The sequence below is a fragment of the Arvicanthis niloticus genome, chromosome 10, assembly GCF_011762505.2.
Source record: "Arvicanthis niloticus isolate mArvNil1 chromosome 10, mArvNil1.pat.X, whole genome shotgun sequence".
Lineage (NCBI taxonomy): Eukaryota > Metazoa > Chordata > Mammalia > Rodentia > Muridae > Arvicanthis > Arvicanthis niloticus.
In genome coordinates, this window is record NC_047667.1 from 21249407 (window position 1) to 21319408 (window position 70002).

The window sequence follows — 70002 nt, forward strand, 5'->3', positions numbered from 1 at the left end:
AACAACTGAGACAAAGACAATGTTGACATCTGGTGAACACACGCAAACCATACACAAATATGTGTGCATACATACACCACACACATACAAAGAATATGCCATGAGGAAATCTGTTACTTTGCATGCTAATTAGATTCAAAGCATTAAAGTAGGACTGGCAATGTTGCTCAGTGGTAGGGCACTAACTTTTTTTTTTTTTTTTTTTTTTTTTTTTTTTTTGGTTTTTCAAGACAGGGTTTCTCTGTGTAGCCCTTGGCTGTCCTGGAACTCACTCTGTAGACAAGGCTGGCCTCGAACTCAGAAATCCGCCTGCCTCTGCCTCCCAAGGGTAGGGCACTAACTTAACATGTGCAAGTCCCTGGGTTCATGCCCAGTATAGAGATAGGTTGGTATGACAGTCAAGACGGGGTGAGGTGAGGGGAGGGCATACTGAAGGTATCTGGGGCCCTGTTTCAGGAACCAGGATTGTACGTTACTACATTAGTGGTAGGGCACATGTTCAACATGAATAAGGCCTTGGGGTCCATCCCTAGCACTTCTGAACAATCAGGCATCTAGCGTCCGTGTTCGTGGTAGGGATGTGAGCCCTGAGTTCTAGCACCTTCCTGCCAGGGGTCTGAGCAAGGCTCATTGAGTGGCACCTGGGATAGAGGTGCTGCAGAGGGGTGGAAGGGGCATCGAGGCAAAGGGTGCAAAGGCTTGAGGAAGGTGACATGGTGGTAAGTGGGCCATCAGTAAGACTGTGGAGCACGGCAAATGAGGGCAAGCCAGGGGCACCTTGCCGAGGAGTGGGCACAGCTCCTTACTGATGCCAATAGGCCAGCCTCCAATATGTGCTGAAGCTCCTCAGAGCCTCTCTGTGGCTAGGAATGCCTGTGGGTACTGAGTGGGAAACAGGAAGGCACATTGAAGGCTAAAGAAGGCCGAGTTATGGGAGTGGGGCCCCAGCATGCTGCTCTGCAAGTGGGTCTGGCAGGGTAGGTGGAGCCCCAGCATGCTGCTTGAGAGGGGGCTGGCTGGCAGGTGGGTTCTAACAGGGTCCCAGCGTAGCAGATGCTTCCTGTTTATGTTAATTAATTTCGGGCACCTTTGAGCTTAGAGGTGGAAGTCCCATTCAGTTTAGGAGACTGGAAACACCTGCAGGTACTTTGTGCAGGACTGAATGCTCTCCAACAGTGGCTGGCTCCCGCCGGGAGTATCTCTGCTCAAATCCGTGAAACACACATGCAACACCCACTTGGAGCCATGCTTGTCATTTCTGAAACAGCTGTTTTCCCCTTGGTTAGACTGGGTTCTATAAGGAGAGAATCCTGTACTTATTTTTTTAACTTCTAGTGTTTTACAGAGTGTTTTGGTTTTCTTCAAAGTGTTATTTTTTTCTTCTTTGTTTTCTTTTGTTTTTTTCGAGACAGGGTTTCTCTGTGTAGCCCTGGCTGTCCTGGAACTCACTCTGTAGACCAGGCTGGCCTCGAACTCAGAAATCCACCTGCCTCTGCCTCCCAAGTGCTGGGATTAAAGGCGTGCGCCACCACTGCCCAGCTCTTCTTTGATTTCTTTTTCAGATAAGCACTCCAGTGTTGACCAAGCTAGCCCCTGGGTTCAAGTGATCTACCCACCTCAACTTGGGACAATGGCAAAGTGCCCAGTTAAAAAGATATCTTTGTCTCTGTCTCTCTGTCTCTCTGTCTCTCCCTCCCTCCTTCCTTTCCTCCCTCTTCCCCTCTCCTTCCCTCTCTTCCTCCCCATTCCCTCTCTTTTTCTGTTTTGTTTTTCCAGACAGAGTTTCTCTGTGTAACAGCCCTGGCTGTCCTGGAACTTGCTATACAGTCTAGACTGGCCTCAAACTCACAGAGATCCACCTGCCTCTGCCTCCCAAATGCTGGGATAAAGGTGTGTACCATCATGCCCAGCACCTAAAAAGATGAACACACTTATTTTAATAAAAATGAACAAGTATGGGGTCCATGCCTTGAATCCTAGCACTCAGGAGGCAGAGACAGGTGGATATCCGTGAGTAATTCTAGCATTTATGAGGTACAGGCCTGCTGCTGGCAGATTCCAGACTGGCTGGGACTCTGGCCAGTGGATTCCCTCACCAAGTAGGGCATGAACCTTCTGACAGGTGACTGAAGGGGGCGGGGTGGGTAGAGTCAGGCTAGGAGGATCTGGCTGCCTGGCTCAGGAACCTGTTGTGACTAGTTGGAACCAGCGGTGCCTACAGAATTCTCAGTCTCTTCACTGGTCTCCCATCTGCTTGACTGCTCTGAGGGATGGAGTGCTTTCTCACTCCCTCAGAAGGTAGCTAGGCTACACCGAGTAACCTGTGACCCGATGTTATTTGTCATAAATTCCTTTTCTATGTTTACTTCAGCCACATTTAAAGTGCTGGGGAAACAAAGCAAGACAACCCCCTCCCCACACACCCCCCCCCACACACACCCTGGGCTGGCAAGATGGCTCATTAAGACTATGGCTTCCATAGAATCCAGTTCCATTCCTGGTACCTACATGGCAGCTCTAGTTCCAGGGGACCCAGTGCTCTCTTCTGGCTTCCACATGAACTTGACATACATGCAGGTAAAACACTCATCCACATAAAATAAAATTTAAATTAAAAAAAAAAAAAACTCAGCTAGTCTTCTTTTAAAGTCTCGCTAGATATTTTCAATAGATTCGACTTAATACCTTCTTACTGAGATCATACAGGTGAAGAATGAAAGAAAACTAAACATGATTTCTAATTTTAATTCCTGGGCTGGGATCCCTGGGAAGGGAGCAAGCTGGAGTTCCTGGTGTGGAGCAGGGTAGCAACATGCATAGAGACGGCAGCGAGCCGAGACTTCATGGAGTCCTGGATGTGTTGGGCCCCTTGGGAAAGAGTGCCTCTCTTTGTGGAATACCTAGTGAGAAAGGAAGACCCAGAGAGGTCACGTGACATGCCCACGGTGACTGGGCTGGGAGCACTGGGGATAGGGATGGGGATTTGAATCTGTTGTACCCCTAGATTTGCAATTACGTGTCCCATAAGTCCTCCCTATGGGAACATGCAGGCATTACCAAAAATTAGTGCTGCATTTGAAAGGATGTGGGATCTGGGTAGAGCCCAGGGCTTTACACATGCTAAGTAATTGCTACATCCGTGATCGACATCCAGGCCAGGGACTTGGAAAAGAATGACTAATGGGCGGCTCCTCATCCCTTAAGGACCGAAACCTCAGGAGAAGAGGCAAAAGCCGCATCCTAAAGACACAGAACGGAGGACAGAGGGAGGGGCTCGAGAGCAGGCTGGGCTAAGTCAGTCACGTTCACACACTACACGTGGCACTGAGGACAGCATAGCAGGTAACCGGGAAGGAACTAGGGAGACACTGGTGGAGGAGGAGGCACTGGATGCTAAATGTCCAGTCCAGCGGGGAGCATGGGCAGGTGTTCTTTTGCTTGGCTCTGGCTGTGCAGCCCGCACCTACTAGGTCATCTGCTGATGTCACCAGGAAGTGGATACGGGCGTTGAACTTGACATTTGAGGCAGGATGAATAGAGAGGTACAGCTATTGGCTCCTTCCTTGGGGGAGACCCTATATATTTATTTATTTTAGAGACAAGGCCGGCCTATGTTGTCCAGGCTGGCTCTGAGTTTTGCCTCTGCATTGTCAAGTAGTTGGCACCGAAACTGGCGCCACTGCTGCTGCATTGCTGCTGGGATGGTTGGTGTTATTATCCTGACACCCTCTAGAACAGCAGTCCTCCCCCGGTGGGTCATGGCCCCTTTTAGGGAAGTCTAACAACCCTTTCACGGGGTCTCCTAAGACCGTTGGAAAACACAGATATTTACATTACTGCTATGCTATTTCTCAGCCGGTAAAATGAACCGATTCAAGCCAGAATAGAATATATTAAATGCAGGTTTATTAGGAAGCTGCTATCAGGTGGGTGAGTTCACTGGCCCCAAGGAAGGAGGCCAGGGTCACTATGGGAAGGGAGAGCAGATGGGGAAGGGGGGAGGAGAAAGAATGCACACACAGAGAGAGGAGGAAAGAAGAGGTAGGGGGTTGGGGAGAGAAGGAGACCAAAATGATGTCTGGCTTACATAGAGAAGAGCCCCTGGGCTAGAAAGTTCAGGGTATAGGGACAGGGTGTGCTAGGTAGGGACCGAGGGATGCTGGGAGAACCTGGAGGCCAGGTCTGCTTTGATATTTAAAATATGCACCTCAGTCCCTTGTCCAGGGTCTGAAACCAAACAGTTGTGATTCATAACAGTAGCAAAATCACAGTTATGAAGTAGCAACAAAAATAACTTTTTGGGGGGGGGGGTGTTACCACAACATCAGGAACTGTATTAAAGGGTTGCAGCATCAGGAGGGTTGAGAACCACTGCTTTGCAAGGGACTATTTAGCCTGTCTTTAGACTACTTGAGGTGTGGAGACCCAGCCTGAAAGTGAGCTTGGGTCCTGGATTGTATAAAGGAGAAAACAAGCCAAGCACAAGCCTCCCTCATCAACTTCACATCTATGGACTGACTACCTGCTTCAGGCTTCTGCTCTGTCAGACTGCTCCCTGAACTGTGAGCTGAAATAAATCCTTTTGTTGATTTTCCTTTGTCGTGGTACCTTAAAGGAGCATTAATTTATTATTGCTACTGCTATTGTGAATTGTACATTGAACTGTGATCTGAATTAAATCCTTTCTTCATTGACTTACCTTTGTCAGAGTACTTCAAGTAATAATTTATTATTATTATTATTATTATTATTATTATTATTATTATTATTATTGTGTGAGAGAGGTGTGTATCTTATCACTGCAACGGAAATAGAAACTAAGACAGAAAATTGATCCAGAGAGGTGAGATCACGCCGAGATGAACCAGCCTGAGCTTGTGTGGTTCTTAAGCCTCAGGAATTGTTTGTGGGGGGAATGCGGAACCATCTGAAAGTTCAGACCAATAAAGACCTTGCACAGAGGAAGCAGGGCTTATGGGTGATTCTTGTGGGAGCTTAGAAGATCAGAATGCTAACAGAAACCCCGGCCATTGAGGCCTGGCTCACGAGGTTTCAAAGTCTGTAACAGGAACTGGGCTGAGGATCCTGTTATATTTGGCCCAGAATCTGGTTTCAGTGTACCTGTTTCCCTGGAACTTGAATGAAATTGAATTTTAAAATGGACCAATTTGTTTGGCAGAGAAACTCAAGGCAGGAGGGTTCTCAGACTGGTGCCATTATCTCTAGAAGTCAGCACCACTGAGCAAGAAGAGAAGCAGCCTTCTCCTCCGTCCTGCATGGGGACAATAAGGAAGGTGTCAGGAGGGCACTTCCCCAAACTCCAAAAGACGGTGCGTACATCCAGAGATGAGCTCCAGCTGGACTATAGGATTTCTGGCATTTAGATAAAAGCCAGAATTCCTCAGGAACTTGTGAAACCAGTTCCCATCTGCCACAAGGAGTCATTTCCCTTATTTCCGGCAGAAGGGACACACGGCTGGCTACCTGTGGTGCCGATCAGCAGCGTATCAAAGTCCATGCGGGCTCCAGGCTCCCTCCGTCTCACAAGTACCGGTTAACATATTTCCAAGTCTACACTAGCTATGATGTAGCACAGTGTAGTGTAGCGCCCCGCCCTTCCCACCCTCTCCCCTCCCCTAAACTCCTTCCAGCTCACAGGCTTCTCCACGCTCAGCTACTCATCCTTATAGACAGGCTATTCTTACTTTTTTCTCTCTCTCTCTCTCTCTCTCTCTCTCTCTCTCTCTCTCTCTCTCTCTCTCATACACACACACACACACACACACACACACACACATTCTCTCTTGCTATGCTCTGTTCTCTATCTCTCGCTCTCTCTTGCTCTCTTCACTATTCTCTCCTATTTCCCTAGCCCTGGCCATGTACAGTCTGCTGGCTGTGTTAACTCTTAAGTCTTTCTCAGCTCTGGACTTTCCAGATGCCTTTGGATATTAACCTTCTTTTATCTACAGTAAAAACCTTAACCATATCCTGGAGTGGTCATATCTGTAATTTCTTTACTATGCCCCCTCGAATACAAAAGGTACAAGATCAGGGAAGCCATGGAATCTTGCCCCCATTATTACAGGGAGCCGCTGAGGCCAGGAAATGTGTGGCAGAGTCCAAGTCCCTGCTAGTCAACCTTGTGAAATTGTGAAGGTGATGCCTAAGTTGCTATGGAGATCAGAGAACATTGGAGATGCCAGAAATGTGGGCTGTCCACTGAGGAAACCTAGATGCAGAGTTGGGTTGATTCAAGAGAGAATTCTATGCTACAGGCATCAGGTATGGAGGGATGGAGCACTACCCAGCCCCTTAGGAGTCCAGATGAGTTCATTAGGAACCCCAAGTCCCAAACACAGATCTATGGAATTGAGAGTTTGTTGTTTGGATCTTTCTTTGTTCTGATTGTTTCTTGCTATTCCCTGGGTCTCCTCTTTTGGGAAAGGAATGTTAACTCTGTGCCATCATGTGTTAGAAGTATGTAACTGCAAGGTCTGGCATAGCCTTGGTAGGGGTGGAATGACATGGCTCCCAACCCTGGGAGAGGGCATGGGCCTCCATGAGTGTCAGTGACTGCTGTGGCATCTTGGATTTTTAGAAGGTGTTAAAATTGGGGGCTGGTGAGATAGATCATCATTGGTTAGGAGCACTGGCTGCCCTTCCAGAGGTCCTGAGTTCAATTCCCAGCAACCACGTGGTGGCCCATGACCATCTATAAAGGAAAACTGTTTCCCTCTTCTGGCATGTCAGTGTACATGCAGATAGAGCACTCATACATTTAAAAAAAAAAATTAAAATTGTTAAAGACTTGGGGCTTTTGAAGTTGGATTAAATGGTGGGGGAGGGGTTGTATTATAAAATGGTCCTGAGATTATGGGAGGTTATGACATATGTGTTTGAGTGTCACCTTGACAAGGGGCAGGCTTGTCGTGGTTAGTGTCAGCCTGGCATGACCTGGGAGATAAGCCTCCAGGCACACCTGTGATGGACTGCTTAGCCTTCGGGCATGCCTGAGAGTGACTGTTAGGTTAATTGAGGAGGGGGTACTATCCTCAAAGTGGCTGCAGGACTGTATAAGAAGGAGTGATTGGGGGGGATGCAAGCTCTCATCAAGCCCTGCTTCCTGCTTGTGGATGTGATGTGAGTAGTCAGTTCAACCTCCCACCACGAGGTTTGTCTGCGGTGAGGGGCTGTACCCACCCCCGTGAGGCGAAGCTGTGTCTCCCCTGAGTTACTTTTGCCAGGATATTTTATTACAGCGGCAGGAGAAGAAGCTAAGACAGGGTATGCAAGAGCCACTCAGCCACTCACTGGTAGGACCTAGCACCCCAGAAAGCGAAGGCGAGAGCAGACATCTAATGTGGAGGGAAGCAGCCAGTGGTGTCACATCTCGTCACTGTACCTGTGCATTCTGGCCTGTCCGTCCCAGGAAAGCTGGCATGCTCACCTGTAGCTAGCTACTGAGCACCAGGATTGTCACCAACCACTGTCATAACAGGTGGCGCAAGAGCAGGGCCTGCTGCCCTTTTAGGTTGGTGAGGGGTGGGAGGGCTGCGAAGGGGCCACGTGTTGGAGCAGAGGACAGTGACCTTCTGGCACTGTTGGGCTTGTTCTGCTCCAGCCTCTATGTGTCTTGCTCAGTTTCGGGCGCGTGCTCTTCAGGACTTCTGCTGGAGTATTCTACCCCTGGCTGTCCACCCAGCTCCCCCACCCCCCCACCTACCCTTCCTACTTCTGACTCTCTCAGAGACCTGTGGCCAGTATGACCGCCCCTGCTCTCACATTTCCTGGTGCAGCTTCCCCTCATCTGGCCCCTGTGTCCAGCTGGACAAAGCTCATTTCCTTTCTAGCCCTGCTACATAAAGAGCCAAGCACACTGCCTGGCACACAGTGCCTGACCAAAAAAAAAAAAAAAAATCTGTCTGAGGAAAGGCCACCTTGACATGCAGGTCTGAGCTTTCAGAAACAAGGAGGAGTGTCTTGTACCTGACCTGTCCTGGTGCCCAGCACAGGGCCAGGCATGGAGGCTATGACCAGTGTCTATGTTGATGATTTGATCCGTACAGAGGGGTTCAGAAGGGGTTCTGGAGTCCCAAATTGGAAGCAAGTGTCCAAACAAAAGTGAAGAAAAACAGACCCTAAGCAGCCAGACCGCTTTGAGGGAGGAAGAAAGGGGTTTGTCAAGCGTCAGTTCTGATCCCCAGCTCCATACTACAGGGCTGTGTGGTTGTGGAAATAGGAAGAAGGGTGTCTGTGAAGAGTCATCAGGCCAAGGAGTTTCCGGCTTAGAAGGCCGATGGGACCTGGGGATGGAGTCTGTAGGAGAGGCCTATGGTACCTGGAAGAGTGGGACAGGGAGGGCGACCCAACCCTAGGTCCCATCAGTGGGAGTGTGGGCCTGCTCTGCAGCAATCCACAAACAGGGCCTTCTGGTCAGTAGCTATAAGTGGGCACAGGGGAGGGAAGGTCAGATGGGGCCGTGAGCACTTCTGGCCTAACATCAAGGACAGTAAATGTCATGCCAGAGGGGACAATGACCCACCAGGGACTCCAGCAGAAAGCCTTCTGTTTAGGAGAATGGCACACTATCAGGAAATGACTTCTGGGTACCCAGGAAACAGGGCTTCAGGGCCCAGGGCTGGGCTGTGGCTCAGCTCGGTCCCTAGGGCACTAGCAGTGGCTCCTGCAGCCCATCAACCCCAGCAGCTCATAGCTAGTCACTCAGCTCTGCCTCGCTGCCATATCCGGCTCTCCTCTCCAGAACCATCATGTCTCCTGGGTCCATGTAAACCTGGAGTAAGCCTGTCCTTTGGATCTAAACCCCTGCCCTCCCCACCCAGCAGCCCACCAGCATTCTAGGTTGAAAGTTCCTGACCCAGGCACCTCTCCTGTATCCCCCCCAACCAGAGCCAAAGCACAGCTGCACAGGAAGGTTCTGGAAGATGCAGCGGCATCTGTACACGGCGGGCCTGCAGTATGATAAACATTGGCCTTCACAATGCTGCTCCAGGAAGCTGCAAACTCTGCTTTTCCCTGTGCTTGCTTCCTGCTTCCCAGGTCTCACTGCTTACATGTTCTCCTCCCTAAAGACCAAGGAGGGCTGGGCTGCACAAAGACCCAGGGCTCTGGAATTCTAGAAAGGTTTTCTGTTGTTGTTGATTTGTTTGTTTGTTTGTTTGTTTGTTTTTCGTGGTGCTGAGGATGGAACTTGGGGCTCACAGAACTCAGGGGCTTTGTACATGATAGGCACAGCCTGTGCCATCGAGCCGTGTCCCCAGGTCTAAACAGACTGGAGGCCAGTCACTTCAGCCTTGGGGACTGCAATGTTTATATATGAGATCGGGGAGAAAGAGGTTGTGGTGATTTGATGAGATGGGTCCAGACATTGCAGGTGGGCAGATGGCAGGAGCAGAGGGCAGAGGGCAGAGGGCAGAGGGCAGAGGGCAGAGGGCAGAGGGCAGAGGGCAGAGGGCAGAGGGCAGAGGGCAGAGGGCAGAGGGCAGAGGGGAGGCACTTAGTGTCCAGGCTGCATGTAGTCATCATCTCACTGAATCCCTGCCTGTGTGTTTCCTTTCCCTCATAGGAATCACTAGTCATTGCCTGAAGGGTTCCACATTTTGATGCTTTGATGAGGGAAATGGTGGCTCATTCCAGCTTCCATAGCTTTGTTGAGGAAGCAGGGGCGCGCCCTCAAGTACCAGGCCACAGAACAGGTAAGTCCAGGAGCTATGCCTTAGGGCTTGGCATCCTGTATGGTCTTGGAACAAATCTGAGAAGTGAATTGGAAAACAGCTGGATTCTCAGCACTCCAAGAGCTGTGTGGCTGGAGGTACAGCCAGATATGGGGAGGTGCTCTCAGAGCAGTAGGAGGCGAGAACTAGTTAGGTCTGCACTGCCGCCGCTGCTCTGGCCATGGCCACTTTAATACCCGACTTACAACTTATCCCTGCCCCTGCTCACCGCCAACCCCTGGTGAAAGAGACAGACAGACAGACAGACAGACAGACAGACACACACACACACACACACACACACACACACACACACACACACACACGGGGAGGGGAGGGAAGGAGAGAGCGCTCCCTACCGGTTTCTGCTTCCTTAGTGCTGAGATTAAAGGTGTACATCACTAAACCTGGCACAGCCCTCTCTGTATCTCTGTGACCCTCCCATCCCAAGAAGCCACGTGGTTTTGGCAAAGCAGAGTGATCCATGGAGGCCAAGAGCCCATGCCCCTCCTCAAGATTCTCTATGGACTCTCCTCCTTGGTCGCCACAAGCACGCACACGCTGGACCAAGGGCAGGACACGAACACAGATGCCCAGGCATTTTCTGTTTCACCCATGACCCTGGGTACTCTTTACCAGAGTTGATATAACTTTAAATGTAGCATGGAGGGTACCAGAATCCCCCAGCCCAGCCCAGGGCCGGTACAGAGACCAGACTCTCTTTAATGGGTTGTATGTATGTCTCAGCAAGCTCAGACACCCAGAGTCGTCAGTCCTCTGTCTCTGGCATTGTCCTATCAATCCCCCCCCCCCTTTTTTTTCTTTTTTCTTTTTTTTTTTTTTTTTTTTTTTTTTTGGTTTTTTTCGAGACAGGGTTTCTCTGTGTAGCCCTGGCTGTCCTGGAACTCGCTCTTTAGACCAGGCTGGCCTCAAACTCAGAAATCCGCTTGCTTCTGCCTCCCAAGTGCTGGGATTAAAGGCGTGCGCCACCACTACTCGGCCAGTCCCCTTTTTTGAATGAGACTGCTCACCGCTTTTTGTACAACATGAATTAAATATATTCTCTATCTTTGCTCTGAGTCACGACATTCACAGTCAGTGGGAAAGGGGGTTAGGGAGAACCCAGGCTCCCAGGGGTTAGGATAGGCATGGAGCTTGACCTCCCCTTGACCTTTGCCCTTCAAGTTCAGCCAAAATGTTGAGGAGACCCTGGACCATGAGAGGAGTACAGAGGAAGGGCGCCTTCTCTAGGGATGTAGGATGAGGCTCTCAGGATCAAACCTGCTGCAATCTCATCTCTCTCCAACTTGGGCTGTGGTGCCGATGCCCTTCCCACTCTCTCTGTGGAGGCTGGTGCCAGGGTCAGGAGGACAGGACTGGGAAGGAGGTGGGGGATGGGGGAGAGGCTGCACCAGCCCTAAAGAGCCAAGGTTACCAGTGTCAGGGTGACCTTGCGTATCTGGGTGCCAGCCTCAGGACCCTGAGACAGGGTTGACTTATCAGCCCTCAGGGATGATAACACCCATAGGAGTGGCTTAGGGAAGAGGGACATAGGTGCTAGGTCAGAGTTCCAAGGACAGAGCGCACTCTACCACCTGCCAGTTTAAGGCAACCCTTTCCAGACTGGGGGATGGGCAGGGGGCTGGCTGAGGCAGCAGGAGTACATCTTGGAGTACCAGACCACTTCCGGATGCAGTTGGACATGGGCAGCATGCTGGTGCTTTCTAGCCTTGGTTCAAGCCAGAGGGTACAGGGCTTCTGGCAAGGAGGGGACAATAGCACGGTGGGGGTGGTGACAAGAGGAGGTACTACTTTTTCTGATGCTCCAGGGACATCTGCCTTTGGGTGGGCTCAGCATACACGTGGGCACAATTCCAGGCTCCCAGGTAAGGTGCCATATTCCTTGTTTTCAGAGGGGAGGAAGATGAGGTGAGGGTCCAAGGAATAAGAAGGGGGTTTGTCAAGCCAATGAGCTGGCAGAGCCAGGGCCCCACATTCTCCTGCACTTCTACTGGGAAAGGGTCCCAGGACCCTCCTTGACCCTCACTTCCTCTCAGGGAAGCAGTTCATGCCCCATCCCACGGTAGGTGACAAGGGGAAGGGTGTCCTGGTAGAGGCCATCACAGATCTGTGTGGCAAGCAAGGGAAGGAAGCAAATGCTACCAACAGGGCTGCCGAGTGGTCCTCCAGACTGGCCACAGGCATTCATTGTTCAGCCCTCTGATAGCCACACGGGCCCCATACTCCCTGAATTCATGTTCCGTGTGGCCTCTCATCCCTCAAGGTGCAGCAGGGTGGGCTTAGCTCAGAAGATGCTCTGCCGCCGGCTCTTCCCTCGCCCTGGAGAATGGAGGGGCCAGGAAACAACAGAGGAATGGGAACGGGCTTGAAGGGACACCTGTCCTTCACGTGCTCCGATACAGTGGGCAAGGGCATACACTTGAGTTCAGGTCTCATCTCCGTGGAATTGTGACTTCCCCTCTAGGGGCCTCAGGTTCACTAAAGTGGAGAACATGTGTGGTGCTAACCCCACAGCCAGCCCCACAGGGTGTTTTAAAGGCTACACGAGACAATGCATTGGAACTGTTACACTAGGGACAAAGTCTGAACTTGCCAGGAGCTCAGGATCTCTACAGAGAGCACACAGGGGACAGGGCATGTCCTTGCCAGGACTACTATGAAAGGCAGTGTTCCATCTGGGTGGGACTGGGTGAGGGAGGAACCTCCCAGAAGGTCTATGTGGGGAGGGGGTGTTGACTTCCCATCCCGAGGGCAGACTCCGGGCCCATTTCTTTCTCGAAGAAGAGTCTCCACTGGGGAAAGGTGTTCTACTTGGCTGCAAAGGGTATGGGGTGGGGGGAGGAGCATGTGGCCCTACCTGGGTGCTGGAAGGCCAGGCCACGATAGCCTGGGTCCTTTTGGAGCTGGATCTCCTTCAGGGAGAAGATGGAGGCAGCTAGGCAAGAGAAGAGGATGGGAAGGCCTGGGTGGAACCACACTCCCATACCTACCAACCCCACAGAGCCAAGGCACCGCCCAGTCAAGACTCGCCCAGGAAGATCTACCATCTCTGGTGGAATTCACCCCCTTAACTCCAAATGAGAACGGTAAAGGGGAGCCATGTGCCCAAGACACCCAGCTGAACCCAAGCTCCGCCTCTGCTATAACTCCCATCCACACTGGCTGCCCCCTTTCCTGATCCTGGCTGACCCTGATCCCTCAGACACTTACTGTCATCGAGCTGGTGTACTCGTTCTCCCAGAGACTGGAAGTAGGGGTGATTTAGGGCCGCCTCTGCTGACATGCGATTCTTGGATTCATACTGAAAGGCACAGGGTAGGCTCTTGGGCCCTGCTGGAGAACCTTCTAGAAAATGGGACTCCTATGCTAAGTTAGATGGCTGAGGTGGAAGAAGCTCCCATCTGACCCAACCAAGGCAGCCTCAGGCCTTAGGACACCAGGGTTTAAACACCAGAGCTTCCTGGGAGAGTGACTGCATCTTAGGGATGAACAGACTTGAGAGTCTATCTTCCCTGCGTGTCAGTGTCAGCTCTATTAGTAGAAAAACACTAACTGCCCTTTATCCTGTGCTTGCTCCAAGGTAGGCATTGTGTCATCCCCAGCATCTTGTAAAGGATGAACTAATATCCGGCGCGAAGTTAAGAAAACTGAGCCTTCTGTCCCCTGAAGTGCCCAACCAGGCCTTGGGTGCCAAGCACAGAAACTAGTGCTTTGGAGTTGCAGATGGTGTCTCAATTATCATGGCTTTCTTTAGTTGTAGAGGAAACTCACCAGGAGGAGGCTGGTCAGGAGGTTGATGCCTTCAGTGTCCAACCTGCAAGGAGGAGGTGCTGGCACAGGCACAGCCAGGGGGCAGGCTGGGGACCCGAACCTCTGGGGGTGGGGAAGACCACAGTGGGGAGCAAGGAGTCTGGCAGGGGAGACTACCTGGGGGCGTGGCTGAGCAGCGGCTGTGGCAGGTACCGGGGGAAGTTGTAGGCTCGAAACTCGGAGATGGACATCACACCAGGCCACGACTCTTCTGTAGGTGTCCCTGAAGACATGGGACCGGGTAAGAAGTGAAGGGCTGAGCAAGGGTGCAACATTGAAGAAGACAGAAAAGGGTAGTCAAAGCTAGCAGGCCCCCACCCTGCCCGGGCCTTGGCGCTCCTGGGTGGCCAGAGTTTTAGCGCCCCCTGGCGGCGAGGTGGAGAGTACAGAAAGAAACTAACCCAGGAGCCGGAAGATGAGGTGCAACTCCTCCTTGACAGTAGAGCCTGGGAAGAGGGGCTTGCCGGTGGCCATCTCATAGAGGATGCACCCCACGCCCCTGCGGGAACAAGGGCAACAGTGAGGCCAGGAAGCACAGGCACGCCTCCTAAGGCTGCTTGTGTGAGGGATCCAGTCATCACATCTGGGCTTGAAAGGCTTGTAAAACCAACCCAACTGGCACTACAGACCCTCTTTGTAAGGCCTAAGCCCCCTTAACTCTGCTAGGCAGGAAGAGAGATTCAATACTTTCAGTCTCTGAGAAGCCTTGGGCTTGGCCAGACACCTGTGCTGGCTTTAAAGTTGAGTTGGTTTTCATTATACATCAAACCGTACATTTTAACAATAAAATAGCATGTTCCTTCCAAGATGTTCCAGGGGAGCATCTACCCTCTATCCATCCATCTACCTTCTGGTAATTCCCACTCCCACCCCTTGGGAAGCATCTCAGAAGTGTAGCATTAGAGGCTCCATAAGCTCGGAGAACCTGATATATTTCAGACTTAATTTGCTAACAGCAGTACGGCATGGAGAAGCCTAAGGATGCGGACAGCCTCTCGGTTACTCCTGTCTGCAGTTCACTCACCACATGTCAATGGGGGTGGAGTACTCTGTGGATCCCAGCAGCACATCTGGGGGTCTGTACCAGAGGGTCACCACCTCATTGGAATAGGTCTTGGTAGGCACTGACTTGGCCCGGGCCAGGCCTAGGAACAGACGTGTCACTAAACCTCTGCTAAAGGGTCCTGAAGGGTCACATACTCAGACTTTCCCCCAGAATCCCTACACGCTGAGGAGGCTGTGCACCCCGGGGGTGGGGGGTTCAGACCCACCTGCCAACCCTTACCCTGACCCTGGCACCAGCCTCACCAAAGTCAGCCAGCTTTAGCTCGCCCCTCTCATTGATGAGCAGGTTCTGGGGCTTCAGGTCCCGGTGCAGGATTTTACGGCGGTGGCAGTAGGCCAGGCCCCGGAGCAGCTGGAACATGAAAATCTGGTGAAGAGAGGAGAAATGAGAAGCTTAGTGGGATTAGGTCCCATGTGGGAGACCCTACCCCTCTGTCTCAGGCTAGAGAGAAATGGGGACCAGACAAGTCCCTAGCAGGCTCCTTGATTCTGTTGCCCACCCTGTAGGCCACCCGGGACCTGTAGATACCAGAGAATCACATATAGGGCAGAGTTCAGGGATGGAGAGGAGGCCGAGTGTGAGGAGGCTGGAGCAGTCCCTTAGACATGAAGTGGGACAGCAGAGTGAGTAAGAGCCCCATGGATGGGGATGTGTGTGCTTGGTTCTTGGTCACCAGAACTAGCCATCCACCCTCCTAGCTTCTCAGACGCCTTTCTTCACTCTGGCAGATAAACTCATGCTTGATATTCAGAGTTAGAGAGGGATCTGTATTCATAGCTAGACAGAAGAGGACGATAAGTCTGTTCCTGGCTGGGGTGCTCAGAATGGCTTCTAGACTGACCCTTCCCTCCTCCCTGCATTTGAAGCTCCGAGTGACCTCAGCAGCGGGTGACAATGGGAGCATCCCAAACTGGGCTTTACGGAAGATAGCTGCCATGTCACCATAGTCTTTATAGGCCCTCACCTTGACATTGTGCATGTTCATGAGGTTCCCACAGTGGTCTAGGTACTGTTTCAGGTCACTGTCCTAGAACAGACAGACAGATTCAGTCTTGTGCTCTGCCTGGTTGGTGGTTCAGGCTCAGGCTGAAAGGAAGCCCCATCCAGTCTGGGCCCATGCCTGCTGGCGGCACGGGGCCCTGGCTCTGAACCCTTGGCCTACTCCTGCATGAGAATTTAATTGGCAAACAAAGGCTTGGGGTCCTTCCCTTGCCCCATCTCTCCCACTCCCGCACTCCTTCTCTTCCCCATCCCACTTCACCCACCCACAGGGGAAGAGGCCGCCAGCCCCAGTCCAGCTCACCAGGTACTCAAACACCAGGGTGAGGGACCGATCTGTGTGAATGAGGTCATGTAGGGTCACAATATTGGCGTGTTTCAGGTCCTTCAGCAGAGACACTGGGGAGACAGGACCACCTGGGTCCCCAGGCCCACCAGTACCTCCCATTATCCCTTCCTGGGGCCAGCAATGGCCCGCCACCCAGGCTCCCACCACCCAGGCTCCCACCAGGTGCATATTGCTGAGCCCCTCGTCCCAGAGGCCCAGGGTGCAGACCCAGACATTGTACCCTCTCGAATAGCAGTGCAGGGTGCCCCTTCCTCATGCTCCAGGCGGATTTCCTTCAGGGCCACAAGGTTCTCTGTCAGCTTGCTGCGTCCCTTGAAGACGGTGGCATAGGTACCCTGTGACAGGGCATCCCTGGTCAGTCCCAGATCATCCCGCTCACACTCTCCCTCCCAGCCCCATTCCTTTCTGCTTGGGCTAGGATTCAAGCTGGGTGCCCAACTCCCTTGCTCAAATTCTGTTTGCTCCAAAGTCTGCTTTTTCTTGAAGCATCCCTGTGGAGTCCCCAGCTGGAACGGACTGCCCATTTGTTCCTCTGTTCCCACGCTGCCGCCTCTTTGTCAGTGTAACCCTGCCTTGTTCTTAGATTGTGGTAAGGTAGCCCTTGAGAGACAGGCCACTCTTCCCCCTCATAAACCTATACCCACTCCAGGCCACAAAGCCTGACACAGTGACGCCGAAGCGGTTTAATGACAGTGTCCTTGCTATGTGCCAGGCACTAGGAACTGTACACAAGTTTCCTCTGGTACCCCAGAATGAAACTGAGTCGTGGAGAGAGGCCGTGGGACATGCTAAGGTTATGGAGCCAGCAAGTGGAAGAAACAGGATTCAAAGCCAAACCATGGCTACTTTAAAGGGGGAAGAAAGACGAGATTCAGTGTAGAGACCTCTATCCTCAAGGATTTTTTTCAAGAACAGGGCATAGGGCATATAACGACAGCTCTGGAGGCTAGGCCAGGCTGCTATGATAGGATAGTATGACTTCATGGACCAAGAGCCATGTGGGGCAGAACAGAATCAAAACCATCCTACCTGCTGCCCAGAGAGATGAACATCAGTCTCTTACCTCCCCCAGTTTGTCCAGTTTCACGTATGTTTCCAGTTTCCCAAAGCCGATATCTGACTGGGAAGGAGACACAGGAGACTGTGAGACTCAAAGACCTGTCTAATCAAGGTGAAGGAAGTGAGACGCCCCCATCATACAGAGAGGAACCAAGGCTAATGGCTCAAGCAAGGACAGCATCAAACCCCTCGTTTTCTCCTCTCCCTTTATCGTTGTTCCTTTGGAAAAGGGGGGCCCTTCCTCTGTGAGGCAGAGATGGGTACACTGAGCTGCCCAGCCTGCCCACCGCCCACCTCGATGCCTGCCGGGCTCTCTTGCTTAGGTTACTAGTCCCTCATGAGCTGGCCTGTCACTCTCTCCTATGTGGGGGTCTACTTCAGAGCCCAGTTCCCTAGTCATCAGTTCATCTCATCTAGCTCAGGACAGGATATGTTGTAATAAGATAGACCCACTTGCCAGAGAGCCTCCTAGAAGCTCCTAATGGTAGTTGGGACCTGAAAGACTTGGGGGGGGGGGGGAAATGGGTCTTTTTTTTGTTTCTTTGTGGTTGGCATTTTGTCATTGTTTTGTTTTATTTGGGAGGTCTTTCATTTTTATTAAGCATTACATAACATATGTGTGCTATATAATATACACGTGTGGCCTAGCAGGAATAGATAACCATAGCTGAGGGGGTTCACCCCTTTGGGGAGGTGTTTTGTTTGTTTGTTTGTTTTGTTTTGTTTTTTTCTCATTAGCCAGGAAGGTGTTTCCTTAATCAATGTTCTCCAAGGCGCTGGACACACAGTAGTGACTGCCTATCTCTCTCCATCAAAGGCCCCTTGTAAGGAAGTCCAGTTGCTCTTCAGACCTTGTTCCCATTAGTGACCTTGTGGATGTATGCAGTGGCTATTCCGGGGGTGACCAAGCACATGCTCCAGATGGCGAGGCCAGGAAGAATCTCGAACCACATCTCTGCATAGCGAAACACAACTTGAACCCTATTCAGACACTCCTGGTTTTGTTTTGTTTGTTTTGTTTTGTTTTGTTTTGTTTTGTTTTGTTTTGTTTTGTTTTGAGACAGAGTCTTACAGTGTACCTTAGGCTGTCCTGGAACTACGTAGCCCAAGCCTTGAATTCTTGACACTCCTGCAACAGCCTCCCAAGGAATGCTGGGAGTACAGATATGAGTCACAACACTGGTTTATTGTTTTTAACTGGGGAGACCCTGGGGCTCCCAAGGGACTTGGGGGCTACTTGACTTCATACAGAGGAAGACCATTTATTAAAATCCTCAGGGGCCAGCAGGTGGCGCCAGAGGCATAGGACTCTTTCTGGAAACCACTTTGGCTTCAGCTGGGATGAAGAAGGCCAGGAGTGCTCTACCCAGTGTCTCACACTCTTGGACTCACCAGGGAGGCACGGCGGGACATGCGGGTGAGAGGCTTAGGCAGCCCTGGGTTCTCCAGCTGTAGCTTCTGCAGGAATTCCTGGGGCAAGCGGATATCCATGGGCAGGGAGAGCCTCTTGTTGAGGTCCTGAGATGGCAGATGGGATGGGATGGGAACACCATGTTGGCCCCAGAGGGCCCTTGCCTCTCATTCTGGATCTATCTGTCCGTATAGGGAAGGCCAAGCCACAGGCTGTGACCTCAGGCTCACAACTACCTGAAGGGCATACATTTGTGAACCTGCAAAGGTTACTGTGTGACCTTTAGTGGGTTCCTTCCCCTCTCTGTGCCACAGTAGAACATAAATGCAGTCACAGACAATGAAATTTTGCAAGCACATTTTTTTTCTATACTTGGCATCGGTATGTGGGATATAAAAACAGTCAATTGTCTAACCAAGAATGTTTTAGCACTTGGCATATATTCTCACTGAACCCCACAGTAAGCTGCACCAGTTTGAGCCCTCAGTGGCAGGCTCTACAGGTGGTACCCTGCTAGCTATACTGCTGTGGACCTGCCTGACCTGTGGAGCCTGGAAGGGGCACCCTCACCTCCATGGAGAATCGGCGCTGGCTCTGCCGTTGTTGTTGATACTGCATGCCAGGAGACAGCTGCCCAGGCTCATCCTTGCCATCTGTGGGGGAGAACATGCCTGGTTACAGCCCACAGGACTGAGAGGCGTGTCTGAGTGGGACAAGTGTCAGTCCCTACCTCCCACTCCACAGTCTGTCGGCAGCCCAGAGCACCCCACCCCTTCTCCCTAATGTCAGCAGGGGTCACAGGGAGTCTGGGTGGGAAAGAGCTCGGTGGCCTGACCCTCACCCTCATTCCTCTGAGTGTGGAGCTGGTTAAACTGCTCGGTGAACTCGGCCAATGACTCCTCAATGGTCTCTGGGCGGGGCACGGACAGGGAAAGCCTTCGCTTGAAGTTCTTCATCTTGTTCATGATCAGCAGGGATCCAAGGTGGGTCCTGGGACAGAGAGGAGAGAACAAGGCGATGTGGACAGTCTGGATCCATGGGAGCCAGGTTCTACACGTGGCATGCTTAAGTCACCCTGACCAGAACCACAGCTCCACGATTGCAGGATCTAACCCTGTTTCTTTCTCCAAGTGACTCTCTGACCATGAATATTCTCTCCCCTGCCAGCACAGCATCAATGGCTATAGCTACAGGTTTGCAGGAGACCACTCCAGACATTCAGCCTCCAGCTGGAGTCAGAGGGTCTAGAGATCTCTGGGGCAGGATATTAGAACTTCATGGCCCTCAGGCCATCTGGTCTTTCTGAAGGAGCCTCACTGGCTGGTGGCTGCCAGGCCACCTGTCAACAGGTTTCAAACTCCATGATCTCTTTTACTGATACCAGACTGTCCCTTCTCTGGTTCATCCTGGTTCCTTAGGAAGGAGATCAAAGGACAGTAAACGCATGGCCCAGCTCCACCTCTGCTCCAGATGCAAGTCAGAGACAGCGTGGGAAACTTAGCCAGCCCAGGAAAGGGGAAACCTGGGCTGTCGGACCCTCCATCACCTCAGTCCTCTGAGCAGGCCTGGGTTCCCTGAGCTGAGGACACAGTGGGGTGGGAGCTGCCCTGTCCTATGGCCCTCTGCATGCTGTCCTCTTCCAGATGGCACCACAAATGTTAACGCTGCTTTCCACAAGAGAGCAGTTCGTTCTACCCTCTTTCTCTTTCCGTCTCCCCCTCCTCTATCTCTACTCTGAGGTAGTCTCACTGTGTATCTCTGCCTGGCTTGGAACTCATTATATAGACCAGGCTGACTTTGAACTCAACAGAGATCCACTTGCCTCAGCCTCCTGAATGCTGGGATTAAAGGCATGGACCACCATGCTTTTCCTATAGGCTCACCCTCCACCAGCTTCATGGGCTCTCGTTCACAGCCATATCTCCATCCTGATGGGCCCCACACTGCCTTCACCTACAGTGGGGCTGCAGGAACCAGAGGCTACATAACTCTTTTACCTCTCCACCTGGCCAGGAAGACATCAGAAGGCTAACCCTGTTTGGGAGGGGCCATCTGCACTCCTCCCTGGGCCTACTTATAACCCACTTCTGGAAGATGCTCAGGCCTGCGGCTGGCTAGCACCCAGTTGCCAAGGCAACCAGGCCCCTCCTGAATCCTCCTGGTTTAAAGGATTATGGGTCAGTAACATGTTTACTTTGCTTAACGATCATATCCTCCATCCTCTGTGAGCCTTGAAAAGGTCCGCTGGCTGGCACTCTACACTCCTGGCTGCTCCTACCACAACTGAGCTAGGCCCTCAGGCTGTCTTGACCCAGGCCCGTGGCTTTCCAAGCAGAAGGCTCTCGTCTTCTGAGCTGAGCTCTCATCTGCTGAGCAGCGTGCAGTCCAAGTCAGTTCAGCACACCTCTGGTGGAGCAGCGCTTGCATACAGCATGGTGCCGGACACTCGGTTACAGTAACTAAACAAGATCTCCGTTCCCAAGGAACTCAGGCTAACGATGGCACACTGCTGAGGGCTCTTCCAGCTTCCCTGACTGCCCACCTGGGTCCCCCTACTCCTCTGGAGTCCTACTAATTTCATTTTTTCTTACAATCTCAGCCTATTTTCTGCAGAACTCTGGGAGAAGGCTCCCAGAAGACAACCACCCTGCTACATGCCCGTGTGTGTGGTATCTAGCTGAAAGGACCCGTGGAGGCTCTGTGGAGGTAATGAGACAGATGGGTCAGTGACAAGGAGACTTGTCATACCCTGCCTGGTCACTCTCATTCCCAGCAAGACGGGAGGATGGTGATCACTCTGGGTGCATGTCCATTGTTGTCCAGGTACACCGAATGCTTGGGATGACCAGAAACATCAGAAAAAAAAATCCAAACTACCAGCTTGTGGAACTGGGGCCTGGGGCAATGATTGGGATTGGACCCAGGGCCTTGAGATGGTGGGCAAAGAAAATGCTACCTTCTCCTCACCATCAAGATTTTAAAAAATTATATGTATTTGTGTATATATACCTGTGTACATGTGTATATGTCACATGTATGCAGGCACTGCTGGGGGATCCTCTGGAGTTGGAATTACAGGCATCTGTGAGATGTCTGATCTGGGCACTAGGCAGAGGACTCAGGTCCTTTGGAAGCACAGCAAGCACCCTCGACCACTGAGCCATGGTTCCAGCCCATTCTCCTTTTCCAATGGGTATTTTGATATAGCCCTGGGTAGCTTTGAATTTCCAGTCTTCCTGCCCCAATCTCTCCAGTGCTAGGATTGCAGGCTTGTCCCTCTAAGACAGGCAGAAGATATATTTTTAAGACAATAATTGGCATGTAGAGACACGGTTGGCAGGATCTGGGGTTCAGGTGAAGGCCAACTATCAGCTCGCCCTTCCAAACTGCCATCTGGGTTAGGAGAGGAGCCCCCAGACCTGCAGAGGATACAGGAAGGAGACAGATACCGCGGCAGGAGTCCCATAAAAGTGGGCCTGCTCTGACTAGAGAACACATGTTTATACTTCCTAAGCTCTAGGAGTAAGCCAAGAGGAACAGGGTGTGTGTGCGTGCGTGTGCGTGTGTGTGTGTGTGCGTGCGTGTGCGTGTGCGTGACCACAGCTGAAGGGACATGGGGCACATGGCCAAGGCAGGGGTGCAGGAGACACATGCACTTGGCTTCAGCTCTAGCAGGAGGAACCAGAGTTGTCAAAAAAACAAACAAACAGACAAACAAACAAACAAACAAACAAACAAAAGCTCTCCCTACAGTCATCTTATGGGATTGTCTGATGGATTGCTGGCTCAGGGATCTTCCAGTAGCTGCCATGGTTTACACTCTGGCTTTTGCTCCAGGTGGATGACTTCTTCAAGACAAGGACCAAGCCAAAATTCCATCTGCCCTAGGGTTCAGTTAGGAGCAAAGAGCCAATAGCTGGTCCAGGACAGAGTGGAGGACGGAACAGAGAGGAAAGACTGGAAATGCAGAACGAAGCCCATGCTCTAGGCTCAAGGCTTGACCTGAGCAGTGTGCAGGGCGACTGCATAGCAATAGCAACCAGCTGTTCTCTTTGCTGGAGAAGCGGCCAAGAGGAAATGGCTGTCACTACAGCATGAGGAATGGAGGTTGGACGTAAGGATAGACTTCCTGATGGTGACATGAGCACAGGCAGCAGGAATGGTGACCAGAGCAGAGAGTGGCTACTTCTCTCTGCTGGGGACAATTAGGGCATTGAACCCAATAGGGTCTTGGGTGTGACAGGGCACTCGGGGCAGTGAATGGTTTGTTGTTCCCTAGCTCAAGACACAAGATGCTCTGATACAAGATGCTCTGTCACTGTTGCCTTGAGAATCAGCTCCTCAGATTTGGGGGCTGAGGGGGAAGGGAGACAGGAAGAGGGCCTGTCACCTTGGTGCTGTCTGCCCCTCATCCCCAACAGAAAGGGACAGAGAGGCTCAGTATGACCCAGCCTGAGGCCCGCCCAGGGCCAGGCACAGTGTGGCCTTTGTCCCCAGGCCAAAGAGCCATCTGGGTCTGTCCCGTGCAACTGGTGCCAGGGAAAGAGAAGTGTGGTGTAGGGGTGCCACCCAGCAGGGTGTCATGGGGGAGGTCACAACGGAGGCCCCTCTAGAGCTGTAGACTGGGTAGGCAGACCCTAGCCAACCTGCCTCCTACCTCCTGCCCAGGTAAAACCTCCTGATCTCCTAGGCACAGACCAGCTGCCAGCACTTCCTGTTGGTGCCAGAGACAAGGGTGTCACAGGGGAAGGGAGGAGGAGCTAGGCCTGAGAAAAGAGAGGCCTTGCTAGGCCACACAAGAAAGGCCAGACTCTGAGGCCAGCGGTGTTTAATGGGAGAACTTTAGTTAGCACACACAGACAAGAAGAAGGAATAGACCTGCTCAAATTGGGTTGGCAATTTCTGGGGTGTCAAGTGGATCACGGTGACCACATTGTTCCCCACTTCTAGCTGAGGTCCTCCCCAGTCCTTTCCCCTCCCTGAGACCTAGGTTGCAAATGATCTTTTGCACCTCAATCAACAGGCAGGCAGGCATTCTGCCACTGAGCCACACTCCAGCCTGGTCTGTACCTTTGGTGGGGTAAGGATGTACAGTCAGTAAAATGGGCAGGGTTGTAAATGCCAACAAGTCCAGTACAGGAGAATCAGTGGGAAGAGGGAAGAGCAGAAGAAGTATGCTTTTAAACAGGGTGATCAGAAAGTGCTCCCTGAAGCTGGAGAGATGGCTCAGTGGTTAGAGCACTGGCTGCTCTTCGAGAGGACATGGGTTCAATTCCCAGCACCAACGTGGCAGCTCACAACTCCAGTTCTAGGGGATCTGATGTCCCTATGCAACTTGTACATGAGCAAGCAGCCCCGAAAGGCAGTGCCTGTAGAGGCCCAAGTGAGAGACAGAAGACTAGGCCCAGCATGATGCAGTGGAGAAGGGAAGTAATGGCCAGGAGGGTAGATTGTATGTAAGGGTAAGAAAGCGGTCAAGGACGTGCGGCCTGTCAGAAGCAGGGAGCAGTCCCTGGTGGGTGTAGGAGTCCTGGGAAGTTGGGTTAGGGTAGAAAGACCAGGGGTTGGAGGGAGCTGGTCGGTTTTGACATCAGATGACCTCTGAGTCTGAGTTGGCCTCACACATGTAGTCCATGGTGGCGCTTGGTATTGCTTCAACACAGCCATGCCCACTGCCTCTCCCCACTGGACTGCTGTCCCCAAGCCCAGCACCACCTCAGATGTCGTCTATCCATGTCCTGAGTTTGGGACACTATCCTGGAGAACATGGAGGTTGGCAAAACACACAGGGCACTAGGAAGGAGCCAAAGGTAGGAGCAACTGTCACTTCATAACTGTGGAGGCCTGCCCTGAGAATCCTCTCAGCAAACTCCTTCCAGGCACCCTGGGGCCTCCTACCTGAACTTGACTGCAGTTACCCAGCCTGCACCAAGCACTGTCAGGATTTGGACCTGACTGACTGACCTCAGTCAGGAAGCATTGGGCTCTACCTCCAGTGGGCTTTGTGCATGTACTTTGGGTCTCTTGGATCTTCAGTTTTGTCAACTTCAGGCCCAGGACAGCTGGATGCCCTGCTCTAGTGGGGCCCGATTTAGTACTTGTCGCCACACCAAGGCACTGTGATTCCTGTACTGTGCTGGCACCATACAGCAGGCTTGTATGAACATCTACTCCATTTAATGGCACTGGGGAAGGGGGACTGTCTTGGCATCAGTCTTGTCCTGCAGCCAGAGGCTGAGGGATATAATTTGGGGATGCCCACTTTCTGACGTCCAAGAGGGTTTGACCCTCAGTTCCAAAGGCAGACCAACAAGTGGGGATTTCCTGATACACTCTGCTTTCCTATCCCGTCCCTATCTCAGGCACTGTGTGCCTTGGGGGAATTTTAAAGAACTTGAGGCAATGGCTGACCAAGTTTGCAGACGTCATAAGCAGGGCCTCAAACACATTCACCTTCAGGGAAAGCTGTACTTCTGGGAGCTGGCAGATCCGATAGCCTCTGGCCGCCACCTGACCCTGCTGGAGGATGAGGCAGGGGGAAGTTGGCTGCCCTTACTGCCTGGGGCAACAGCAGCCGCCAGAACTCTCCTCACTAACACCTTGTCCCAGCTGGATGAGAAAGGCTGCATAGGCCTGGGGCCTTCAGGGTGGCCAGAACCGAGGAGGACAGACAGGCCTGAAGTCATGCTGCCAAAGAACAGATGCTGTGGACAGTGACTGGACTCAGAGAACATTCCTACAGATTCTGGAATGCACGAAGCGGGAGAAGGCCTTCTGGGGCCAAGCTGGGCAAACCTACAGTAAGCCAGGTCAAGAGGCAGTGTTGGGCTCTGGGCCCTAACGGCATCTTTTGTTTGCTTTTGGTGCTGGGATGTAGGTCAGTGGTCAAGGGTGAACAGCATTTCATTATGGCCAGAAGGATCTATGGTAAGAGCCACATTCTGTGAGCCTTACTCACCAAAGCTCTCCACCGGTGTCAGAGAGCGTTCAGGAAGTACAGCCTGGAGGCACCCTGTGTCTTGGTCTTGTCTGTAAGCAGAGGTGATGCCTAGCCTCTAATCCAACTGTCATGGGCACCTATGCTCAACCTCTGCATGCTTCCAACATGACTCTCTGACATGCTAGAAATCCCTCGAGTGAGCAGAGCTCTCACAGGAAGCATAAACTCCAGGGTCCAGTACACAGGCCACTGGTGTCTGCATCCTGTCTCCTCTTCTTCCCCTTTTTCTTTTGGTGGTGTTTTTGAGACAGGGTCTCTCTATGTCATTGTGGAGCTCACTATGTAGACTGGGCTGGCTTTGAACTCACAGAGATCCTCCTGCCTCTGCCTCCTGAGTGCTGGGATCAAAGGCTGTCATGCCCAGCCCTCTTGTCCTCTGAGAGTCCGCTCTCAGCCCTTCCAGAAGGGTCCTATTCGGCTGACTGTACGTGCCACACCCACGCTCCACTGCTCTGCACACAACATCCTTCTGGAATGTTCTTCCTCTGGAATGTTCCCCCTTGGTGCTGCCACCTGGGGAAGGTCTATACACACCACCTCCATCCCCCCAAATAAAGTGAGAGGCACTCTCTTGCCGCCATCAGAGCAGCCTGCAGACACTCAGAACCTGGCATGCTATCCTCCAGGACTGGAACAGGGCCTTAAGTTATTGTCTTTCCTACTGCCTTACACACAGCAGCGCCCAGACTTGGCGGCTCCTCAGAAGGAATAAACAGGTGGCTAAGAAGCCCAGTGAGCCACTGATCATAGCAGCTTGAAGCTTCTTTCTTCTTAGATATACACAAATCTTAGACTCCTCAAGGACAAAGATTGTGCCGAGCTCCAGGACCTTCTGCCATGGGTAGTCAGGGGCTGGTGCCCTTCCTATCTCTTTCAGGCAGCTGGGGACCTATTTCTAGCTTTATTTTTCTCTTTGACTGGGCCAGCTGCAGTGGGTAAAGGAGAGTGGATCTGGCCCTGCTCTCTCCTTGGGTACCCTAGCACAAGCTTTACAGCCTCCCCCCAGCCCCCAACACTGGGCTATCTTTCTCGACTCTCTTTGGCTTAAGAGGGGACTGGATTGCAGTGACAGGCTGACCAGGTACCAGAGGAGAGCCAGCTACTCATCCTCCAAAGGTGGAGTATGGCCTCTCCCCACAGTGCCCCTGACATCACCAGCCTGGGACTGTAGTGTCCCCGGCCATAGCATTGTGACACACCTGGCAGAACACCTGCACAGTAGCTGTCTGCTTCTTCACTTTCCTTGCTTGCCTGTGCAGAGACAAGGGCTAGGTTTACCCATCACATCCCTCCACGACCAAGGTCTGCCCAGAGCCATCTGTGAACATGCAAAGGCTGGCTCAAGGGCTCCAGTATGCCCTAGTCCTCATCTGCATCAGTGGCAGTGGGGATGGAAGGGTGGGGCAGAAGGGACAACTTCCTGGCCAGCAGAAATTGTCACAGGAAGTCACACGTGGAAATGTCCCAATGAGGGCAAGCGGTGAAAAGGATCAAATGTATCTGGAAGTCTCCAGGGCTGTGGGGTGGGGCTGGCACTGTCCTGGAGCCTCTTCCAGGACTCCTGTCACTTACAGGCAGGTTATACCAGAGGCTCCCAGGGTAGGTGCTCCACTGGGCACAAACCTGGCTTCAACCCCTACAGATGGCCCCTCCTGGCTCCCTGAGACCCCATTCCTGGCCCTCCATGTAGATAGTACATCAACCCTCCTGATGTCCACTCTGTACCCTCTGGCTTCTTGGAGCTCAGGGATTTCTGCACATAGAGAATCTAATAGCTTTTCGTTTGGGAAGAGAGATGGGAGGGTAGTCCGTTAAGAGGCCTGTAATCTTCAAGGAGATTCTGGGTTTTCTGGTGAAGAGATAGGACATAGTGCCCTCTCCTTTGTCAGCTCTGGGCCTAGTAGACAGAACAAACTCTCCATCTGGGCTGTCAGGGCCTTCCTCAATCTTCCCCACTCCCAAACTCTCAACTAAAGTGCCACTTTGTTGAGAAGCAGGGAGTACATGATCACACCAGGGGCAGGGGCAGGGGCAGGGGCAGGGGCAGGGGCAGGGGCAGGGGCAGGGGCAGGGGCAGGGGCAGGGGCAGGGGCAGCAGGGGCAGCAGGGGCAGCAGGGGCAGCAGGGGCAGCAGGAGCAGCAGGAGCAGCAGGAGCAGCAGGAGCAGCAGGAGCAGCAGGAGCAGGAGCAGCAGAAGCAGCAGGAGCAGCAGGAGCAGCAGGGGCAGAAGCAGGAAGAGCAGAAGGAGGAGGAGCAGGGGCAGGAGGAGGAACAGGGGCAGGAGCAGAAGCAAGAGAAGTAGGAGGAAGAGCAGGAGGAGGGGCGGGGCAGGGCAGGAGCAGGAGGAGGAGCAGGGGCAGGAGCAGGAGGAGCAGGAGGAGGAGCAGGAGGAGGAACAGGAGAAAGAGCAGGAGGAGAGACAGGGGCAGGAGCAGGAGGAGGGGTAGGGGCAGGAGCAGGAGGAGGAGCAGGAGCACCAGCAGGAGCAGGGCAGGCAGGCCCATCCCCCACCACCCACAGCCTCTGCTCCCATTCAAAGCTCTCTTCTTCCTCTCCTGTTCCTCTTGGCAGTTCACCTTAAAGAACCTCTTTGACCTCACCCAGAAGACTCCCCAAACCCGTGACCCCACAGTCTTGTTTCCGGTATATCTACCCAAAGGGAGGGAAATCTGAGCCACTCCACCATAGCAGCACTCTCTGCGTCCAAGAAGTATGACAGCAGAATGCCCAGGACGCAGGAATGAATTTTAAAATTGGGAATGCTATCCAACAGTTAAAAAGGAAATCTTGCCATATATGAGAGTGGCTGTGATTACGGTCAGTGGAGTAAGTTAGACACAGAGACAAACAGGAAGCTGCTCATGGGGGCGGGGGAATTAGAATGGTGGGTGTCAGGGGCTGAGGCAGGGGGATGGCAGGAGAAAGGAGAGCCAAGGAGAAAGAGCTGGACCAGGACAAGTAAATCCTGCTGTTGTGCACAGGACAGGGAGACTAGAGCTGGCTGGGAAAGACTCTGCAAAGCTCTCCTACTGCAAAGCAATGCTAATACCCAGATCCAATCATTATTTGACATATACGTGTAACAAAACAGCACACTGAGTCCTCAAAACACGCCTAATCCTTATTAGAGAATTTTTTTTAAAGTCTAAATTCAGAGCTGGAGAGGTGGCTCAGTGGTTAAGAGCACTGACTGCTCTTCTAGAGGACCCGGGTTCAATTCCCAGCAACCACAAGGCAGCTAACACCTGACTGTAACTCCAGTTCTGGTGATCTGACATGCCCACACAGACATACATGCAGGCAAAACACCACGTATACAAAACTATTTTTAAAAATCTGAGTTCTGCAACCTTATCCGGGGTTTTCTTTACGTCCTAAAAGAACAGCTCTGCAGACAGTATTACCGCCACCTTCACAGCAAACATCAGAAACAGAAGACATCAAGTTCAGTGCCCTTCAGTGTCCCTCGGTAGCCTGTCACATCTCACGCTTTGCCTCCATGCCTAACTTTAGCACAGAAGGGGCCTTTAAACACTAGTGTCCCAGGGGACCTCAGAGTCCCACAAACAGGGAGTGTGTATACAAGGGGAACTTCCTGCCTTCTTTTAACCACAGTTGGATTTATTCTCCGCTCCTACCAGCCTGGCCTACACTAACCCCTAGCCACATCCTAAGGGGTCACTCTCTACTAATGTCCCTTGTTCCTATCAGAGTGGCTTATCTACAACAACAGCTTGCTACTCCCACCAACCCCACAGGCTCCACTGGCTAGCCCAGGCTTTGGGTAATTACCCTACCCTCTCTCCTTCTTGAACTCCACATGGCCTCCCCTCGTGGCGGTGGTCCAGGTGACCACCCTGTCCTGGGCTCATTTCCTGCTCCTCCATGCCTCCTCTGGAGAGCCTCTGGGCAGCCCTGGCTCTTCCCGTTCTCTAAATATCCCTGTCTGTGTCACTCAGCGGCCAGGGCACGGGCCCCTGAGGGCTCCTTTCGCTCTCTGGCCTCATGAGCCCATGCCCAGCTCCAGGCTTCTCCCTCGATTTGTGCCTTGGGCTCACTGCTGGGTCTCAATAAGAACCCAATCTCCTGGGTCTCTCCCACTCCTCCTCCTCCCCCACTCCCTTATTTAGTGAGCTCATTCCTCACCTGCTCCTGAGGCAGCGCACCCCAAGTTCCCTCTGTGGCTCTTGGCTCTTCCCCTCTACAACAGATATCCTGGGTGATCTCATCCTCTCCTGGGGTGGAAATCACAACCCCCGTGCTGGTGACTCTCAGACCCACAGCTCTGGCCCCTCTAAGCCCTGGGCGTCAGCACGAAGGGCCAAGTCTCTACCAGGAACTGGCTGAATGCCTCTTATGAGTCCAGCATGAGAGGTATTTTCAAGTGAAAGGGAAGCTGGGTACAATCTGGGAAAGCTGCATGTCAGGGTACAGATACCACCCTGACGTACATATAAACACCACCATGGCAGATATAAAGCAGGCAATTGGTCAAAACGCCAACAGTGGTCACTTGGGCTCTAGAGTTGTGGGCGGTTTTCATTTCTTCCCATCTGTGTCTTCTAACATCTCCATAATGACCACTTACCGCTTACCTAGTAAGAAAGCAGCAGTACCTCTTTGTAAATAAAGAGTATTTTTAGCTTGAGATTCCAGAGTGATTTAGAGAAGGCCCAGAGAACAGCGTGATTACTTTGAGCAAGGGTCAGCAAGCTTTTCCTGTAAGAAGTCAGCCAACCATTCTTCCCAGGCCTGTGGGAAGGAGATGCCACCCTTGTGAAGGAAGGAATGTGTTGTGTTCTAGAAAACTTTGATTTAAAGACACTAAGATCTCAATTTTACAAATTTAAGTGCCATAAAACATTAGGCCCTGAGTGGTGGTATAGTACATGCCTATAATTTTAGTACTCATGAATGAGAGACTGGAGGATCACCTCAGGTTCGAGGCCAACCTGGTCTCCACAGCAAGTTCCAGGTTAGGCAGGGCTGTATAGCAAGATGCAGGCTTGAAAAGCCAAAAAAAAAAAAAAAAAAAAAAGGCCTTGCGATATAGTTCAGTGGGCAGAGTTCTTGCCAAGCATGTAAGGCCCAGGGTTCTACATAACTGTAAATGGTGACATATGCCAAGAGAAGAGAAGACTAGAATTCCAAGGTTACCCTCGGCAATATAGTGAGTTCCAGTTCAACATAGGAACATAAGACCTTGACTCAACAAATATAAATAAAAAACATTCTTAGTTCAAAGACCATTCAGGGGCAGGTGAAATTTGGAAGGGGCCGTAACTCAGTCCCTGCCCCTGAGTATCTGCTATTTATGCAGCATTTGAATCCTGTGCTTACTTCTTTGGTAGTATTTTTCTCCTCCAACCTGGTGAGGCCTCCATGATTTGCTTTGCCCCTCTGAGCCATGGCAAGGACTGGGTACCCAGACCCTAGTGGGGAGAGGTGTCTGGGCTGTGAAGTTTGGAGGTTTGCAAGGATAAGACCCTCTGGGGCCTCACAACACCGCTCGCCGGAAAAGGTTGGCAGCATCAGAGAGCTTGACAGGGTTTAGAAACCCCTGGTCTATGCTTCTATTTCTCAAGGCAGGAAGATCAGACTAAGAAAGAAAGTTATCTGCCCAAGGCTCCTCAGAGTGACTGGCAAAACTGAGACCAGAAGTGAGCTTCTGATGAACAGTTCAATGTCAGAGCCACTAGGTACCAGAGGATGCTCCTCTGGCTGCCTTGCTTGGAGATAAAGCCTCATGAGAGAATTGGCTTAGAATGGGGTACCCGGCATCAACACAGCAGTTAGATCAAAGAGAGGGGCTCTGTGACCTCTTAGTTGGCCATACCTAGCCCAGAGACCCTGCCCTCTGGTCACATGTCCACTTCCAGACAGCGAGTCCCACCAGCATGTGGAAGGGATGGCTGTGTCCCCTAGGTCTAGTAAGCCTGTAAGAGTTTGCTTTGCTGGGTGGCTGGGACCAAAGGAACGAAGGCTTGGTTGCAGAAGGGGCTCTCCAGACCAGAGAGGGAGTGGGTGTAAAGTGAAGGAACAGAAACCACGCTGGAGCTTTCTCAGAATTTCCTGTGATGATAAGGCAGAGAGAGGCAAGGGATGCCGTAAGAGACTCTGGGGACCCTGGGGACCAAGCCCTTCTGTCTCTACTACAGAGATCTTGCTGTCAGAAAAGATTCAAGTGCAGGCCCAGCAACTCCATGCACCATCGGCCCTCCATAACGACATCAGGTAAGGCAAGAAGCCTATGGGAGACATGACCTCACTGCAATCCTCAAAACCACATGAACCATTTTAAATTTGGGAGGCTGAAGCTTGTGGGGAACAAATTGCTTACCCAAAGGCAGCCAGCTATTGAGTGGCAGAGGCAGGATTATACCCTGAGCTAGCAGGAGACATATGCATGTAAATAGTGAATGAGAAAATCAGCCAGCCTCTTTGGGGCCCTTCTTTCTACTTTGCCTATTTCCAGGAAAGACTTCAGCTATTGGGGGAAGGGGAGAGGACGTGAGTTCAAATCCCCAGCATCTATAGAAAAGCCAGACACAGCAGTGCAGCCTTGTAATCCCATTAGTAGGCAGCAGAAACAGGGGAATCCAAGGACAGGTGGCTGGCCAGTTAGCCTGATCAAAAGGGTGAGCTCCAGGCTCAGGAAGAACCTCTGTCTCAAGAAAAGATTAAAACAAAAAAGAAACCAAACCAAACCAAACCAAGGAGCATGATAAAGAAGACATCTGATGATACCAATCTCCAGCCTAAACACACATTCTCCCCCCAACCCCTTAAAGTCAGCCCAGCATGGTGGCACATGCCTTTAGTCTCCCAGCATTTGGGAGGCAGAAGCTGGAGGATCTCTGTGAGTTCAAAGCCAGCCTGGTCTACATAGTGAGTCTGAGGACAACCAGGGCTATGTAGAGAGACCCTGTGTCGAAAGGAGGACATGTTATATCCAGGGTGTACACACCCAGAAAGATGGTATGTATCACCATGGTTCCTTCCAAAGTATGTCTTCCCTGGCAGAGGGTCCTGACTTACCAGGGTCCTGCCTGCTACCAGGCAGCTCTGTGACCCCTTTCAGTTCAAAGTCAAACCTCAGACCCTGCCTCCTGATCCTACTGCCTCAGCCGACAGGGCCTTGGGAACATCCTGCACATGGCTCCAGCAGACTGACCATGCTGAAATGCACCCACATCCTCTGTCCTTCCTCCTGATGCTCTGCCACAGGCTGGTGCATGCCAGGGCTGGCCACCAGCCCTACAGTGATCCGTGGCCTCTGGCTATCTGAGAGCCTGTGTATGTGTGTGGGTGTGTGGGTGTGTGGGTGTGTGGGTGTGCACGTGAGCACATGCAGCAGTAGGAGCCAGCGCTAACCTTGGTGTGCCCCTACCCTCTGAGATGGGAAAGTGCCAGATCAGCGGCAAATGCCTAGAGAGCGAAGGTGCAGGGTCCAGGGAAGAAGAGAGAAAGGGTTACTGGGGGACACACAGCCCCGAGAAAGAAATGTGACTTATTCCCAAGGGAGTGGAGTTAAGCAGGTAGGTCTGGAACTCTGCCAGCCAGTCCCTGGTGAACAGCAGAGCAGAACAAGGACTGCAAATAATTAAGTACCAGGAAAGGGTCCTCCCACCCCAAGGGCAGGGTTGCCTAAGTCCTGCAGCTCAGTTCCTACCTGACCCACCAGTCCCTAGAAGGCTAGTACCTAGCACAGACTGCTGACCCTTCCTGGCATGTTTCCATTCACTCCTCCCTGCCCCTCATCCATTTCTTACAGAGAACCCTCCTCTCCAACCCAAAGGGGCAAGACTTCTAGCCAAGGCCTTGGCTTGACGGGGTTGCATGGTCTTATGCCCCAGGTCTTCTGCCCCAGAGTCAGCCCTGGGGCATCCCCAGAGCCTCATCTTTCCCAATCCTTACCACCATGCGATCACCTCAGCTTCCCCTGTGTTATACAATAATAACCGTCCCTACCAGAAACTCCTCTCCACGCAGAAACTCTTGCTCCACACTGAGCAAGTTTGAGAGTTTGCTGGGAGCCACTGAACCAACAGAAACGGGATTCCGGGAACGGCTTAGGTTTGGCCATCCTTTCTCCCCTTCAGGTCCCAAACTCAGTTATGGAAGGAAAGAAGGAATCAGGAGAGGAGGAGGAGGAAGAGGAGGAAGAAGAGCAGAAGAGGGGGCTGGAGTGAGGTAGGAGTCAGAAGACCAGAGCCAGGCTTTTCCCTACAAAGTGGGCCTTCTTCCCCTGGGAGCAGAATAGGTTAACTAACAGAGAACACATGGTCTGTAGAGAAACACAACCCCGTTCCCTCTGGATCTCAGGGACCTATCCCCTCCCTGCACTATCCCAGACTAGAAATCTACTTGTTTCTCAGATTACTGCCCCTCTGGTAAAGCCTGGTTCTGCCTGGGGAGCCTCATTACTTAGAGAACTCCCCGCCTTCCTTCCTGAGGATTCCAGTACAGGCAGAGCAGGGCTTGAGAATGAATGGGCTTGGGGTCAGATAGAAGTAGACTGGACCACACCTCTACATCACTCCCATCCACCCGCCCCTCCCCCAGTCTCTTCCTTGGCTAGTGAAACAGGGATAATAACACTCATGAACTATCATGACATTACTATGACACCTTGCTTGGCACACAGCAGAGATTGGAGACAGGAACTTAGCTGGAGCAGAGGGAGCCTCTATCTGGGACTTTCATGATGCTACCCAAGCTCACAGTCACAACTGCCTGTTGGCCACACCCCAGACGCTAGCTATCCAAGGCCCAAGGCGTGATAAAGACAAGCATTCCTGAGATGCAAGGGCTTGGCTCCCCCAGCACCCCAACCTCACCTCACTCTGTGCTATGTGTCTCCATTGAATCTCACGTCTGAGACAGTGGAAGCCAGCTGGTAGTGTTTGCGACCCACAGGGCCCAGGCCACACACCACAGCTGGGTAGGCTGGGGAAGGCTGCTGAAGGCCGAGTTGGGATAGCAAAGAAGGGCAGATAGCAGCAGCCAAAGCTCAGAAGGTTCTAAGGACTGCCCCTATCCCACAATTCCACCCATGCTCCGGTGAAAAGCTTAAGAGAAATATATGAGGTCGCTGGGGCCTAGAGGGGTGCTGACCCCTCAGTACAAAAAAACAACCACAAGGCTTGCAGGGGCCTGTCCCCCAACAGGGTGGAACAGGAACTCCGACCCAACCCATTTTCAGAGTCCTGTTTGTGTCCTCCAAACATAGCAATCAAACCATGTGTTTGAGACCAAGCCACCCACCCTCCTTTCCCACACGCTATCAACCCGCTGTCCACAGCTGATGAAGAGGGAAGGTTCACGGCTTCTCTGGACTTGGCCCAAGAGGAGAGACGCGGTCCCTAGCGACCCTATTCACCACGCAGCCAACGCGCCAGGCTTCACCTGTCCTCAGTTTTCCCCAGGTCTCTGGCCTACCACCCATGACTTGTGGGGCTGGAAAGTTCACTAAAGCCCATAACGCCCTTTGAGGTGGCAATCTGGCCCTGCACTCTCCTGGGTCCCTTCGTTATCGGGACTCCTGACCCTTGTCCTTCCCATAAGGAAGGCACTGAGCGTCTGGCTTGTGCCTGGGAGGGAACTTTTGCTTTTGTAGGGTTCCGACGGAGCTCAGGGCCAAAGGGAGTCCCGGATCCAGAGTCCCCGCGGGGCACGCGTTCTGCCTCAGCACCTGGAACTTGGGAGTGGCTTTCCCAGGGCATCCTTCACCCACCACCTACCCCCCAAACACAAGCGCGCCTGCCGAGCGCCCATCGCCTACAGCAGCTCGGGAATTTTGCCGAAATCTCCAGGGCAAAGGCAGACGGCCCCTTTAAGGGCCGCCCGGCTTACCTTTGCTCAGCTTGCCCGGCGCGGTGCCCCTATCCGGCCGCCGCCGCGGACTCTGCGCGTGTCCCGGTCCTGGCGAGCCGGCTCCCGCCCTCCGCGGCCGCGCTGCCAGGGTCGGGTGCCCTGCCCCACGCCCCGCGCCCTGCCGGGGTCCCTATTCGGGACCCTGGCTCTTCCCGGCTCTTGAAAGGTGAGCAGTCCTCCCCCCCCCCAAAGAAGCTGCAACCTGAGCTGCGGGAGGAGGGAGAAGGGAGGGGTGCAGGAAGGTGGGTAAGAGGAGGAGGAGGAGGAGGAGGAAGGCAAAAGCCCGGCCCCAGCCAGAGTTTTTCACGTGTACAAGTTGACTCCGCCTTTGTCCAGACCGGCCCTGCCCACAGCCACTGCCAATCCCTTGCTCTCCCTCTGTCCCGGGGGCCACCCCTTTCTCCCACTCTGGGAACTAAGACCGGTGCTTCTTCCTGTTCCCCTCATAAGCTGGTCCTAAGTAAAGAGGTACGTTGGCCTGGACCACACCGGACAGGTCTCTAACTGTCTCTACCCAACCTGCTGAGTGCCTATTCGGGCCCTCAGCGCCTAGCACATAAGAGCTAATGTGGGAGCTTAGGACACAGGGGCTTGGCTATTCTCCTTTCTTCTCTTCTGGAGTGTGAAATTGTCACTTACATGATACTATCTCCCTGAACCCCTCCCCCCATCTCTGCCTCTCCATGGCCTGGAGGAAGAGTTTCTTCCCACATAGCATCCCACTTTCACTGTGAAAAGGAACTCTGCCCTTTTGGTCAAGTGGATCATCTAAGAAACTTTGCAGATAGCTAAGTCAGCTCTCAGTTTACACAAGGGGAAACTGAGTCTCAGAAAGGAGACCGAAGAGGTCCAAAATCCTTAGAACCCAGGCCAACCATCATTGTCTCCCACACTAACTTCAGGGGTCAAGAACCCCCCCCCCCCACGGGGGCGCTGGGGGAGATGGTTAAGCCTTTCCGAGCACTTGCTGCTCTTGCAGAGAACCCAAATTCAGTTTCTAGCACTCGCATCACTGCTCACAACTGTCTGTAGCTCCTGTTCTAGGGGATCTGACACCTTCTGGCTCCATGGCACCAAGAACATATGTGTTGGATACACATACCTGTGGGTGAAATGCACGCATGAACACGCTAAGTATAAATAAGCTTTTAGTTTGTTTACAACATACAACAAAATGCTGGGGTGAGCTGAGGGGCAGCGTTCTTATGCAGGGCCCTTTCATCCTTGCTTCCTGTGCTCTGTGGGGACTACATCACAGAGGTCCTTGCTCTCTATTGTTTTAGCAGGTGTGGCACAGGGCTTCTGCAATCTGGGTATCCTTGAGAAGGGTGCTTTGAACCCGATTCTTGGCTTGAGGAGCATGTGGTGTTGGAAAGAGGACAGTTTTCTTCTAAAAGACATAGGCCTGAGGTCACAACCACAGGAGAGTGACTTACAGGTGGTTGACGTCCTGCGCTCTGCTACTTTCTCTACCAGGGTGTGTAGATTTTTTTCTAGGCATGAGCGCTTTTTGCAGCTGTGGGTGCTACAAACTGAAGGGCTGCAAAGAGTGCCTACAGCCAACCTCTGGATTTGGGGCGCAGGATACCCATCCTGTTCCATGGGTAACTAAGAATATCTGGGCTCAGGCGTGGTAGCGTGGAGAGGGCCTGCCTGTAAACCCAGCACTCAGGAGGAAGAGGCAGAAGTATCACTATAAGTTCAAGATCAACCTGGTCTCCCCAGTGAATTCTAAGCCAGCCAAACAGTGTGACCTGCTCTCAAGAAGGGGAGGAGGAAGAGAAAAGGAGAGGGAAAGGAAAAGGAGGGAGGAGGAAAAGGAGGAGGAAGAGGAAGGAGCAGGAGGAGGACAATAACAAAGACAGAGCAGGGAGGCTGTGTCAAGGCCAGGGAGGGTTGAAGGGCAGGACTATGGGTAAGCATCTAGAGGATTAGAGATGATGGGGCCAAAGGGTAGAGTTTCAGAGAGCCAGGGGGTAAGGTCAAAAGGTCTCAATAAACAGTTTCTGAACATCTTCTGCACGTCAAGCAGTAACCAGGCTTCTGAGTGCAGAGGATAAATAAAGCCCAGACCCTCCCCTCCAGGAGTTTTGCAGAAGAGAAGCAGATAGGAAGCTCAAGTTGGCTTTCCGTTGCTATAACGGATACCTGAAGTAACCAACTTGTAAAGAGAATGTGGAGAGAGGAGGGAGGGAGGGAGGGAGGGAGGGAGGGAGAGAGAGAGAGAGAGAGAGAGAGAGAGAGAGAGAGAGAGAATATGGTTTGGGAGGTTCCAGTCCATGAACCAATGGCTGTTGCTTTTGGAACCATAGCAACTTATGTCATGGTTGGGAACAGGTGGGCTATTGGAGCCCTCATCTCTGGGCTTGAGAGTCAAAGAGAAGAGAGGATGGTCTGGGGTTCCACCGCCCCTCAGGGGTACGTGCTCAGTGACCATTGGACTCTGACTCTTCAGGGTTTTGCCCCCTGCAGCCACAGGATGGCAACTGAGCCTTCAGAACATGGTCCTATTGTGACCATAATAACAGTGCAGAGGTCAGTGCTGGATGGCCCAGGGACAGTCCAGATCTCACCGGGTTACCTTAGGACACCCTTTCCGGCGGCGGTGGGGGCAAGGTCAGAGGTCAAGCCTAGTGAAGAATGATATAGTCTTGGACTGTGGCAGCCCTGGTAGCAGAGACGATGCCCTGATTTGAGGGATGGTTAGAACATTCACAGAACTGTGTCTGTGCTGCCAGAAAAAATGTGAAGAGAGTCAAGGTTGAAGCAGCAGTTGGACAGGGCCCTGAGGCTTCCTAAGTGTGTCTTCATACTCAGGGCTCTCTTTACTGTGTGATCTTGGGCAAGTGACCTAACCTTTCTGAGCCTGACAAATCCTGTAGGACAAAGACACTGAGATTGACTAAAGTTAATCTCATGTTGTTGTGGCGAATATCAGAGATAATATATGCTAAAGGCCAACCCCAGGGCTTGGTTCACAAAGACTTGACGAGCAGTAGAGATAATTACCATCATTTGTCCACCCAACAAGCATTTATGAAGCCCTTGCTGTATGCCAATGGTACTAGAGCCTTTGATCCAGGCCCTGTGCTCATGCAGCTCATGTCCACTGCGGGAGAGATGCTCAGAGTGACTGTCACATGTCAAGACAACATTGGCTGGGGCAGAGGCCAGAAGCCTTATTCTGCCCCAGCACAAGTTCTCAGAGGACAGATGACAGTGGAAACAGTATAATGTCAGCGACCTGGCCCAAGACTGTCAAATCATCTTGTCTCCAGCATCCAGTTGCCCTCAGAATTCTGAGCTCACCTCCCATTAAAGGTATTGTCTGAGAGGGGTTCATGGCTGCAATCCCAACTCCTCGGGGGACCGAGGCAAAAGGGTGGAAAGCTCAAGAAATGTCTGGTCTAGGGATGGTGTCCTCTGTATGTCTAAATGACACAAAGAGCTAGGGGTGTAATTTAGTGTAGAGAGCTTGCATAGCAGTTACACAGACCTAGGTTCAAATCCCAGTACCAATAATAAAAATGGTTTTTAAAAATGTAAGTAGAGGCATTGTCTTAGCCCTGTGTGGTGGCAAACCTGTAATCCCAACTCTAGGAAAGCTGAGGTGAGAGGATAATGAGCCGAGGGCTAGCCTGGACTACTTAGATCTTGTTTCAAAAACAAACAAACAAAAAAACAAACAACAACAAAAACCTACATAAAGGCATCAATGGAGCAGAAGGTGTCTATGTGGAGCCCAGACACACAGGGTCTTGGCAGTCTGCAACAAGGGCATGTGCAGAAAGTGGGAAGAAGGGTTAGCTAGGTAAGAGTGAGTGTCTGACGTTGGTAGGACTCCAGCTGGGTCATGAGTATGCAGTGGGCACTTCCCACAGGAAGTGAAATGTGGGGCTGGAACCGACATTTTTCTGCTGCCCATCTGCATCCTTCCAAGACTTCCTTCCAAACTCTGGTGTCCCCCACTCAGCCACACCTATTTTCTTGCGTACATCTCTTCAGACAGCTCGGTCGGTGCAGTGCTGTGTGGGGCTGCCTGCTCCTGTGGGACATTCATTCTGCTACCCTCTGATCAAGACCTCAGGCTGTGAAGCCCCATAGTCTGGATCACCTTGGTCTGTTCTAGCTCTGGCTTGTTTTCTGTCTGTGTGGAGGATGGTAACCATCCCTCTCTCAAGGGGCTGCTATGAGTCCTGAGATGTAAATTTGGTACTTCTCTTCTTTGCAGCCCATTTACCCCTCCCCTTATAGAGTATCAGGCAAGAGGCTTTCAACTGGTAGTGTTCCTAAGAGCCCCATTCCTGTGCATCCTCCAGCATCTCCTTCCTTCCTCCAGGGGAGAACTTTGAGGATTTGTGGGAGGTGAGGATGGTCCTTGCAGGCTTGATTCTGGCAGGCCTGAGCACAATAGGGTCCCAGTGAGGAGCAGGTCAACCCCTCCCTCTCTGTTCCCAGCAATATGTCACTGCTCTGCAGATAGGATGGCATCCTTAGGTGCCTGCGGGATATATGGGGAATCTGGAAACTGCTCTGCCTCACAGACTGTGTGGGCAGCACATTTGAATAATTTCTGTAAACCCAAAGTTCAAGCATGTTCCACTTCTTTCCCCAGAAGGCTCACAGCATCCAACAGGGAGAGGGCTTGGCCAGATGAAAGCTCTTCTGACACACGTACACACACACACACACGTACACACACACACACACACACACACACACAGAGAGAGAGAGAGAGAGAGAGAGAGAGAGAGAGAGAGAGAGAGAGAGAGAGAGAGAGACTCCAGAGCACTTCAGAGACCCTGGAAAGGCTGGAGACCTGAGTCTCCCCTGAAGATGCAAGAGGCCTCCATCTCAATTTTTCTCTTCAGCAGAATGGACACAGTATGAATGTCCATATCTTGGAGCATCAGGATTTAAAGGACTGTGACTCCCATAGGCTGGGCGAGCTGCAAAGCCATCCACTTGAGGCTTGGAGGTTTAGTGAATATTCAGTAGGAAATGACAACCAGAGCAGCTTACCCTAAGAGCCACTCTGTCCTAGCAGGGAACACAGAGATGGACTGCAGAGACCTGATGATAGACCAGCCTGCCTCAGCCCAAGTGGCCATAGGTTTAATAATCAGTGGGGACAACAGGACCTGGCTGGACAGAGCCTATTTTAGTCCCTGACCATTGCTTTCCTATGATGTATAGACATAGTGAATAATTTGAAGAAAAAAAAAAAAAACGGCATTTCAGTGTGATTTCAACCAAGTTCAGGATTTTGGGCTTTATGGCTGTACCAGGTGTCTCATCTGTCTTCCCCATTGTGCTAAATGTCCAGACATGTGTATGCTCATGCATAAACACACACACCACTTGCATAACCACTCTAGACTTCAGTGGAATGACAGCTGCGTCCCCAGAAGCTCTAAGACAGGGTAGACACACCTGTCTCGTTGACCCTGACAGTCATCAAATTAGAACCCCACCCCTGCCGTCAGCGGTAGTCCCAACACTTACCACACACAAGAGTATGCTCTCACTCTCCCTCTCCCTCTCCACATTGATGCATTGCCATGGCAACAAAGCCATCCCACAGAGCCTGAGTAAATGGGAAGGTGTCCCTTAGCAACAAGACTGGAGCAGTGGTTGGTGAGGATGCTGGTGAGGCTGGCAGGGCAGGCAGGCCACTGAGAGGATCTCTCGGCAGAATTGGGTAGGACAGTACTTGAAGATGGAGCTGGGGCTTGCTTGCCCCTGGAATGGGGCCGAAGACTCGTCCCTGTGTTACTGTGGGTACTCAGAGCGAATAATCACTTTTCAGCTGATCAATAAGGTTGGTAGCAATAGAGCATGTTCTCAGAAAACCTTAAGAAATTTGAAACTTTTGGATAAAAGAGTTGATTGCTAGAAAGATCTAAGATAAACCCTAAACCTCATCATGTAAATTCAGTGTAGAGCTGCCTCAAGTCCAGCGGAAAATATCTGCTCAGTGGTCTACTCTAAAGAATCCATGTATTGGTTCCAGGTATGGTCAGGTGGACTGTGGGGCCAGGAGAGCATCCTGGTGAGAACATAGAGACATGTCCAGGAGAGTATTGGACGGGCCAGGGGACAGGCAGATGGAGGTGGCACACTGCCCCGGAGAGGCTGAAACCCATTGGCTGCACTTGGAAACTGGCCCCAGTGTGCACCCGTTACAGATGTTGCTCCAGTGGGCCACCAGAAACTATAACTGAAACCAGATGTCTGTCAGTAGGCTCCCTCCTCTTCCAGTAGTTCCCAACAGTGGCTTTGGAGTCACCAAGCACATCTTGGGAACCTGATGGCCGCTTACCAATATCAAACCCACATATGCACAGCCTTCTCCCTTCATCTTCAGGCTGTGGGCCTTGTCCGGCTCAGGCAGGGGGGCTTTGTCATAGAGGCATGACACACCAGGTCCTTTGTGACCTGGCCCTGCCTTCCTCACCAACTCATATTGACTTCCTCCCCCTTACAGTGCACGTCCAGATACATCAAATCTCATTTACTTCTCTTGTGTACAGGTCTATGCATCTCTCTCAAGCTTCCCACATATTCCTTACCCACTAGAGAGGCTTCCTCCTTCACCTCTAGCCTAGTAAACTCTTATTCACTCTGCAAAACCCAGCCAAGGTATGGTCTTCCTGACACACACGGTTCCTGATGCTGTGTAGACAGGCTTGGTCAGTCCTCAGCCTGAAGCAATTGTATTGTACATAGAAGTCTTGTATATCTTTCAAACACAGGGTCTCCATGTCTGCTCTCTTCCTCACTTGTGAGCTTCTCAAGACTAGAGACTATGTCTTGGGTTATCATGTCCCCAGTGACCACCACAGAACAAACCGGGATTCTCCAAGGTCTGGACTGAAGAACAGAAGCTAACCAGAGGAGAGGAGGAGGAAGTGGAAAGGTAGGACAGGAGCCAAGAGGAGAAAGAAGGTAGTGAGGGAAGGGGAATCAGAGGAGCTGGAGGTCCAGACTGTTAATAACCACAAGGCAGCACTAAGCTTACCAACTTGGAAGCTTTGGGTGGGTGACCCGCTGTCCTGGTTTGCTCAGCACTTGCCCAGTTCTGGCATGAGATGGCCTGGTCACCTGACTGGTGACCTCTTCCAGGGCAGATGTGGAGTGAGGAGCCTAAGTGCAAGTCTGAGAGGTGAACGGATGGTTGCCAGTGCCGTGAATGCTAAGTTGCTTGTAGCCAAAGGAGGAGGAGCCTGACACTGTGCCAGCCTCCCAGGCCATCTCCTGCCTTCTACCCTGCAGAGAGAGCAAACAAAGCAGGGACATCCTGTTCACACTCAATGGCTTCCTCCTTAATGCCAGGATCCAAGCCTGCTACCCGGGTCACTCACCTAGTCCTGCTACCACTTCAGTCCCCACAGGGCTAGTGTGGCCCTGTGTCTTCTGACATGTTGGGCTGGTATCTGTGGGCTTTATTCAGTTGGCATGATGATTCCTGCTTGAATGAAGGCAGCTCTTCTCTGTAGAAGTGTTGTCTAGAATCTCGCTTGGGGGTTGGAGTGTGGCTCAGTAGTAGAACCTGGCATACTAAAGGTTTTGAGTTCCATCCATCTCCATTTGTCTCTAGCACTACACAAGCACACGCACATTGAATTGTATGGATGACCAAGCATGAAGGCAGGGATGGGTCTACCGGCTTCTTTCTCCACCTCTCCTTTTCTTCCTATAGTACACTAAGGGCTACTTATTGGTGACCCTTAGTATTAATGGTCAAGATGACATACCTGGAGAACTCCTCTTGGGGACACAGACTCCTAAACCCTAAGGGTGGGGAGGGTTACATCCATGAACTTCAGGGGGGCTCCAGATATGACTTCAGCAAACAGTGTACAAACCCATCTTGTAGACTTAAAGGAACATATGAAATACAGGGACAAGAGAGAGTTTTTGCATGTTAGCACGTTCAAACAGTTGTCTTGCTGGGTGTTAGTCTATCCACGTGAAACATTGCTACTTTATCCTGAGTCTCTTAGTGTGTAGGCTGGGGTAGATTTGTACCATTCTTACAGAGTCACATGGATGCGGATGAATTATGAATGAAATAACTCAGTGCAGTTCTTGGAATATATAAGTCGCTGTCCTCGGAGCCAAACTGAGATCAACTGTGCCTACTTTCAAGAGTCCATCATGTCAAGGCCTGTGGACTCCCGACATTCCCTTCTTTCTTATTAGGGGTTTATTGCTGGGAAGAGACACCATGACAACTCTTATAAAGGAAAACATTTCATTGGGGCTGGCTTACAGTTTCAGAGGTTCAGTCCATTCTCATCATGGCAGCCAGCAGGCAGACACGGTGCTGGAGAAGGAGCTGAGAGCTCTACTTGAACAGTAGACAGCAGAAGTGAACTGCCTGAGACCTTGAAGCCCGCCCCCACAGTGACACACTTCCTCCAACAAGGCCACATGGGGGCTAGTCCTATTCAAACCAGCACATCTCCTAAAAGGATAAGATGGGTAGTCATTGGACCAACCACTCCTCCCAGCCGATCATATGCAATTCTGCCCAAATAACGTGCAGCCTTGGGGGCTCAAGTAGGGACTAGAGTGTATAGACTGGGAAAGACCAGGGAAGAGGTGGCCATCTATGCAGCTATAGGGAAACTATCATCCATGCTGGAGCCAGACCTAGTCCAGCTGCTTTGGGTCACCCATAATCCTGTCTGGAGCCCTCATCTGTGTTCTACAATGAAATCCAACAAACTCATTGGATGAAGTGTGGTGAAACCAAGCTTTGGTTTGCCATCAAGACCTTGGGAGGAGGGAACAGGTATTGTTTGTGTCTTCCTCCCAGGGAAGGAATTTTAGTGACAGACTAACCAAGATGAACCATTAGCTGTTGTCAGATTTCAGAAAGTTTTTGTGAGGGTCTCAGCCGGTTGTAAGAGCTTTCCTCCTGCTGTAGGTGACAGACCCCCTTGCTGACTGTGGCAGCTTCTGAGGCACGTGCTGATGAAGACTTGGGGACCTTGACTTTTCTTTCTTCATTATCATCACCAAGCCCCTCAGGACACTGCTTTACAGAGTCACTTTGAATTAAAGGCCACTGGCACTCACCCGAGGTACCACTGAGAAGCATGCCCTGTTGCAACATGCTAGAGAGAGACCAGAACTCAACCCCCAACCCTTAGTTGAATCAGAAAAATTCAGAGGCCCTTGCCCTGATCAAGTTAAAGGCGCTCACCGCCTCTGCAATCAGGCCCCTAAATTACAGAGCCCACCTGCCAGCTGCCTGGTACCATCTCATTAGCTGGGTGCGGGGAGAAGGTGTCATATGCCCTATGAGAGCACCTGACAGCCAAGTTTCTGCTCCATAATTAAACTCAAAACCCCAACCTCACCCCCACCTACCCCTTCTTGGGGAAACAGCAAAGTTGAGGCCTTTCCCCTGCCCTACTCCAGGGAAGAAAAACTTAAAGGTGTGAATTATAAGTTTCCAGCCTGGGCCTCCTGTAACTGTGAGATTGAGGGAGACTTGGGGACAAGAGGGAGCCCCAAGTCTTGACACATGGATGCCCAGAACCCAGCAAAGCTTGCAGGATGGACTGACCTCTGGGGGTGAGGGTCTGAGGATGGACGTTAGTAGGCTGTGAGATGGCTCAGCAGGTAAAACACCCTTTCCTGTAACCCCATGACCCTGAATTCCATCCCATGGGAAGGGAGAATCAGTCAACTCATGAAAGGTGTCCTCTGACTTTCAAATGTGTGTCATTGCATGGCAGGCACCTCCACTGTACCTATAGCACACACCACACCACACCCCCTACACACACATGCATACTACATAAAAGTAAATTTTAAAAGAGGAAGGGCAGGTGGGAGAAATCCTGGGTTCTAGAATAGTTAAGGTCACCTACACATAGCCTCCCCCCATCCCACCACCCGCTCCCCACTCCACTGAAGGATGGATGGATGGACGCTGGGTGACTGACAGAATGGGTTGGGATACTCCCAGAGCCTTATAGCCATAGACGTGTGAGGTGTGTCTGGCTGGCAGGTTCACAGAGCACCCTGGTCAGGAGCAGAAGTGTGGTAAAAGAAATGGATTTGCAAGTATGTGGGAATGCAGGCGAGTGTCCCTCACTAAAGGGCTTCCCCTTGAGACAGAATGGTAAGCTGGCACTGGCTTTGCTGAGTGAAGAACATCAACAACCAGACAGCTGTGGTAAGCGGACCAGAGCTAGCCCATAATTCCTTGCCCACTCTGTATACTGTGTAGCCTTTCTTCTGAAACTCTTTTGGACAAACCTTTAAGAGATGTTCTGGTGAAAAGGTGCCTAGTGAGTACTTTTTCATAAATACTTTCCTGGCTCCAGCCAGCCATGACTTCCAGCCAGAGCCTAGAGGAACGGACAACCCAAGCTTCCTATACCTATGCAGATTCTGCTGCCTAGAGAAAGGTCAGTGGCCTGGGCCTGGGGACAGACACCTCTTCCCTATCCTTGCCCCAGAGTTCTCTGGTCTGAGCCTTTTGGGCCTGCAGGATGCCAAGCTCCATGTTCATGTTCTGGATTTGGAGAGAAGACCAGATCTATGAAGAAAACTGTCCAGCTGAAGGGAGAAGGTGACTTTACCGGGATAAAAATGATCTGGGCTTCTAGTCCTCTCTGTAGCAGAGATAAAAGATGTGGCTTTGGCTGACATATAATTGTGTTGCATTTTATATTAAAGCCAAGCCCTGGTTGTGATCACTGCCCACCCAGAGCCCAGAAACCTGCCTCTGCTGTTGCAGCCAGGAAGTGCCCAGAACCCTCTCTAGTCCTGCCACTCCCCAGGGTGATTTTTGGCTTTGATTGGCACCATGCCAATGCTGATTTTGTCCCCCCACCCCCAATCTGAGGCTGGAGAGACGAAGATAGCCTTGTGGTCATGAGTCATGGCCTCAGAGGCTTAGCACAACCCAGAGAAATGCCTAGGCAGGATATGCCCCCTTGCTCCAAGTTCCAACTCTTGGATATAGCTGGGCTAGGCCAGACATGTACCTAGGGCCAGGGAGGAAGCTACTCTCTGAGGCCCAGCACTAGACCTGCTGATAACAGGGTGTCCTTCGCAGTCACAAGTGAACCCAGCCCTGGGAAGATTGTAGGCTGGAGTCATTGCTGATTTCCTTTCAGGCCAGCTTCCTGTTTTCTCTAAAGCCTGGGAACCCCTGGGACCCCAAGACAGCCAGGTGTGGCTTGAGGTAGAAAAAAGAGGGGCAATCAGGGGTCAGCATCTGGGGTCACGGTGGACAGGCCCAGGATACTAAAGAGTGAGAAACAGGACGGAGTTTAGCTTTATATCCAGCTTTGTCTGGGATGAGCCCTGTGAGTACAGTAAGCCCCTAGTGTCTCCCAGGAACACAACCTGACTGACTACGTGGTGTAACAGATACCAGACCTGCTCACTGGGACTCACCTGGACAGTCAGGTCAGCTTGGTTCAGGGACCTTATACCTGAATGATCAGGCACGTCTGAATGTGCGGTCACTGACAGGTGAGCGCCCAGGTGACCAAAGGACGGTGGCGTGACCAGGTACAATACCTAAAATACCAGGCTGTCCTGAATTAGACATGTGCCAAATAGCCTGGCAAGAAACCGACCTCTCCAGAGGCCTGCATTCCAAGTGCCCAGCCCAGCCTCACAAGTTGGTGGCACCGGGCAGAGGCTCAGGTAGTCAGGGGGAAGGAAGGGTTTCGTGGTCTGCACTTCCCCAGGGCTACTGTTTGCCCCAGGGAGCCTGCCCATGGGTCCCCTGGGCACTGCTATCTCTGAGTATTTCTTCCCAGGATTCCCACTACTCAGGAGCCCTTACTGACTTTGCTCTTAATTAAACAGCTGGTAAATGAATTTAATCCAATATTTACTCCTGGAGAAAGGTAGAGGGAACACACGTCATCCAGGCAGCCTGGAGGTCAGTTGGCCTGGCTTTTCTCTCTCCTGGAGTGCCAGGGCAGTCTCGGACGTGAGATATCCTCCCTCCTACCCATTTGCCTTCTGTTCCTGGCAGAGTAGGAAGGACCCAGAGAGGATCCTTGTCCCTGAGAAGAAGGAAAGCTGAGAAGTTGAGGGACTTCCAGGCTCAGCAGAAACACAAACTGACCTCTTGAGACAGAAAGACACTTAGACCAGTCCTGACTTCCCACAGGAAAGGGGTGGCTTCTTCCCCGAAACCCCCCAGAGGAGGCAAGGTGCAAATCAGGAACCTGGGTGAGGCCTTTGTTGTAGAACTGAATAAGGGAGCCCTCCATGAGTACCTGAGGCAGCTGCCTCCTCAGAAGGGAGGTCTGTGGGGACAGTAAGGATCCAGCAATGGCCACTTCCCCTATAGCTGACATCTTTTTTTTTTACTTCCCCTTGGTGTATCAGTAACCCTTGAAATCCAAGGGATGCTGGCAGCTGCTTAAGGAGAAGCAGCAGAGAACCCCTGGCCAGTGTACCTGAGGGAGAAGAAAGGCAGAGAGAGAACAGACCCTAGCTGTTTCAGAGAAGGGAGGGGCAGGGAGAGTGCAGCCCCGAAGACGGAGGAACGGAGCTGCCCTGAGGAGACACACAAGGCAGTTATTTAGCAGGTCGCTTTAACCCAAGGGTTAAACAAATGCTATGATGTCATTTTAGAGATAAGAAGACTGGGCTGGCAGAGGTGAGGTGAGCAACTTGAAATCCAGAGCAGGTGTGCGCTTTGTGGCTGAGGTCAGGCTCCACTGCAAGGCAGCCAGGGGCAGGTCAAACTCCAGGATGTGTGGATCGCTGCAACACACCAAGGTGCAGCTCCATTCCCAATGAGATTCCATGAGTGAGTCACAGACCACAGAGCCACTCAAGAGAGAAATGGTCTCTGACCATAGAAGAGTCTTGGTTAGATGCTCTCAGGATTCCTGTGCCTTGGCGCTGGGGTTGATTTCTCTAAACTATGCTTTCCATAAAGAAAACGTGATCTGACTGCTTCTAGGGTTGTGTGAAAGTTCAACGAAATTCTGCTTATGAAACATCTAGCATGGGCTGGGGACACGGCTCACTGCTGTGCAGTCGAGGACCTGAGTTTGGGTCCTCAGCACCCACAATGAAAGCCCAGTGTAGTTGTGCACATATATGCCTCTAACCCCATGGCTGGGGGCTGGAGTGGAGCAGAGACAAGGGAGATCCCGTAGGCATTCTGACTAGCTCTAGATTTCAGTGCTCTCTCAAAGGAATAAGGTGGAGGTCGATAGAAGACTCCCAACATCTTCCTCTGGCCTTGTGTGTGGCTATCCTGGAACTCACTCTGTAGACCAGGCTGGCCTCGAACTCAGAGATCTGCCCACTCTGCCTCCTGAGTGCTGGGACTAATGGCGTGGGCCACCACCAGCCCTGCTTCTGACTAAATTCTTAAGACCACTGGACAGAAGGCCCTGTGCTTTCTCTTTCCTGTGTGTCCCCTCAATTATCTAGTTCATCTTGGATCTCACTTTGGATTCAGTTCCCTGGACCCAGAAGGACTCTGGTGTCCAGCTGGAAACCAAGGCTCTATCTCTCCCTCTGGTGACGCCCCCAAGCGTAGGCTCTGCCCCTCTCCAGCATACTTCCGGCTCTTACAAGAGATTGGAGCCAAGCAGAACTGCATCTGCCTTTCTCCGTCTGGACCCTGCAGAATGATGCTTCAGAGGAGAGGGATGTCACTCAAAGCTTGAGTCCTGGTACCTGGCCATCAAGAGGGATCTCCCCAATGCCACCTGCTTGATTAGGGATCAAGGGCTTGTCAGAGGGAGTAGCCTGTGGGCCTCTCGGTATTGTGGCAAGGGCTGCTGGAAGGGCAGACCGAGGAGAGCCAGTCTGCAGGCCAGCAGGAGGTTAGCCCACCACTGCAATTCTTGATTTTTACTGCTCCAGGCCTCTGACCTCCTCGGTTGCCTCTTAGTTGTTTTTAGACTTCTGCTCCCAGGGGTTCCTGCAGTTGCTAATTCGGCAGGCTGGGCCTCCTGATTCCTGAGAAGCCGGACTGCCCTGCCCGGGAGTGGGGATGGGGGTGGAGATGGGATGGTGGAGGGTAGGGCTCGAGCGGGAAGGGGGACCAGACTGGGCTACTTTCCTTTTTAACCCATTTCTAGCTCTAGGGGACACTGGAGTGCCAGCTTTCACTTTTCACAGCGTGTGCCACCCACTGTGAGAGCTGAGGGAGGAGACAGATGAACAAGTTGCCTCGGGAGAATCTGCAAAGCTAGGGAGGGAGGATTTCCTCCAAGATAGGAAATTCTTGAGCAGAAAGTCACCACTCTCCAGTCGATCTAAATCGAGCCTCCCCTCCAGCCAGCGCAAGCGCGGTGTCTTCTTGCATGTCTGAATATCTGATGCTGTTGGAAAGCAACACGTGGGTCAGGCGACCTGGGGACAGCCTCTAGCTCCAAGTACAGAATTAGGAAGGAGTCTGGGCAAAGAACACCCCTAAGGGTCCCAAACAGGGTGATGTTGGGAGGGAGGCTGGTGGAGGGGGAGCTGACCCCAGACAGCTTATCCCACCTCACCATCCTGGTGTGGAACAATGCTGCTTCTGCCTGAGGCTTAGGTGAGTCCTGGCTTAAATCCTGGGGCATCTTTCTGGGAAGGAGGGGCCTGAGAGTTCCCACTCAGGAAGGATCCTTAAAGATAATCATCTTATGCTGGACCTGGTGGTGCAAGGCATAAGGAAAGTCACAAGTTCAAGACCTGCCTAGCTATAGAATGAGCTCCAGGGTCAGCCTGGGCAACTGAGACTTTCTGAAAATAAAAGTGAAAAAATGTAAGTAATCATATTAATTGTTATTAAATGTTTCTAAACATTCTCCAAATGTCAGATACTTTCATGTTTCCCCATTACTCAATTCCATGAACTAACGCCATCAGTGTTGTATTTTATAAAAAGAGAAACCAGAGATATGTTTGGTGGAAGTATGGGGGAAGGGGTCTCTGTGGGCCCATGCTGAGGCATCCCTTCCCCCTGAGGGACTATAGTTTATAGAGAGGGGGTTGAAAGAAAGGCAGAGAAAGAGAGGGGGAGGGGAGGGAGGGAGAGACAGAGAGAAGAGGGAAAGGGGGAGGGAGGGAGGGGATAGGAGAGGGAGAGGGAGAGAGAGAGAGAGAGAGAGAGAGAGAGAGAGAGAGATAGGTAGAGGCCGGCTATGAGCACATGGAGAGAGAGGGGGAGGGGAACGGGGAGAGAGGGTAAGGAGCGGGAGCAAGATCAAGAGAGAGGAAGGGACAATCAGCCCCTTTTATAGAGAGTCAGCACACCTGGCTGTTGCCAGGTAACTGTGGGGCGGAGCCTAGACTAAATGCCAACAATCAGCATTGTCCGTATAAGTACTCAATTGTTCATATATCATACATATTCATATATTTAATAATTAATTAATTAGAAAGTCTTAAGCTGGTCTATGAACTCAAAATCCTCCTGCTTCGATCTCCCTAGCGTTGGGGGTCATCCACATGCTCTGCTATGCCCGGTTCTTCGTCTCTAAGAGAAGATTAAAACATGGGCACAAGACCCCATAGCTAGTAGCCATCTGGGATTTGGACCCAGGCAACCTGGGTGTGGGGAGCCCACTCTCCCCAGCTCTGCTCCAAGGATTGCGGCTTTGAGTTCCTACCTCAGTGTTCTCATTCATATACCAGTTGAGCCTATCCAGCAGGCTTTTAGTTGATAAGCTCCAGAACAACCAGTTCCCTATGATTCCGTGTCTCCTTCCCTGCCTTGTGTGATAAAGTTGCCCAAATAGTAAGTAAACATAAAGTTTAGAACAACAGCATCCCTTCTCAGTCCCGGAGAACCCTCCTCGATGGGCTCTGCTGCCACCTGCTGGCTGCAGAAGGTAAGACCAGTCTTGGGGAATTTTAGAGTTTTCTCTACGTGACGTCATCCTTTCTGCTTAGCTATGGGACCATTTCTGGTGTCTATAGGACTATTTGACCCCCAAGCCTTCTTCTCTTCTGAGATCCAGGTTGATATATCCCAGTAAAAAGACTCTACCCCTTCATCACACTCTAACCCCACCACCACCTCTAAGTAGCACGCTCCTGAGTGTAGAGTAGGCCAGGGGACTGCATATTTATCGAACCAGGAGTTCTCCAGAGGGAAATGACACGGAGCCTGCGCAGGCTGGTGGTGAAGCAGGGTTTAGAACCAAACCAGAGAAGTGATAAAGCTGTCGCTTTCTCTAGCATCCCGTGTCACTCCAGGGACCACTGAACCAAACAGAGATGGAACTGAGAGCCCAGGCTTTTGGGAGTGGCTGGGCACAGGCTCTCTGGCTGAGGCGTGGCCTGAAGGGGTGCATGCTAAGGTTCACAAGCGGGGGAAACTAGAAATGAATAGGTCCCACGAAGAGAAGACAGACTGGGGGTCAGGACCACGGGTTCTGGTGAGAGGAATAAGGAACAGAGTAATGGAAAGGGACCAAGAAGGAGTCAGACCGGAGCTGAACACGAATGAGTTCGGTAGAGACTCCCACATCTTAGAGTGAAGGTTAGGGGTTACAGCCAGCTTCCGGTTTTTGTTCACCTGCAAGTTAAGAGCAGTTACTCCTTTTCTTTGGGTTCTAAGGATCGAACTCATGGCTCTGGACAAGGTTTTACATTTTTTAAAAAGATACAAAAAATGATTTTTTTAATGAATGAAAATAGTATGATGCTCCAATTTAAATGTCTGTTAATAAAGTTTTATTGGCACACAGCCATGCCATTAGGCTTTGTCCTTGACTAATTCCTGCTATGCCGGTGGGCAGAGGTGGGTAGTTCCAAGATAGGGCTCACAGGCTTAAAGCATTTATTATTTGTCCCTTAACTGCAAAGCTTGCAGTCCTACACCCTAAAGGAAAAAGGTGGTGGTCCCTGGAGAAGAGCCATGGAAAAGAAGGGGGACCTTGGGCTTTTGGTGGATGAGACCTTTCTAGATTCTGCCACAATAAAAACATTCCCCAGTAAAGAACTTCTATGTCCCCAGCCCTGTTTCCCACAACCTGTTCCACCACTATGAAGGCAATTATATACCTCTAACTCTTAAGATCTCTATCAGCACATCGGGAAAGATAATGCAGACCTTGAAGGTTTGTTGACACTTCTGAAAGATAACAGCCCCTAACCCGGTTGTGAGATAAATGTACTTCCAGGCTCGGCCACGAGAGGGCAGAAAGGCCCTGCTGGCTGCTCGGAGGCCTGCAGGGTTCCCGACCTGGAGAGAGATGCCCTCCCCTGCTGTTTACAACCGTGCCCTTTGATCAGCTCACAGCCTGCCAAGGACCAGGCTAATGCCGAGCTTCCCGCTGGGGTGAGGCAGGTTTCCTTCTTGCCGTTTCTCTGTATCTGTCTTGCAGAACAGACTGATGGGGAAACATCAAGGTAAATGGTCCCTGCACAGGTCTGTTTGCAGTTTGCGAAGCTCTTTTGTTCTCAGCCCTCCGATATCCCTGTGATTTGGCTGAATAGGTTCAGAGAGCTTGATGGCTTTTCCCAAAGCCTGGAGCTGGAGACCAGGGTGGGGTTGGGGGTGGGGGTGGGGGAATCAGAGCTTGGGATAGTGATGCCTGTCGGCTCTGCTGAGCTTACTGACCACAGTTTCCAAGGAGACTGACTCCATTTTCTTCCATTGCTCCTGTCTGTGCTCCTGCTCCCACACTGGGAGGAAACCTGGCCAAACTTCTCAACTTCCCCTTCTACTCGCACCCTCAGGTGCTTCAGACAGAAGCTCATTTGTCCAGACTTGAGCTCCCCTGAGATTGGTGAATAGGGGTGGTTCTTCAGGAATTGAGAACACAAAGGGAGACACACTCATGTATTCTCATATTTACACACAAACACACTCATAAACATGTGTATCCAAAGTCACAAAGACATTCATTCCCATTGACATACACACTCATACATACACTCATTCATATGACTTTTACACATATGCACATGTATGCACATATGCACATGCATACTTACATATTCACACATACGGACAGACACACACTTGCAAATGCACACAGTCACAAACACTTTCAAAAACACATGTGCACGTGCATGCTCTCTCTCTTACACACCACACACACACACACACACACACACACACACACACACATGTCAAAGGTTGGACATAAAGAGAGAAGCCATGGGGCTGCAGTGGTCAGGGAAGGTGGCCTGGACAGGACAGACAGGAAGATGCATCATATAAAGGGCTCATTTGCTCTTCACTCACACCCCATCACCAGGGCAGGTTGGCATAAATCTAAGTCTCTTCTTCAGAGAATGGGCTGCCTCCCTCGCACCAGTCCATCCTTGTTGGTAGGGCTGCTGGGAGCCTGAGGATGACATGCTGGGTGAGAGCGATCAGCAAGTAGCTGCAGTTCCAGAGGCAGTGGACACCCTGCCCTCAGCAGGGCACACAAGCTGCTACGAGGAGTAGGCTCTTCTACGTAGCTCAGCATTGTGGTGTACGTGACTGGCTGCTGAGAACACACCACTGCAGAGGAGGGGCCTTTCCCACAGGTAGATACCTGCCATGGCCTGACAAGTAAGAAAAGTAGAATAGCTCCAGGAGACAACCACATGCCTCAGAGTATTCCCAAAACCTCTCACTGAACCAACGGTGCTCACTGCAGAGCTATGATGCTCCAGGTCCTGTGGGCTCTCGGCCCTACAGGAGGGCGAGTCTAGGCTATCTGTTCTCAGAGGAAGCCCCTCTCAGTTCAAAGTGCTGCCTGTCATCCCCCACACCCTTCCACCAACCCAGCTTCCCCTAACCAAGCACCAACATGGGAATGCCCTCTGGGACTTCCCAGTGGGGCACTTTGCAACTCCTGTTGCAGATTGCCACAGAATCTCCTTCAATCTGCTGCATGTTCACTCTAGGGTTAGAGTCTCACACCGTGATCTTGTCACATGGAAGGAGAGTGCAGCCCCACAGTTTTGAGGAAAACCTTGGAAAACTACATCCCACCCTCTGAGGAGCTCATGGGCTGGCAGGAACTGGTGGAGAGCCTGCCTTGCTCCTCCATAGGAGACATGTTATTGCAGGGGGATGACCCCGCAACAGATGAGCAGAGGGTCTGGGAAATTCAGGGAGGGAGGTGCCGGGGAGCATGAGGTAGCATCTCTATTTGGGTGACACACAGGCACCTCCCAGATAAATGTGTCCCAGGCTGAACCCAGTGACCTCCTGAAGACCTTTCTCTGTTCCTGCAGCCTGGCTGGCTGGTGGCACACCTTCCTCTAAGCACCCTGCCAGGAACAGGCAAATCCCCCTGGCACCTCCCTCTTCTCAGCTCTGCATTCCCTGCCAGCTACACAGTTTGCCAAGTTTACCTCTCAGTTTTCTCAAATCCACCCGTCGCTCTTTCTGCAGCTCTCCTTGCCTTCCTCCTGCCTGCCTGCAGCAATGGGCTCTCCTGCCTTCCCTAACTGCTCCTGTCCCTGGGGGATGGCAGGAGGCTTCTCCATACTGCTAAAGAGATTATTTACTTTGCCTTCTGCCTGCCTAGTATGGGGTTAGGTGGTAAAGCCAGATGTCTTAAGTTCAAATCCACCCTGCAGATTCATAGCTGGGCAAGCCTACTTCGTATCTAGAGAAAGCAAGAGTCTCTCTATTGCTGTCCATCATCAGCGAAATCAGAACTTTACAAAATAGGTCTCTGACCTGCTGGGAAGAATAACAGGTTTTTCTGTGTGTGAGTTCCTAACTTTGCCTTCATTTCCTCTCCTGCTCCCGTCACACCTCTCTCAGTGGACCAGCATGTTCTATCTCCTCTTCCTCTGCTCACTGCATACTACTGCCCTCATCATGGTGCCCTGCTTACCTGGCCAGTGGCCATTGCATTCTTCTTGCTCTTCCCTGTAAGACTGAGTCCCCTGTGGGCAGACATGGGTCCCCAGAGCTCTCAGTCTAGTGTTCACTTGCAGCCACAGTGCTTGCAAGCACTAGGGGATCGTGTGAGCTACAGTCTAGGTATGCTTGCAGCATCTGAGCATCCCCCCAGGCTCTGTACCTGCTCCATCGTTTAGGGCACCAAGGATTCTGTGAGGACCAAACAAGAAGGGATTACAACATGGCCTCCAGGATCCCCTGGGTGCTTCTGAGCAGAGCGGCCAGCAGTGGGATGGGGCAAAAGGAAAAGAAGACCAATCCGGTGTGGCCAGAGGCTTCTGGCTCTTACTTTCCAAGGCCATGAGAGGGTCCTGGGATCCTTGGGACTGCTCCCACAGTGATGCAATGGTGTCTTCTGGGCTGGTATCAGAGCCAGATCCAAGGCTCAGCCAAGCCAGCCAGGAGCCCAGAGAGGGATGATGTCCCCTAGACTAGCTTCCGGGGGGCGGGGCTAGAGTTCGTTCATTCAGGTTTCTTCACCCATTTAACCCATCCTTCAGAAACATTGTGCATATGTGAGTGTGTGTACACATGTGTGTGCCAGTGTGCCATGAGCATATAGACACCAGGTATCAACTTTGGGCATCTTTTTCTCTACCCTGGTAGCAAGCCCCCAGGATCTGTCTTTCTCTCTCTTCTGCATGACCGTGCCCTGCTGTTTACTCGAGCTAGGAATTACAACTCATGTCCCCCACACTTGCACTTCAGTAATGTTTATGTTACCATGGCCACCGCAGTCAGTCACTTCTCGCAATGGAACCCACAACCTCCTGCTTGCTAGGCAAGCATCTCCAGAGATTCATTCCTAGTCTCACTCACTATTTTTATTGCATCGTTATTTGGGGAGCTGGGCATGGCACTGGGTACAAGAAACAGAATACTGGATAAGACTCTCTCCAAGCTGCCAGCCCCCAACCCTCAGGATACAAACATCATGAGGGACAAGTGTCAGGGAAGGAAGCTGCACTGTGCACATCACAATCAATGCAGTATAGCGCCCAGTACCTTAACGGGGCAGGACAGCAGGCTGTCTGCCACTCAGTAGTGATACCATTGCCTAAGACTGGCTCTGTAGTCGTCCTGTGACAACTGTCAATCCTGACCTGCAGGACTTAAAGTAGCGTGAGGCTACCAGGCCCCTCTAACTCTGAGTCCAGAGCCAGGATCAGGCTGATCAAGGTATCAGAAAAGTAAAGCCCAAGCTCCTGCCATCACCTCAAATTGCCCCAAAGCAACTGTGACCTCTGCCCCTGTGTTCACCTAGAACAGATCAAACATTTTCTAAACCTTGGCCCTGTAGCTGGACAGCCTCAACCCTTTACTCACTGTGTGACCTTGGACCAACCTCCTAATCTCTTTGAGCTGCAGCACTGACCAGTAATTGGCGGCGTGTGGGTAGCTAGCCCTGTTTAATGGGACCTGCCCTTGCTTTTGCTACATCGTACGCTGTATTCCTGTCTCAAGGTTCTGGAGCGTTAGGATAGTTGGATGTCTTCAGTCTTCTTCAAGCCCCAGGGAGTGGCATGGAGATTCGCTCAGAGCAGGCTGGCCCAAAATACTTGTTGAATGACTTCAGATGGTCAGTATGAGTGTTGGCCTGGCTGCCCAGGAGTGGGCAGGGGTCCTCTGCAAGTCACAGGGAGCTGGCAGAGGCAATGCCTGGCCATCTGGCAGGGAAGGGCAGGGTAGGTGCATCCTCTGAAGCAGGTGCCCCAGGAAGGAGAGTGGAGCCAGCCTAGAGGATTGATTGGCCCACCACTGAGCTTCTGGACCTGGGACAGAAAAGGACAATCCACATGGTCCTTTTCAGAGGAAGACAGCCTGCTAGTTAGGTACCAAAAAAGGCTACCTTAGGAATTCTGAGGCTCCAGGAAAGACAGGGTACACCTGGTAGTTACCACTATAAAGAAGGGAGCAGAGCTGTGCCTTGTGGACAGAATATGGAGCTCTGCAGAGCAGGCCCCCTGAGAGGCAGGGGAGTGGAGGAGTCCTTCAGTGTCCCAGCTGGCTCAGGTCTCAGATTCTGGTCACCTTCCTGGCTTCCCAGAGCACAGAGAGGCTGCCCACTCTCATGTCTGGAAGCTCAGGAGACCCCTGAGTGAGTTCGGGTAGGGCAGGGGCTCTTGGCACAGCACCCGGAAGGACGGTAGCACACTCTCATGGGGATTGTGTTCTGAGTAAGTTGAGAACTAGGTCTCTTCTTGTCTAATATGTGTGAGGCCTCGAGCCCTGAGTTCAGTCCCAGAACCTACAAAACAACACAAAACCAACCAACCAACCAACCAAACAACCAACCAAACAAACAAAAAAAGATAAAGCAGGGTAAAGGAAGGGAACGGAGGGGTGTCTTTGCAAATGATCAGGAAAGATATGGAATGTTTGATTTTAGGTAAGGGCAGTCCTTGCCTGTTCATACCTGCCCACACCTGCTTAGAAAACAGCTAATGCCAAGCCTGTTTTCTTCTCTCAGCCTGTAACCACAATATCTGGAAGTGTAGGTGGGACCAAAGGACCCCAAGGGGCAGAGACTCTTAGGAAGAATATGCATCCATCTTTCATTCATTTTGTTACCTCATATTAGTTTATAAATTAATGGACAGCATTTCTACTTTTTGGTTATTATTACACAGTCTACTTCCATGAACATGTGTGTTCGTGTGCTCATTTAAACATGTGTTTTCCAGCTGGGAGTAGACGTGTTGGGTCATAGGCTAACTCCACGTTTTACATGTTAAAAAAAATTGCCAAACTGCTTTCTTTTCTTATCTCCTTATCTATCAACTATCTATCGATCTATCGATCGATCAATCGATCGATTGATCTATCTATCTATTCATCCATCCATCTACCTACCTACCTATCTATCTACCTACCTACCCACCCACCTATTTATCTTCTTTGGGTTTTTGAGATAGGTTTCCTCTGTGTAGCCCTGGCTGTCCTGGAACTCACCCTGTAGACCAGGCTGTCCTGGAACTCAGAGATCTGTCTACCTCTGCCTCCTGAGTGCTGGGATCAAAGGTGTGCATCACTGCTGCTCAGTACCAAACTACTTTCAAACCATTAGTGCCACTGTACAGTCTCATCTGCCATGGCCGAGGCACTGAAAGCTAGGTGAGGTTTTCTTAATTGGCACGTTTGTTTGGGGTTTATTTTAGATCTTGTTTTTGAGAAAAGGCCTTGCTCCATTTCCCAGGCTGCCTTGGAACTCTCAATCCCCCTGCCTTCATCTCTAGGCACTGGGATTACAGAGTGCATCCACGTGCCCTTGCCAAGGTAAAGTTTTCTTGGTAGAGTTTTATTTAAGGAGTGATTCCAGAAAACAAATGGAAAGAGAAGAGGAGGCGAGTTCCCAGCCAGTAATAGTTATTGAGCCATGGAAACATCAGGCTACCCTGTGACTGTGGAGCCAGCATTGGGAACTTGAATTTCAGCATTAAGAAGCATTCAGAAGATGGGTAAAATATATGTAAACACCCCCCCCCCACACACACACACACACACTCCAGGAGCTCCTGGCTGGGGATCTGAGTAAGTGTGTTAATTTCTGTTAATTCTCTTTTGCTAGATGCTTGGGTAAGGAAGCAGACTCTGCGGGAGAAACCCACCTGGCAAAGAGGTAGCACTGTGTGCAGAGGAAATGCAAGCTGGATTACTGTGGGTAGACACACTGTGTGCAGAGGAAATGCAAGCTGGATTACTGTGGGTAGACAGAGGGGAGTGGGCACCTTCAGCACCCATAACATGGCAGAACTCTAGTTCTTTCTCATGCGGGGTTTACATTCTCCTGAGGGAGTCACAGACAAACATATGGGTTATAAAGTCAGGAAGCAGCATGGGAAAAGAAAACAGGTGTGGGCGATGGTGCACACCTATAACCCAGGCACTTGGGATTGAAGGGTAGGAGGTAGGACTGAGTGCAAGGCTACCATCGACTATAGAGTCAATTCCAAGTCAGCTTGGACTATTTCAGACACTGTTTCAAAAGAAAAAATAAAAAAGCAAGCATGTAAGTGTGCAGAAGGCAGGATGGGAGGCTGCGCAAGCTCACGGTGAGTACCCCTGCATCTTCCAGATAAGAGAGATGTCAGAAGGGACCCTAGTGAGCAATAGGCTGCAGGAAGCCAGGCAGTGGAAGAACAACAGCATCTGTAGAACAGATCTGTGGAGTCCCTGGAAATTCCAGCCAGTGAGGCAGAGTCCAGAGGAGAGAGCAGAGCTGGGGGGGGGGGAGGGGGTTGGGGGGTGGAGGTGAGGGGTCAACTGAGTTGGGGGACAAGATTAGCTTGGGGAACCATTTCTTGAATTGTTTGTTGTTTTTATCTTTGAGACAATGTCTCACTAACGGAGGAGCCTTAGCTGGTTGCAAATGCACAGCTATTCTTCTGCCTCGGCCTCCTGAGTGCTTGGGATTACAGGCACCTGCCACCATGACCAGCAATTGTTTGGATTTTGTTCTAAAGGTAACCAGCCACCTGGTAGATATGATTGTTCTTGTTTATATACTTGTTTTTCTGCTGTTGGATTTCAGAAACTTGGGAACCCCAGGCCCCAACCTTTAGTTAGCCTGTTAGGCCCTCAGGCCATATCAAAACCTTGTTCTCCTGCCAGACAGCTGTGTTGCCAGGAGCTGGCCCTCAATGGGGGAGCGGGAGAGAGCTGAAGGGTAAAAGAGAGTGCGAACCGAGCTGGTCTACCAGCAGACTCCTTCTGGAAAGCAGTCTCGCAGTGTCCAGAGGAGCCTTTGTGTCTCCTCCAGAGAATGTGTCCCTTCCCCTTGTAGCAGAGGAAGAGCCCGCAGCGGAATCTCCAGAGGTGGCAGGAGACAGGCGCTTCAGAGTGAAGTCACAGGTTGGGCTCCTGAGCTGATCCAGGCACACAGCCTTGAAGGGGGAGGGGTGTGTGTGAGCAGGACAGGGGAAGGGGAGGGACCGGAGGAGAGGAAAGGGTAGGAAAAGTGGAAAGGGGAAAGAGGAAGGAAGGGGAAGAGGAATGGGGGGAGGAGGAACAGAAGGAAGAGAAGGAGAGAGAGGAGGTGGAAGGGGAGGTGCCGGAGGAACAGACATGGCCGGAAGGGGAGATGGAAGCGAAGAGGAGGGAAAGGAAGAAGGGCAGGCAAGGGTGGGAGAGAAGAAAGGGCGGAGGGGAGGGAGAGAGTCGAGGAAGGGCCTTAGGGCTGACAACCACAGGGGAATATTGATGAGCTTTCTGGCAAGAAGTGACAGAGCTAGTCGGGGTAGTGTAATGAAGACAGATGATCCCGGGCCAGCCCTGCCAGCTCCCCGGGGCGGGGAGAGTCACAACTTAGGGTAGGGTGGGTGGGGAGGGCTTGCCAAGCCCCTGTCCTGTCCTTGCCACGGGCACGGCAGCTCACCAGCTGCCCCAGCTTCAGACTGCTACCCTGCTCTCTCCCCACCCAGCCTCCCTCTCCTCTGCATCCCCCTTCCCCAGGATGAGACAGCCTCTCTACCTCACCTCACCTCACAGCTTCCAGACAATTCCAGAACAGCCTGCTGCTTTTCCTCTGAGGGACCCTAAGTGCTGCCTATTCTCTGGTGAGCAGCCAATTCTCACACCTCTCAGCAGTGTATTGACTGTCCCTGGGTGGTGACACTCGCCCACAGACTGTAAACACGGAGCAAAGAGCCTGGAATTTAATTTTTCCCTTATTCATTTACCCTTTGTGGTTTTATGTTTTCCTCTTCTTTTCTAACTTTTTTTTTTTTTTTTTTGGTTGAGGTCTCTTGTAGCCAGGTTTGACCACAATCTCTTGAAGTCCAGGTTGACGCTGAATTTCTGAACTTCCTGCTTCCAGTTCCTAAGTGCTGGGATTGTAGGCGTGGACTGCCAAGCATAGCATATGATGCAGGGTTTTGTGCACATTAGGTAAGCACTCTACAAATTAAAAGATACATCCCCAGCACTTTCCTTGCTTTCTTTTTTTTAAAAAATTTAAATATTTTGTTTTATAGACAGTGCTTGATACATAGCTATAGCTGGCTTGAATTTTTAAAAAAGATTTATTTATTTATTTATTTTATGTACATGAATACACTATTGCTCTCTGTAGGCATCAGACCCCATTACAGATGGTTGTGAGCCATGTGGTTGCTGGGAATATGAACTCAGGACCTCTAGAAGAGCAGTCAGTGCTCTTAACCACTGAGCCATCTCTCCAGCCCACTGGCTTGGATCTTGCAGTGTAGATTATGCTGGTCATAATCTTGCAGTGATCCTCCTGTCTCTGCCTCCCAAGTACTGGCATTACAAATGTGCCTCAGTGTCCTAGTCTTGTCTGTCTTTTGCTTTAAAGGTTTTTTGTTTGTTTGTTTGTTTGTTTATGTGTATGAGTGCTTTGTCTGCAGGTATGGATGCCTATCACATGCATGCAGTACCTACAGAAGCCAGAAGAGGACACAAGATCCATGGATTTAGAGACTAATGAGTCGGTGTGTGGGTGCTGGGAACGCCAAGTTCCTGTTAGAAGTCCCACTAAGAACAGCAAATGCTCTCAATGGCTGAGTCAGCTCCCCAGGGTCCCCTTCCTTCTATTAACTGTGGCACAAATACTCCCTAATATAAAATGTACTGTAAATAGCACCGAGTACATTTATAGTGCTTAGTATCCTGAGTGGTCCTGAAAGGCCCAAGCATCAAAGGCTTGATTGAAATGGAGCATGGAGGCACAGAAAACTTTTTTATGTATATGAATACACTGTAGCTGTCTTCAGACATACCAGAAGAGGGCATGGGATTCCACCCCATTACAGATGGTTGTGAGCCACCATGTGGTTGCTGGGAATTGAATTCAGGACCTTTGGGAGAGCAGTCAGTGCTCCTAACTACTGAGCCAACTTTCCAGCCCCACCCCCTAGCCCCCAAAAGAAAATTCCAGAGTGGTACCAGATGGTATGACCTACTGCGAGATCTTTGAGTCATGGGGCTTTTCCATGAGGGGGACTGTGGCACCTCAAGTGTTTCTTCTCTTCCTTTTCTTCCTCTTCCTCCTCCTTCTCCTCCTTCTTTTGACCCCTACCCCGACATGTTACCATATTAGTTATTCTTCACAGGCCCAAAGCAGCAGGGCCCACAGGCAAGTTCCTTCAGGGACTTGTTATACTGAGTGAGGGAGAACTGACTGACAGGACACCACCATGCATTACCACCAATGTGTATGCTTAACTGCTCATGTCTAGCTTCCTGTGTTTAATGATATATTAAAAGTTCACCTTTGTTTTAAACATGTCAAAACATTATTTTTTTTTTTTGGTCTGTCTGAAAAATATTTCACTGTAGGATTATGCTATATTTTGCTACCTATGGCGTCTATTGGTGGGAAATTGGGTTGTTTCTGCACAGTCAGTTTTGAAACATAAACCCAAACACTGAAATTCCTGTATTTATGTGGCCATGGGTAGCCATGTACCATGAACAGCTTTGAGGCTTAACAATCATTCTTATCACAGAACTTAGTAAGGCATGTCTTTAATCCCAGCACTTGGAAGGCATAAGCAGGCGAACTCTGTGAGTTCGAGGGCAGCCTGATCTACAAGGTGAGTTCCAGGACAGCCAGAGTTACATAGTGAACTTTGTCTTGAGACAGAGTCACACTATGTAGCACTCCTGGTTTGGAATGCACTGTAGACACTAGGCTGTGCTTAAGCTAGTGGCCGCTCCTCTTGCTTCTGGACCCCAAAGTCTCTGGGATCACAAGCCTGGCTCAGTCTTGACACCCATTAACAGAACCATACAAACATCTTTAAATCAATGGTATTCTTTAGAGCAAAAATAGGAAATAAACTGTAGTTCACCAACTGGGAAGTGCCTCTCACTCTCTGGACTCCCCTCTCATTTGCTATGAAATTTGGGATCAACGTACAAAAAAGTATTCAAAAGCCAAAGACAGCTGAGCCGATATCTACTGCTTTGCCTTCTGAAAAATGTTATCCCTTTATGTGTATGGGTGTTTGCCTATGTATGTGTACCATGTATGTGCAGTGTCCAAAAAGGACAGAAGTATCAGATCCTCTGAGCCTGGAATTAAAAATGGTTGTGAGCCACCATGTGAGTTCTGAGAATCAAACCCCATGTCTCTGGAAGAATATCCAGTGGTCTTAGCCACGGAGCTGTCTCTTCAGTCCCTCATCTTATCGGCTTTATCACACATTGATTTTCAAGCTTTAATACCTTTGAAATAATTGTCGTGCAGCTTGGAAATGCTCGTTGCTTTCTCAGTGGTTTGATTGTGCTTATCACAATCATGGTTCTAGGTAAGTGTGACATGCTAGGTGCAGGTCAAGAAAACAAAAACAGACGAAGCCGACAGCCTGAGAAAGCATCGTCCCTGTGGTCCCTGTGGGAGCGAGTACATGAGTCAGCCTGTCTTCTGGTCTGTGAACTCCCAGCTGAATGAGCTGCGTGAGATGGAAATACTGACTTACTCTAGCTGACATGATGTCAACCTCATTTTCAAAGCCAAGCGGGCACAGCTCTCAGGCACCAGTGTTTCTAAAGCACACGTCTGCCTTGGCTGCCTGCCACGGCAGAGCAGTGATTCCGTGAGAAATGTGTGTGAGCAGACTTGTGAGCTGAGACTCTCACTGGAAAGGCCAGGACGACTTCTCGGTCCTCTGCCCCGCCCTCCCAGCCTTCTCCCACCCCGAGAAGCAACGTACAAACGTGGAATACTTTTTGCCTTCATTAAAATGGGCCAGATATTGTAATTACTTCCCGGGGAGCAAAGGGCTTTGCAGAAGGGAGGAAGGGATGTGGTTGAAAGTCAGCACCACATGCAGAATTCATGAGTAGGGCTAACTGGGCTCCACTCAGAAGCTGATCTTAGCTGCTTGGGGGAAGAATACCTGAGCCTGACTGTCCTGGCCCTGCTCAAACCTCGACTCCTTCCAGAGCCTTCCATGGGGCCAGGGAGCCTCTAAATTTAAGAGTCTGGACACTATGGCAGACCAACAGTCAAGCCTTAGTTAGCCCCTCGAGGCTCCTGGTGTCATCTTTTTGTCTGTAGCCAGCCAGAGACACACCGATGTATAAAGGTACAAGGAACAGGTTGGGGGAAAGGTCAGAAAACGGAATGGCTCTCTCCGTGTCCCCCAGGCCACCCACACAGGCTGCCATTTTGCCTGCCTTGGCAATAAGCAAAATTCCCAGGAATCCACCCAAACGATGACGATGACGGTGTGAGAGGGAGGAGCAGGCTTCACTCTTTATCAAGCTTCCCAGGAAATAAGCTCAGTAAACTGAGAGCTCTGCAGAGGTTGGTCGCGGAGCTGGGGGTGCATTCCTTCTCTGATGGCCTATTATGGCCTGGAGAGGAAATGTCCTCCAAAGGACCACGTCTTGCAAACTTGGTCCCAAACTGGGGATTGGCTATGAGGACTCTGACTTATCACTTCACTAATCACTGATGGAGTCATAATTTGGCGATTTTATGGAGACATGATAGATAGCAGGAGTTGGGGCCAGGTAGGTGGAAGATCATCTGAAGGGTGTCTTGTCCCTGGCCCTTTTCCGTCTTCCCGATTCCTGGCTGCCATAGGGAGAACACCCTCCTCTGCCATTCGCTCTCCCTCTCCTGGCCCCTCAGCTTCTCCTTGTGGTCAAGTTGTGCTTTCCTGCCTGACATCTTAGGCCACCTGCTTGACCATGTTTGAACTTAGTGGCAAAGAGAATGTGGGAGTCTATGAAGAAAGCGTAATCCAGGGCAAGTGGTAGTGGTGCCTACCCTTAAATCCAGCACTCAGGAGGCAGAGGCAAGGGATCTCTGAGTTCGAGGGTAGCCTGGTGTATAGGGTGAGTTCCAGCACGGCCAGGGCTACACAGAGAAACCACCTTGTCTAAAAAAAAAAAAAAAAAACAAAAACAAAAACAAAAAAACAAAAACAAAAACAAAAAACCCTACAACAAACAAACAAACAAATGACCCACTAAAAAAGAAGGAAAAGAAAAAGTACAATCTGACCCCTTTACTGCACAAATGACAAACCCCAGTCCCTCCTGCTGTCCCTCAAGGATTCATCCTGACATTTGCCATCTTCCTTCTTCAGCTCCCACAGCAGTGGGGGCATAGCCTCCAGCCTGTGCCTTTATAGCTCCCTGCTGAGTCCTTAGGGTAGACTCAGGCATCAGGGGAAGTCTCTAGTGCACCAAGGTTAGCTACTCAGTCATCTCCTGGGGCCCATTGCATGGAGAAAAGCAGATAAAAAAAACCAGGCCACTATGCTGACCACATTTTCATTTTCTTCATCCAAATTCAGAATTTCTCCCATGGGCTTGCTGGGAGCAACTCAGAATTAAAAAGTAGAAACCACCTCTATCCAGTCCGGGAGGAGGAAGCCTGTTTTGGTAGTTGAAGAAGTCCCTGTCCAGCTGAGCTACAGCAATGGAGATAGAATAGGGTTTAATGTTTCCGAGTCTTTGACCTCCAGACAGTCACCACCTTTGCCTCTCCACTCTGGGAACCCTGAGCCCTGGCAGGGACATCCTGTCCAGGTTACCTGAGTCAATTTTCCAGTAGAAGGAATGGATCTAGTGTGGCTAACATTCTTTTTAAGTAAAGAAAAGTGTGTGTGTGTGTGTGTGTGTGTGTTATATATGACACTATGTAGACAGAATGGACAAACCATCAGATGGAAGCAAAATCTTTTTTTTTCCTTTTTTTTTTTTTTTTTTTCGAGACAGGGTTTTTCTCTGTGTAGTCCTGGCTATCCTGGAACTCACTCTGTAGACCAGGCTGACCTCGAATTTAGAAATCTGCCTGCCTCTGCCTCCCAAGTGTTGGGATTAAAGGCGTGTGCCACCACTGCCCGGTGGAAGCAAAATCTTAATGACATTAATGTGGCATCATTAAAATGTCATTGGATTGCCTTTCTGTTAGCCTTTTATAGCAAGGAATCCTGGGACTAGAGACCAAGATGTGAGGTTTGTTTCTTTGGGGTCTGCCCTTGAGTAGGGAAGGCACCTGCAGATCGAATCCATTGGACTGGCCTTCAGGCCAGTCTGTCAATCAGGCTGTGCTGCTGGAAGGATCACAGAGCATCCATGAGAAGACAGGCTCGTGATTGAGGGTGCCTTATTCACTTCTCAGGACGACCCCATGCAGATGGTGTGCTCACTGTCTTTATAGACGAGGAAACTGAGCGTCAAAGGAAAAATTAATCCTAGGTCAGGTACAGTCCCAGAGCTGGCACCAATGCAGAGGAGAATATAAATGAGCCCACTCTTACCAGAAGGGCCAGCAAGAAGAAAGAAAAGAGGAGAGGGGAGGGGCCATGAGGCTGAGGTCTGGTTCCTGGTCCAGGCATCACTTTTCTCTGTTAAACAGGAAGCAGGATCATCTCCTGCAATGGGGAGGCAGGAAGTAACAGGTGTGGTGCAGCTCTGAAAAGGCTCCTGCAGTTCTGGGACAGGGAGATGTCTTCCGAGACATCATGGTTGAAAGGTGGCTCGGCGGACGGTTTTCTTTGTCACATGTGACAGGAAAGGGTCACTGTCATGCTTATGCAAAATACATTAATTTTTGTTGTTTGCTTACTGCTAGGTCCCTAGTACAGTGCTTGGGGCACCATAGCAAACTGATTTGCTTACTAAATATCACAGAGCACTTACTACACACTCGCTTCAAAACAGAAGCAGGAATCCAGCAGGAACAAAGGCCGAAGTCTTTTTGTGAGAGTCATATTGTGAACACAGAAAGCAGCAAATGAAGTGATTGCAGGTAAGGCTGTGTACGAAACGAGACAGAGTCATGAGGTAGCCAGTACCGTGAGCACAGGGAGCTTTTCCCCGGGGGTAGCTTTGCAGACCAGAACAGGGAATGAGGACAAAGGTGTTCCAGGCAAAAGAAACAGAAAACACGACACCTTTGGTCAGGAACAATTTGGAATATTCCAGGAAACCAAGAACGGCTGGGCAGCTGGGGAGGAGATGGGGGGGGGGAGGGTGTAGGAAATGAGAGGAGATGGGTCAAGCCATGTAAAACCTCATAAACCCAGTTAAGAAGCTTGGGTTTTATTCTAATTCCAGTAAGAACTCTTTGGAAGGCATTAAACAGTGGGAGGGCTGTGATCTAATTTATGCCTCATAACATTCATTCTGGCTCTAGGGGGAAAGTGGACCACACAGGGAGGTGGATAGAGGTGAGAGAAAAGTGTGTGTGTGTGTGTGTAGGGGGGTGTGCAGCAGCTCAGGTGGGAGAAAGTTCTAGACTCTGTGGGTATGGGAGGTGGGGGCTGGATTGGGGGTCAGGTCTTATCAATAGACTAGCTATGAAGGATAAAGGAGAGTGATTGGGATGTTCTCTTTTCTGAACAGAGCCGATAGCACTATGAAATGAGATGAAGGAAACCATTGGAGGAATGTACTGGAGGCAAGGGGCATAGAAACCAAGGATGCTATTACAGACATGCTAAGTTAGACAAACATGGTAGACTGTGGCTGCGGGTTCCCCAAAAGCAGGTGTTGGTGTCCTAATCCCCAATAACAGTGAATTCGGCGGTATTAGTTAGGGTTCTCTAGAGTCACAGGACGTATGGAATGTCTCTATATAGTACGGGAATTTGTTATGATGACTTACAGTCTGTAGTCCAACTCCCCAACAATGGAGATGGGAAGTCCAAGGATCTGGTAGTTGCTCAGTCCCACAAGATGTGCTGGCAAGTAAATGCAAGCAGGAAGAAGAGCAAATCTTCCTTCTTCCAATGTCCTTATGGAGGCCTCCAGCATAAGGAGTAACCCAGATTAAAGGTGTGTACCACCATGCCTGGATCTTGTTATATTCCAGGCTGACCTTGAACTCAGAGATCTCCTTGCCTTGATCTCCTGGGATTAATAACCACTATGCCTCAAGATCTCCATGCCAAGATCCAGGTCAGAAACTTGTGTCTCCCAGCCTCAAGTTCTGAATCATGGGTGAGCCTTCCAATTCTGGGTTGTAGTTCATTCCAGATACAGTTAAGTAGACAACCAGAAATAGCCTTTACAATGACTTTACTCAGTAATCAGGGAGTTAGATATATAGCTCAGTTGATAAGAGTGTTTGTCTACCATACATGAAGTCTTGAGTTTCATCCTTGGCACCAAATGAACCAGGCAGAGTGGTACATGCCTTTAGTCTCAGTACGTGGGAGGTAGAAGCAGGAAGACTAGAAGTTCAAAGCCATCCTTGAGTATACAAGGAGTTCAAGGACAGCCTGAGCTACAAGAGACCTTGTCAGAAATAGAGGGTTGGGTTGGGGGAGGGAAAGAAGAAGGAAAGGAGATAGAAAATAAGGTACTTGTTGGGTAACAACCAAGTCAGTGTGGAATCACTAGAGTGGTCCTGACCTAGTATATGGTAGACATCTTCATAAGAAGAGGATACTGGTCCCAGGTACCCATGCAGAGGATGATATGTGAAGGTACAGACATAGGGGGATGACTGCCATGCAAAATAGAGATGGTAGATTGGCATGATGGTGCCACACAGAGAAAGAGAAGACTAGGGCCATCTGAAGCTGGAAGAGGTAAGGAAGGATTTGTCCCTAGAGGATCAGGGGAGTCAGTCTGTCAGCACTTTGGTTCTAAATTTCTGACTCCCATGTCTATAAGACAGGATATGTCTGTTGTTCCAAGATGCTTCATCTGTGCTGTCCTGTGACAGAAGCACCAAGAAAAGAACACTGCAACTTAGCAGAGAGGTTCAGGGGCACTGGGGTAGTAAAGCCTAGAGCTCAGCAGACACTTGCTTTGTTGTTTGTTTTTAAAAAGAATTTATTTATGTGCTTTGGCATTTTGGCTGCATATATCTGTGTGAGGGTGTTGGATCCTTTGGAACTAGATTTACAGACAGTTGAGAGCTACCATGTGGGTATTGGGAGTAGAAGCTGAATCCTCTAAAAGAACAGCAAGTGCTTTTAACCACTGAGACATCTCCCTAGTCCTGACAGTTGGCTTTTAAAGCTACCCATAGGACTAGATAAAATTATCAGAAGAATGAGTTAGGGAAGCTGGGAAGAGGGGCTGGTGGGAAAGACATAGGACTGACTGGCCAGAGTGACAGGGCAGGAGGACATTTCAAGAAAAAGACAGTCCTTTGTGGTGCACAGTGTGGGGAGCAGACAGAAGGCGGCTATCATTCTTGCAGCCATCTTGAGCCACATACCCTGACAAGAGACTTGATTACAATAGCCTACAACAGCTGAGCATACTCCGATAACATCTTGTTTTAGATACCCAGGATTTTCCCTTGGGTGTGTGAGACTTAAAGGTGTGTGACTTAAGGGTGTAACTTAGAGATCAGATTTAGAGACAAGACCTAAGGGCATGACTTAAAGGTGTGACTTGAAGGCGTGGCTTAGAAGTGAGACATATAAAAGGTGAGAGGCAGACAGAAGAAATTATTATTAAGGATTAGACACTTGGAAAGGGCACTTGGAAGGGAGCTTAGAAAGAAGCATGGAACTTGGAGGCACTAGGGACTAGAAACTAGGGACTAGGAACTCAAGACTTGGGACTTGGACTAAGAAGAGAGACTGAAGAATAAACGGAATTGAATCACACTCTGTCTGGTCTCCATTCTTCGTGGTGTCCGTCCTCTCTCTCTCTTGCTGAACCCTGACCCACAGACCAGAGCAGCCTGGGGCAGTGCAGGCTCTAACAATTTAGCCCCCAAGGCTTTTGGCAGTTTGGGTTCCAACACTGACAGAGCAGTCTGGACATTTTAGCCCCCAAAGCGTGGGGCAGCTCGGGCTGTAACAGCACAGTGAGTGTGGTTCAAATCAGGCTGCTTTGACCTTCAAATCTGGCAAGATGGAGGCTGA

At 51.0% G+C, this 70002-nt stretch overlaps 1 protein-coding gene and 1 long non-coding RNA gene across 7 annotated transcripts; one reads left to right on the forward strand and one right to left on the reverse strand.

Annotated features, from left to right (window-relative positions):
• Positions 1 to 10768: 10768 nt before the first annotated feature.
• Cdk18 (cyclin dependent kinase 18) lies at positions 10769 to 35449 on the reverse strand. 3 transcript variants are annotated; one of them, XM_034513547.2, is made up of 16 exons: positions 35305 to 35449; positions 19291 to 19439; positions 19020 to 19102; positions 18431 to 18556; positions 17043 to 17099; positions 16200 to 16314; positions 15935 to 16029; positions 15596 to 15658; positions 14874 to 14997; positions 14590 to 14710; positions 13967 to 14064; positions 13683 to 13788; positions 13527 to 13569; positions 12966 to 13056; positions 12613 to 12690; positions 10769 to 12074 (listed from the first exon to the last, which is right to left on the reverse strand). In XM_034513547.2, the coding sequence occupies exons 2-16, from the start codon at positions 19412 to 19414 to the stop codon at positions 12040 to 12042; spliced, it is 1359 nt and encodes a 452-aa protein (XP_034369438.1). In that variant the 5' UTR covers positions 19415 to 19439; positions 35305 to 35449; the 3' UTR covers positions 10769 to 12039. The 3 variants fall into 3 exon arrangements, with proteins under 3 accessions (XP_034369438.1, XP_034369439.1, XP_076797266.1); XM_034513548.2 differs by having other exon boundaries at positions 12000 to 12074; positions 15935 to 15966; XM_076941151.1 differs by lacking the exon at positions 35305 to 35449 and adding an exon at positions 21198 to 21217 and having other exon boundaries at positions 12000 to 12074.
• A 24033-nt stretch (positions 35450 to 59482) lies between these two features.
• On the forward strand, positions 59483 to 62610 carry LOC143443788 (uncharacterized). Of its 4 annotated transcripts, XR_013113078.1 has the most exons (5): positions 59483 to 59652; positions 59973 to 60040; positions 60610 to 60744; positions 60929 to 61075; positions 61555 to 62610. It is a non-coding gene; the product is annotated as an uncharacterized LOC143443788 (long non-coding RNA). The 4 variants fall into 4 exon arrangements; XR_013113075.1 differs by lacking the exon at positions 59483 to 59652 and having other exon boundaries at positions 59668 to 60040; XR_013113077.1 differs by lacking the exon at positions 59483 to 59652 and having other exon boundaries at positions 59668 to 60040; positions 60940 to 61075.
• The last annotated feature ends 7392 nt before the right edge of the window (positions 62611 to 70002 follow it).

Bases quoted from the DNA above. Each gene is read 5' to 3' on its own strand.
- Cdk18 (XM_034513547.2), bottom strand. From the start codon at position 19,414: ATGAACAAGATGAAGAACTTCAAGCGAAGGCTTTCCCTGTCCGTGCCC. The intron at 16,315-17,042 runs GTAAGAGACTGA...GCCCTGTCACAG, and splicing joins AACTGGACAAACTGGGGGAG to GGTACCTATGCCACCGTCTT. The intron at 14,998-15,595 runs GTGAGGGCCTAT...TCTCTTCACCAG, and splicing joins TGAACATGCACAATGTCAAG to ATTTTCATGTTCCAGCTGCT.